Source organism: Nerophis lumbriciformis, linkage group LG27 (assembly GCF_033978685.3).
Source record: "Nerophis lumbriciformis linkage group LG27, RoL_Nlum_v2.1, whole genome shotgun sequence".
Classification (NCBI taxonomy): domain Eukaryota; kingdom Metazoa; phylum Chordata; class Actinopteri; order Syngnathiformes; family Syngnathidae; genus Nerophis; species Nerophis lumbriciformis.
Window position 1 is genome coordinate 16,259,916 of NC_084574.2, and position 60,948 is coordinate 16,320,863.

The window sequence follows — 60,948 nt, forward strand, 5'->3', positions numbered from 1 at the left end:
TTCTGTCTCATTTTGTCCACCAAACTTTTAACAATGTGCATGAATGCACAAAGGTGAGTTTTGTTGATGTTATTGACTTGTGTGGAGTGCTAATCAGACATATTTGGTCACTGCATGACTGCAAGCTAATCGATACTAACATGCTATTTAGGCTAGCTATATGTACATATTGCATCATTATGCCTCGTTTGTAGGTATATTTGAGGTCATTTAGTTTCCTTTAAGTCATCTTAATTCAATTTGTATCTCATGACACACTATCTGTATGTAATATGGCTTTTAATTTTTTGCGGCTCCAGACAGATTTGTTTTTGTATTTTTGGTCCAATATGGCTCTTTCAACATTTTGGGTTGCCGACTCCTGCTCTAATAAAAGAACATCCAGTTTCATTGATGGGGTGTCTCTTCAAGCGTTACAATTTTGTACTTTTTCCAGCAGTCTTTGAACGCATCAAAGTTGTGTGCTGTGAGATTGTGAAACTAATGCTGCCACAGACATATTTTTGCTGTTCTTTTCATCTCTTCCTTGTTCACTGCTGCCACAGACATATTTTTGCTGTTCTTTTCATCTCTTCCTTGTTCACAAATGCTACTTTCCAACAATACCATTTGGCCCTCAGTGTCTACGAAGAAAAGCTCTGTCCCTTCTCTAAACTAAATGCATGGTTAATTTCACTACTAAAATTAGCTTTTTTTTCCTTAATGTGCACATTTTTAGGCAATGGTTCTGTCTTGACCAGGAGCCTAAGTTTCAGTTTTATGTGAAATTGATTTTGGCGGCTATACACGCACGCGCAGAAACAGCTGACCCCCCCACCCCCCACCCCCGTCCCTAGAGACTTGCATTGATAAATGACTTGAAGCGGAGGTCGACTGTGCTTTGTGTTTGTGTGCATGCGTGTGGGAGGGTGTCCGAATACGTGCGTGTGTGATCGCTGTAGGTCATTTTGTGCTCATGTTGATTTCCACAATGACAAAATGGCATCAGCATTGCCTAACAGCCTTGTTATTCTGTTTGAACATTGTGCGCCTGTGTGTATATCTATATATTTGTGTATGGTGTTGTCCTGTTGCTTCCCGCTTGATTCATTAGTATTTATGACGAGAAAATAACTTTCTCTCCCAAAGGGATTGATCAGCATTGCCCCCAGGCTGATCAGCTCCTGATATATTAGATATTGATCTGGTCACAATGAAGACGTCAACTCCATAACCACATGAGGTGCAAACTGAAGGGTTCCCATAGTCATGTGACTCTCTGTCCACAATGATTTCTTAGTTTACCCGCTTCCTTAATGGCATTGGGCAGAGTGAAGCCAACCATGTAGGCACTATTTCTGTGTGGAGGAGGTGCACTCATGGATCAGGCCCCCAGGGTACACCCCCAGCCCCCGCCTGAGCCCAACCTGGACCCACCTCCACAAAGAAATTAGTAATCGGATGGCTGAATAATGGAATAACCGAATAAGTACCCCATAGGTTAATGTTGTAAACTGATGTCTGCCTGGTCTGACAGAACTCTGATGATCTTTGACAATGAAATATTTATTTATAATTTCTACAAGATGAAGTGGATGCATTATTTACTTTAGATGTGATTGTTCACAGCAATAAAGAGGTAAAATGGACTGCGAATCCAGGTCCAAAAAAAATATGGCGAAAATACAATGACCTGGAGAAATGAGAACTTTGATATATACGGAGAAAATCCATGATGATTGGTTGGTGTTCGTATAATGAGTCACAATTGGCTTAGGTTAGGGCGAAACATTACGGACTGGCCAATCAGAGGCAAGATAAGGCCTCGAAACTAGTAAGCAAAATCATAACAGACACACACTCATGTCATGTGACGACAAGAGAGTCGGAGACAGAGGGACGCTTCAAGCTGATGACTCCAAAAAAAAGAAGAAACTTACTTGAAAATAGCAGAGGAATTATCTCACACAGATTAGCTTTTTCCTTGAGTGATAAAGATGATGTGCAGGAAACCTACAGTAATGCGTGTCCTTGGCCATATTTGGACAAATGTATGCGTTTAGAGCAGTGGTTCTCAAATGGGGGTACGCGTACCCCTGGGGGTACTTGAAGGTATGCCAAGGGGTACGTAAGATTTTTTTTAAATATTCTAAAAATAGCAACAATTCAAAAATCCTTTATAAATATAAATAAAAACCTGTCTTTTTTTCCAAATAGTTCAAGAAAGACCACTACAAATGAGCAATATTTTGCACTGTTATACAATTTAATAAATCAGAAACTGATGACATAGTGCTGTATTTTACTTCTTTATCTCTTTTTTTCAACCAAAAATGCTTTGCTCTGATTAGGGGGTACCTGAATTTAAAAAAAATTCACAGGGGGTACATCACTGAAAAAAGGTTGAGAACCACTGGTTTAGAGAAAACAATGCCCATAACCTTGGTTTTTAGGTGTTAACTCTGCAAACCAAAATCATAATTCCTCTCCATACATCGAAGACATGGAACACAAATTTAGGAACACACACTAAAGGGGAACTGCACTTTTTTTTTTTCTTTTTTTTTGCCTATTGTTCACAATCATTATGAGAGACAAGAACACACATCTTTTTTTTTATTTCAATTTTAAAGATGATGAAAATGCTGCTAATAGGAGTCACCGTTTGTAAATTTATATATATGTGAACAGGTAAACTTTTCCTTTATTCTCTGAGCCTCAAAGTCATGCGAAAGGCCCTATCAGGCTAATATTGGTACCACAAATATTGACTTATAATGGAGAGTTCATCTTTGACATTCTTTTGATATATCCTCTCCACTAAAATTACTTTTATTCCAAGTTTCTATCTATCCATCTATGTACTTATATACTAATACCATAGTTAAATAGTAACTTTATTAATGAAATACTGGCAACCATTGATTTTCAATGCACAATGATGGTTTCAGTAGTAGTAATGAACAAATGAATCTGTCATATTCAGTATAAATTCTCTGATCCCTTTACATGTCTAGTTTATCATTATTATTATCTAGCTTGGTGGTGTCTAAGTTTTTTCCTCCACCCAGGGCCGCAAACTGAAAAGTTTTGATACTTTTTTTTATCTAAAAACAAAATACTAAAAACATATATTATATATATATTTAAAGACAAAACTGTGTGTAAGCTTTTTGATATATGTGATTAAGTACGGTATATTATTTATTAGTTAGAACATTTACGCTTTTTCTAACGACATTCAATCTTTTCAGCTAATTTTTTTTACTGTTTTCCCTCCTGTAAGAATAGAATAATAATACTAATAACAATATTAATAATACAACTGGGTAACTGCATATCCTAGTGTGTCAAAAATGATGCCTGTAAGAAAATATTAATGTTCAGTTACACATTGACCAGTGTTTTTTATTGCTGTTGTAATTTTTCTAATAAACAATTCATAAATTAGTGTAATATTTGTTTTTTAATCTAACAAACTAAACTTATTTTTTTATTTTTTTTATTTCCCTTTTATTTCAAGAGTTTCTAATATTTTAGATCAAGGGTGTCTAAACTTTTTCATACTTTTTACTGAAAAGTGAAGTATCCCATTTAAAAAAAAATTTTTATTAATAAAATACTAAAACATATATATATATATATATATATATATATATATATATATATATATATATATATATATATATATATATATATATATATACACACACACACACATTTTTGTATCAGCGTAGATAGGCTTCAGCACCCCCCGCGACCCCAAAAGGGACAAGCGGTAAAAAAGGGATGGATGGTGACCTGTTTCCACTCAAGATGATCTCCTGCTGGCCCCACTATGGACTGGACTCTCACTCTATTAACTAGATCCACTCGACGTCCATTGCACCGGTCGCCCAAGGTTTCTCATTGTAGCCCATCGGGTTGAGTTTTTCCTTGCCCTGATGTGGGATTGAGCCGAGGGTGTCGTTGTGGCTTGTACAGCCCTTTGAGACACTTGTGATTTAGGGCTGTATAAATAAATAATAATAATTTTTTTTAAATTCCCATCCATCCATCCATTTTCTACCGCTTGTCCCTATCGGGGTCGCGGGGGGTCGCTGGAGCCTATCTCAGCTGCAAGGGCGGAAGGCGGGGTACACCCTGGACAAGTCGCCACCTCATCACAGGGCCAACACAGATAGACAGACAACATTCACACTCACATTCACACACTAGGGCCAATTTAGTGTTGCCAATCAAAATGGATATATATATATATATATATATATATATATATATATATATATATATATATATATATATATATGTATATATATATATATATACATATATATATATATATATATATACAAACAAACAAAACTTTGTATTATCAGGACTAAGTATATTATTATTATTATTATGTATTAGTTTGAACATGTTTCTAATTACATTCCGATTTTTTAAAAATCTTTTTTGTTACATTTTCACTGGTGTTGTTTTTTTGTCGCAATATGTTGTTAGATTATCATTATAATCTATATATGTTATTAAAAGAACTGTTTTTTGGTTTATTCTATATCAGTGGTTCTTAACCTGGGTTCGATGAGTCGCTTCAGGGGTTCGGCAGAGCCTCCGCCGCGGAGGTCAAGACACACCCGACTCATTGTGTAAATAAAAACTTCTCCCTATCGGCGTATTATGGATACCCTGAAACTGGAATTGGGGGTTAAATCACCAAAAATGATTCCCGGGCGCGGCCACCGCTGCTGCCCACTGCTCCCCTCACCTCCCAGGGGGTGATCAAGGGTGATGGGTCAAATGCAGAGAATAATTTCGCCACACCTAGTGTGTGTGTGACAATCATTGGTACTTTAACTTTAACTTTAACTTTAAACAATGTTCCCTCTAATTTTCCATATGTGTGAGCAAACGCAAAAACTCCTTGAGCATTCAGTGGAGCACATGTGAGCACACCTGTCCCAAACCTGACTAAATAACAAATTAAATGTTTTATTATTATAATCAAATGACAGCTGTCATTTCCATGAGCTTATTTTATAATATAAGTGTTTTGGCCCACTTACAATGACAATAACAAAAAAAATATTGTTTTTCATGAGCCGTGTACTAGTATAGTATGTCTGGGTGGAAAACGAAGAAAAGGAACAGACTTTGCTATGAAAATAAATAAATAATTTTTATTATATCATTTATCATTTAAAAGGACATGAGAGTGGCACTTGCCAAGGTGAAGCCACGCATATCTGAACTGGTCTCTCAAAGGCAAGAGCAGAAGTCACACTGATTTGCAGGTATGTCATTTGTTGTGAGTTCCGGCACTGTGTGGGTTTTGTTCTTTGAACAAAGTGATGTTCATGCATGGTTCATTTTGTGCACCATTAAAAAAAACATAACTTTGACTTGAATTTTATTTTTATTTTTATTTTTTTTCCGCTGAAGAAGGCACATATGAAACTGGTGGGGTTCGGTACCTCCAACAAGGTTAAGAACCACTGTTCTATATCAAATAGGTGTTAATGTCAGGGCACACTAGGCCAGGGGTCGGCAACCCGCGGCTCTAGAGCCGCATGCGGCTCTTTAGCGCCGCCCTAGTGGCTCTCTGGAGCTTTTTCAAAAATGTATGAAAAATGGAAAAAGATGAGGATAAAAAAATGTTTTTGTTTGTTTTAATATGGTTTCCGTAGGAGGACAAACATGACGCAAACCTCCCTAATTGTTATAAAGCACACTGTTTATATTAAACATGCCTCACTGATTCGAGTATTTGGCGAGCGCCGTTTTGTCCTACTAATTTTGGCGGTCCTTGAACTCACCATAGTTTATTTACATATATAACTTTCTCCGACTTTCTAGGACGTGTTTTATGCCACTTCTTTTTCTGTCTCATTTTGTCCACCAAACTTTTAACGATGTGCATGAATGCACAAAGGTGAGTTTTGTTGTTGTTATTGACTTGTGTGGAGTGCTAATCAGACATATTTGGTCACTGCATGACTGCAAGCTAATCGATGCTAACATGCTATTTAGGCTAGCTATATGTACATATTGCATCATTATGCCTCGTTTGTAGGTATATATGAGGTCATTTAGTTTCCTTTAAGTCATCTTAATTCAATTTGTATCTCATGACACACTATCTGTATGTAATATGGCTTTTAATTTTTTGCGGCTCAAGACAGATTTGTTTTTGTATTTTTGGTCCAATATGGCTCTTTCAACATTTTGGGTTGCCGACTCCTGCACTAGGCAAACAGCACATCTCGCGATAGCATCGAAAGCACGCGGGATCTCGTAACAGCCCTCAAAGTTGCAACCCCAGCAGCATAGCGACAACAGCAACAATGGCCGCCTTCCGGAGAGTGGCATCACTGGCCGGTCAGATTCACCGTTGCTCGGTGTCGAGAAGCGAATTCGCCGCTCGTTTAAACAGCTCCAGGGCACGGAGGTGTCTCTCTTTCGGGCTATGCCTGGCGACGGGAGGGGCCGTGGCACTTTACTTATACGAGGATGTGACGAAGCGCAGAGGCGGGAAGAGAATGGGGACTCCCAGCATCCACAGCGTGCTGCCGTCCATCCCCGCCGTCGAAGCCAAGGAGAAGGTAGGCGGCAGAACCATACTCTTGTTGGGGGTAACATGGCCACCCATAGCAACTGCTTAATGACGTGTTCTTACTGGTTAGTAACGAGGGCCTTGTGTGTTTTGTACGTCCTGCGTGGAACAACTAATTCCAACTAATTGATCACGTTACTGATCTATTACTGTAATAATACGTTATTGTGATACTATGTTAAACATATGGAGTGTGTTATTTGTGGATTGTGTTTGCTCACTATTTGGCAGCTCGGCGATGTACACACACACACACACACACACACACACACACACAAGCACACACACACTGCCAGGCGCTCTCCGCCGTGGCTGGTGCTGAAAGTACAATATGAGGACTCACAGCTCTGTGCAGCTACTGCAATCTGCAACAAAACATTGCAATAAGATATATATATATATATATATATATATATATATATATATATATATATATATACACACACGTTGGGTCAGGAAAAAACACAGAGGCTATTTCATCCCTACAAGCCTATTTCGCAGTTTTCCCTGCTCTTCAGGGGATTTTATTGAAGTGTCTGTGGTTGTTACACATACCAGTGTTTTTCAACCACTAGTGTGCCGTGAGATACAGTCTGGTGTGCCATGGGAGATGATCTAATTTCACCTATTTTGGCTAAAAAATATTTTTTGCAAACCTGTAGTTATAGTCTGCAAATGATGTGTTGTTTGTTGAGTGTCGGTGCTGTCTAGAGCTCGGCAGAGTAACCGTGTAATACTCTTCCATATCAGTAGGTGACAGCAGGTAGCTAATTGCTTTGTGGATGTCGGAAACAGCCGGAGGCAGCGTGCAGGTAAAAGGGTATCTAATGCTTAAACCAAAAATAAACAAAAGGTGAGTGCCCCTAAGAAAAAGGCATTGAAGCTTAGGGAAGGCTATGCAGAACAAAACTAAAACTGAACTGGCTACAAAGTAAACAAAAACAGAATGCTGGACGACAGCAAAGACTTACTGTGGAGCAAAGACGGCGTCCACAATGTCCATCCGAACATGACATGACAATCGACAATGTCCCCACGGAGAAGGATAAAGACAAAGTAGATGCGGGAAATATCGCTCAAAGGAAGTCATGAAACTGTTACAGGAAAATACCAAAGAAAGAGATAAAGCCACCAAAATAGGAGCGCAAGACAAGAACTAAAACACTACACACAGGAAAACAGCAAAAAAACTCCAAATAAGTCACAGCGTGATGTGACAGGTCGTGTCAGTACACCTACTTTGAGACAAGAGCTATAGTGATGCATGGTTGGTTATGGTTTGAATTCATATCCAACAATTGCATCAACAAGTTTTTACTGTCAACTGAGTTTGGTTTTTTAATGATTTCTGCTGGTGGTGTGCCTCCGGATTTTTTCAACGCAAAAAATGTGCCTTGGCTCAAAAAAGGTTGAAAACACTGACATATACACTATATCAGTGTTTTTCAACCACTGTGCCGCGGCACACTAGTGTGCCGTGAGATACAGTCTGGTGTGCCATGGGAGATGATCTAATTTCACCTATTTTGGGTAAAAAATATTTTTTGCAAACCAGTACTTATAGTCTGCAAATTATGTGTTGTTGTTGAGTGTTGGTGCTGTCTAGAGCTCGGCAGAGTAACCGTGTAACACTCTTCCATATCAGTAGGTGGCAGCAGGTAGCTAATTGCTTTGTAGATGTTGGAAACAGCCGTAGGCAGCGTGCAGGTAAAAGGGTATCTAATGCTTAAACCAAAAATAAACAAAAGGTGAGTGCCCCTAAGAAAAAGGCATTGAAGCTTAGGGAAGGCTATGCAGAACAAAACTAAAACTGAACTGGCTACAAAGTAAACAAAAACAGAATGCTGGACGACAGCAAAGACTTACTGTGGAGCAAAGACGGCGTCCACAATGTCCATCCGAACATGACATGACAATCGACAATGTCCCCACGAAGAAGGATAAAAACAAAGTAGATGCGGGAAATATCGCTCAAAGGAAGACATGAAACTGCTACAGGAAAATACCGAAGAAAGAGAAAAAGCCACCAAAATAGGAGCGCAAGACAAGAACTAAAACACTACACACAGGAAAACAGCAAAAAAACTCAAAATTAGTCACCGCGTGATGTGACAGGTCGTGACAGTACACCTACTTTGAGACAAGAGCTATAGTGATGCATGGTTGGTTATGGTTTGAATTCATACCCAACAATTGCGACAACAACTTTTTACTGTCAACTGAGTTTGGTTTTTTAATGATTTCTGCTGGTGGTGTGCCTCTGGATTTTTTTCAACACAAAAAATGTGCCTTGGCTCAAAAAAGGTTGAAAAACACTGACATATACACTATATTGCCAAAAGTATTTGGCCACCTGCCTTGACTCACATATGAACTTGAAGTGCCATCCCATTCCTAACCCATAGGGTTCAATATGATGTCGGTCCACCTTTTGCAGCTATTACAGCTTCAACTCTTCTGGGAAGGCTGTCCACAAGGCTGCGGAGTGTGTTTATAGGAATTTTCCACCATTCTTCCAAAAGCGCATTGGTGAGGACACACACTGATGTTGGTCAAGAAGGCCTGGCTCTCAGTCTCCGTTCTAATTCAGCCGAAAGGTGTTCTATCGGGTTTAGGTCAGGACTCTGTGCAGGCCAGTCAAGTTCATCCACACCAGACTCTGTCATCCATGTCTTTATGGAGCTTGCTTTGTGCACTGGTGCACAGTCATGTTGGAAGAGGAAGGGACCCGCTCCAAACTGTTCCCACAAGGTTGGGAGCATGGAATTGTCCAGAATGTTTTGGTATCCTGGAGCATTCAAAGTTCCTTTCACTGGAACTAAGGGGTGAAAAACAACCCCACACCATAATTCCTCTTCCACCAAATTTCACACTCGGCACAATGCAGTCCGAAATGTACCGTTCTCCTGGCAACCTCCAAACCTAGACTCATCCATCAGATTGCCAGATTTAAAAGCGAGATTCATAACTCCAGAGTACACGTCTCCACTGCTCTAGAGTCCAGTGGTCGACGTGCTTTACACCACTGCATCCCACGCTTTGCATTGGACCCATTCCATGAAGCCCTCTGCGTACTGAACGTGGGCTAATTGGAAGGTCACATGAAGTTTGGAGCTCTGTAGCAACTGACTGTGCAGAAAGTCGGCGACCTCTTTGCACTATGCACTTCAGCATCCACTGACCCCTGTCTGTCAGTTTACGTGGCCTACCACTTTGTGGCTGAGTTGCTGTTGTTCCCAAACTCTTCCATTTTCTTATAATAAAGCCGACAGTTGACGTTGGAATATTTAGGAGCGAGGAAATTTCACGACTGGTTTTGTTGCACAGGTGGCATTTTATGACAGTTCCACACTGGAAATCACTGAACTCCTGAGAGCAGCCCATTCTTTCACAAATGTTTGTAGAAACAGTCTCCATGCCTAAGTGCTTGATTTTACACACCTGTGGCCAGGCCAAGTGATTAGGACACCTTATTCTGATCATTTGGATGGGTGGCCAAATACTTTTGGCAATATAGTGTATATAAGGTACATTACATGGGGGTATGGCCATTGTTACACAGTAGTGCCTTGTGATGAGACCAGTTCGTTACATTTGTTTAAAGTGGACATGCTGGGGTGGTATATAATAAAAAAATAATAATTTCAGGCACAGGTTACATCTTTTAGCTGCAATGTTTTATGGTGAGCTAGATGCGACAATTTGCCATGTAATGGCGTGATCAATTGTATTGTCTTTAAGAGTCCATATGTATTTGCTCAGCTCAGTAGAGTTCTTGAGTTTCGGCCTACGAAATGAAGCTTCTCATTTAATGCGTTTTTTTCTTTCATGACTATTTACATTGTAGATTGTCACTGAAGGCATCAACACTATGAATGAACACATGGGAAGTTATGTACTGTTACGGCTCTGACTCCTGCCAACGCCGCTCATCCGTCTGTGTGCTCCAGTGAGAGCACCGCGGGCCACGCCCACGGGCGTTTCCTCTCTGCTGCGGGCGCACCTCCGCACAGCTGCAGGAGATCTGTAATCAGTGCACCTGCCTGGGATGAATGAGCTGCCTTCATAAGCTCGCACAACCTGCCATGCGGCGCCGGAGTATAGTCTTCTGTTGGCGTACATACCCTCCGTCGCCTGGAAAGTGAGCTGTGCGTCTCACTTTTCCCAGGATCTCCCTCTGGACTCTGACTGCCTCCCTCGATCCTTGACTTCCCTGGCTTTGGATTCTGACCTGTAGACTTCTCTCTCCCCTGGACTTCCTCGTATCTCGTACAACATTTACGGTAACACTCAACAGCTAATCTACAACACATAGCCGTACACCATACACACTCTTGGATTTTGTCACACTTAATTTCCTTAGTTAGTATATTTAGCGTTGTTTGATCATTATTATTATATATATGGTCTATATATATATAATAAATACATAAAGCTATACTGCCCCCTGGTGTCTGAGCCGTCATCTCCCCTCTGTAACCATAACATGTACATAACAAAAAAAGGTGAAATAACTGAAAACATGTTTTATATTCTAGTCTTCAAAATAGCCACCCTTTGCTCTGATTACTGCTTTGCACACTCTCGGCATTCTCTCGGTGAGCTTCAAGAGGTAGTCACCTGAAGTGGTTTTCACTTCACAGGTGTGCTCGTTGTTACATTATTTAGTCAGTGATCAGGTTAATTCTTACGTCAATGCAAAGTTGAGTCGAGAGACTCCGACTGGTGTGCTCGTTGCAAGATTTCACTCCAAAATATACCCTGACTGGACTTTAAATGTGAAGTGAATTATATTTATATAGCGCTTTTTTTCTCTAGTGACTCAAAGCGCTTTACATAGTGAAACCTATTATTTACATCTTTAAGCTACATCTAAACCAGTGTGGTTGGCACTGGGAGTAGGTGGGTAAAGTGTCTTGCCCAAGGACACATCGGCTGTGACTAGGCTGGCGGAAGCGGTAATCGAACCTGGAACCCTCAAGTTGCTTGCACGGCCACTCTATCAACCGAGCCACGCCACCCCAGATAAAAATGTTACCAATTTTTGAGCAAATAAATTACGTTTATTCAAATAGACACAAAAGGATACAGAAAAAGAAGGTATTGTATTGACTACATTGTCGGGTAGACCTTTACCATATATGGAGATATCCGCTGACATCACACTTGGGGAAAAAACTCACAAATTGGGCAAATTCCAAACGGCTCGTTTGGAGGAAGGCAAAATGATTTTATAAATATCTTCGCAATGATTTAGAATTTTCGTGACTTATGCAGACCCCAATACACAAAACCAGGTACCGATAAGTAAGAAAACTTAGTTTTGCATAATAGGTTCCCTTTAAACTGGTATAGTCTTCATCACTGGTGGTGCTTGCCTCTGCCTTTTCATGTCATTTCTTAATGGACAAAGACATTTATGGCTTTTGTTTTCATGTTAGCATTTAACATAGCAAGCTGGCGCCAGTCAGTCTGTAAGTTTATTCAAGTGCAGTTATCAATTACAGAGGCAGGTGTGTATTTCGAGGATGAATGAGCGGTAATTAATGAATGAGGGGTAACATTATTTCCTTATATATATATGTTCTTTTACCTCACTATGACAGCATTTCAGTCACAATTATGTCATTTTCTGTGATATTTTATATTTAACCTTACAGTATTTGTTCTGTAAATCCGTTAACGCAGAATTCTTAGCGCCCTACTGACACATAACTTTCTCTGGTGTGTTCCCCTTTCTTCCATTATCTTGTTTGTTGCCGAAAGTTGATTTTGCGTGTAAATACTCAAAGTCCACAGCTTAATAAATCCACCAAACAGAATATTGCTGCTCTTTAACTTGAACACACTATACACCTTTGCCACTCTAAACCAGTTTAAATCCCCCAAAATATCTAACCTTTTTTAGAGCCTCTATGTTTTGCATCTCTTTCAGCATAGCATATGAACCAAACTGCCTTTACAAAACCTAATTAGTGAGAGCCAAAAGCATGATTGTTCTGTATTCTCTTGGCAAAAAAGCAGAATACCATTCCTTAAAATGCTCCCTCCATGAAGGCAGGATCAAAGCTTTATGAATGGATCGGTTTGCTGATTAGCATGTTAGCTGAGCTGTGCAGAAGCCTTTCTTGCATGAGCCCTGTGGCCAGGCAGGTTTAAATTTGGAAAGCTCTCTGCTAATTGCATAGCTTCATGCAGCGCAGTTGGTGGTGGAGCAGCTTCCACCACTGCAGCTAATCAAGATGATGGGCTGGCTGCTCTGAGATTCTAATCATATTGAAAGTGAAATAATGTGTGTGTCCTTGCACTAAGTGTTATTATATTGTACTGGAGGGCCTGACTATGTACATATATTTTTTTTTTTTGTGCCAAAAATATCCTCATTGTAGACATCCAGCTAAAGGGAGACGTGTTCTGTACTGCTGTTGAGGTTTGCAATGTGTATAAAAGGCTATTGTTTCTTAATTAAAAACAAATACAATCAATGCTGTGTTTAAAACAGCTGGTGATGCTGCACTTGTTTCTTTTTTATATTTGTAAATCCCAGTGATGAAGTTGTGACACAAAACTGAGAGGCAAAAGTTCTGCTAAAATGTGCCCATTGACAAGCTCATGCTGCTATAATGAAAAATGGCAATGCAATAATTATTACATTATTTCCTGTCCCGTTGTATACATTTTCATTATCTGCATATCTATTTAGGATGTACATTAATGCATTGTCAGTTTCAAACATTTGTCTTTTATTTTACAGGCACATTCTATGGACTTTGAGGATGGAGATGTGCACATGTCGTCCCACGAACACCGCTTCCGGTTGTTCAGCTCTGTGGAATATGAAGGGCAGCTGTACATGACTCCTCAGAATTTCATTGAGTCTGTCACGATGAGTGAGCCAAGAAGTACGTATACTAATAAATACTAGTGGTGTAAAAAAAAAAAAAAAGATTTTCGAATTAATCGCAATTCTTATTTGTAACGATTCTTAATCGATTAAAAACATCATTAATCCATTTTTTTTTTAAATAGATTTTTATTGTTATTTTTTTAATCTGTCCTGTCCAGCCACTCAGGCAAATAATAGTGTTGATGTAGATGCCCATATCTGCTGTACAGATTTAATTTAGAAAAGAGTAATGTTGGCTATTTCTCTTGTTGCCTTATTTGTATTTGACTTGATTAAATGTTTGGGTATGATTTTATTTTAAAAAACAGTTTTCTTTTAAGTAATACAGAAATATTATCAGAGCTGTTTATCTATTGTTTGAATGAATGTGGTTAACCATACAACAGGAATCCAAAGTTATTAAAAAAGTATTGATTTTGAATCGAGAATCGAGTCTAAATCGAATCATTACCCCCAAGAATCGAATCGAATTGGCCAAAGATTCACAGCCTTGGTATATACATACGTACATCTATCACCTACCTTATACACATTGTTCATGTTTATGTATAATGTCAGGGATAAATGTGTTAAGTAATCAGTTTTTGCATCAATTCTTATTGACACATTTGTTTTATATTATGAATGTATTCACTGTATATTCAACAGCACGGTGGAACATGTGGTTTAAAAGTCTGTGATTGACTGGTGACCAGTCCAGGGTGTACCCCACCTCTTGCACAAAGTCAACTGAGATGGGTTCCCACTCACCCTTTAGCTTCCATATACATAAAAATTAATAAATTAATATTCATGATAACACATGTAATTGTACTATTGTATATTGTTCAAATTATCCTTATAAATTAATGGAAAGTGACAAGAACACAGACAAATATTATTGTTCTAAAAAGTATTGTACTTTGCAGCTTAGTAAATGTGCCACTATAAAATAAACTGTTTAGATTTTATGGAAATACAAACAATACCAAATATATATACAGTACAGGCCAAAAGGTTGGACACACCTTCTCGTTTTCTTTATTTTCATGACTATTTACATTTTAGTCATTGAAGGCATCAAAACTAGGAATGAACACGTGTACTTAACAAAAAAAGGTGAAATTACTGAAAACATGTTTTAAATTGTAGTTTCTATTAAACATGTTTTCAGTTATTTCACCTTTTTTTGTTAAGTACATAACTCCACATGTGTTCATTCATAGTTTTGATGCCTTCAGTGACAATTTACAAAATAAAGAAAACGCATTGAATGAGAAGGTGTGTCGCAACTTTTGGCCTGTACTGTATATATCTATTTTTTCCCCTTAATGCCTTTCAGTAGACCCCTTTCTGTAAATTATTAATGAAATTGTTTATACCAGCTTAATTTGATATATTATACTTTAATTGTCAGATGTAAACAAGATGTAAGGCTACAATTAAGTTTTTGATAATGAATATTGAAAAGGTTGGGTTTTGCTATCTCTGTCAAACTACCGCCAATAGAAACGGATCTGTCGTGGCCAACCTCAAAGCAGATGGCCCGGCATTTGTTTAGTCTAAGGTTAATGGCAGTCAGACACGCACACCCACACTGACACAGACACATCACACACAGCACTTGTATACATTCCATTAGCTAGCATTTACACTTCTTCTTTTTATCCAATGTCGTGTATATTCAAACTTAGGCAAGTGGGCTGTAATCTCCCTGGATCATCAAGTTTTTTGCCTACTACACATTTTGTTATTGGGGTTTTTAAGTGGGCATGTGTTGCGTGCAAATCATGCACCTGTATGAGTGTTTGTATCTGCACTGACTCCGTGACACATGATACCACCACACATACTGTACCCTCTCAGCAGCCGACATCCTCTAATGCCCCCTTTGAAGTTGAATTTAAGATGAACTTTGTTGTATAAAACAGAACAAAAGTAGTTTGTGCTTTTACTGGGACGTTCCGTGTACTACAAAGACAAGCACAGGGCACTTTAGATAGGCCTGTGATGATCACAGTTGTATATACAGTGAATGTCTGTGTGCGTCTCTGTTGTGACTGTACTGGGCACAGTAAGACCCTTTTCTAGATAATACAGATGCTATCTGACAGAGCCCACCCAAATGCTCTTCTCTTATTTCCCTTCGTTTTCTCTTCACCTTTGTCTGGTTCCCTTGCAGGCAAGAAGCCCTGGAGGTCCCTGACCAAACAGGTGGGAGACTCTCTCTAAAATGTTCTTTCCATTCCACCTTCTTGCTGTAAGCATCCTTCTCAGGAAATTCTACAAATCACCATTTTGCGTGCGCTTTTCCTTATTACTCCCCTTTAAAGTATATGAAGTGATTACATTTTCTAATAAGGTTCATAAAGAGGTTTATTCTGCAAAGATTGACTTTGGACCAAACTTGATTATTTTGGAATAATTTATTTTTGACATATAATTTAATAAGAATGGAAGATTCCTGTGTTAAACTGAGCAAAACTAATTCCACATGAATGTGGTGTGCAATAGCAGGAGTTTGTATGAATGTACAGGAACTTCCCAACGTCATAACGTCATATTAATTTTTAGTCCACATCCTAATTGAGGCTGCAGCACTTCTTTTGGATGTAGCTAAGTTGTGCGCTTGACTTGGCCTCAATTGCTTTAAGATGTCATTAATTCCATGATGCCATAATTCAAATTCAAATCAGAAAATACAATCATCTTAAAACAATCTTAATTAATTAAAATCAATCAAATACTGTAGATAAAATACTTTCAGTTGTCATATGCACAATTAAATTAAAGTGTTTTCAGCTTAGATTTGAACATTGCCAGCATTGAAGCCCGTCTCACATCTTCAGGAAGACTATTCCAGATTGTAGGAGCATAAAACGGAAATGCAGTTTCAACATGTTTGGTCCAGACTCTGGGCACGAACAGGACACAACTCCCTGACGTTCTCAGAGCTTGAGAGGGTTTATGTGGCTCTAATGTTAAGAGATGTACGTATATCTTGGCCATGAAAAGACTTGTACACAAGGAGAGCTGTTTTAAAGTCTATTCTCTGAGCAACAGGAAGCCAGTGCAGTGACCTAAACACTGGACTAATGTGGCCGTATTTCCTGGTTCTAGTCAGGACTCGAGCAGCAGCATTCTGGACGTACTGTAGCTGCTTTAAAGCTTGTTTAGAGAGCCCAGTGAGAAGGCCATTACAGTAGTCTAACCTGCTGGAGACAAAGGCATAGATTAGTCTTTCTAAGTCTGATTTAGACATTATACCTCTGATTTTTGCAAAGTTTTAGGTGGTAAAGGCTACTGATGTTATTGACTTAATGAGGCTGTTAAAGTTCAAGTCTGAGTCCATTATTACCCGTAGATTCCTAACTTGATTATTAAGTTTCAGGGAGAGGATCTCAAGGTGAGTAATACGTAATAGTTTATCTGTGTTTGTGTGGGCCAAAGACAATGATTTCAGTTTTATCTGAGTTGAGTTGAATCATTTTTTTTGCATCCACACCCTGATATGTTCGATGAAATGACAAAGTGAATAAACAAGCCGACGTTCAGTTGCTGCCATTGACACGATCTGAGTGTCATCTGCATAGTTGTGATAGGACACACTGAAGCTGCATATTAGCTGACCGGTTTTGCAGCATGTACAAGTTATACAAAAGGGGTCCAAGAATCGAGCCTTGAGGAACCCCACAGGTCATAGTCATTTGCTCAGAGACACAGCAATTTCAACAAAGTATGTCCTGTGTTTGAGATAGGGCTTGAACCAGTTAAGAACAGAGGATATTCCCACTTAGTTTTTTAATATTAACTAATTAATACCCCAAATAGCACATAGAGTTGGAGTCTTAAATTTGCGGCGTGCAGGCTCATATTTTGTGGCCTTCTACTTAACTTCGTAATTTATTGTAATTGCGGCCACCACACCCTGGTTGTTGAATAGGAAAATATATTATTGCAATCTTGTATCTTTCTAGAAAGAACACTAACTACAATAACGGTGCAAACACAAAAATTACAGCATAACGATCCCACACTGGGCAACACAAATAGCAACATTTTTAAAGCAAGCTTAAGTGTCTCTGACCATCTCTCGGGGAACTAAACAGTGTCAAAATGAAGTTTTTACTTTCAATTTTACATTTACAATAAATTTAAGACCTACCATATAACTCAGGATTACTATAGCTACTGGAAGATGTAGTTAACAAATTCAGTCATGTGGTTAAAACATTATTCTGAAGTGAATATCCAGTTTCACCCTGATTCTACCTTCACCGATCCCCAGGTAAATTGAGTTTAGGACCCCTGTTTTGAATTGTCCATAGGTCTGAATAAAAGTGGGAATCTTTTGGGCACCTAGACCTGGACCAATAACAAATTTTGCTGGACGATATATTGATCTACAAATTATTGCCAATAAACAATATCATTGTCAACATTATTTTAAGACCAAATTAAGCACTGATGTATCGGTAATACATAATTATAATGCAAGTATACCCTTTCAAATGCAAGAAACTTGTATTTCTCATATATTTTAATATTGTAATTGTAAACTTTTAAATATCCAAATTAAATGAAACAAATAAATAATATAAAATAAAATATATTCTGTCACGTTATCATTATTATTGCGGTACTGTTGAATGTGCTCAAAAAGTACTTACAGACACACTAAAATCTTTTAACCAAGTTGTATTTTTTTAATAACTAAAATAAATAAACACACAATGTACTTTTCTGGCAGAGAAAACATCAAATATTGTTTTTGCTTCATAAGAGCCATATTATTTTTATTTATTGTTTTTAAATATGTTTATCTTCTTTCATTTTAGTTTTTTTTTTTAAAATAAAATCAAATTGGGTAATCACTTCGTTTCACTTCTGGTTTAAGTTACTCCACGCGAGTTTACTGTTTCAACTCAAAACTGTCGAGTATAGATGAATCACTTTGTGCAATGACCTTTTTGTTCAATGTGAATACTTAGTTGTATGGAGACTAATGTGTTTATACAATTTTGGATTGGGATATATGACATTTCTTAATGGGGAAAGGTGTTAATGTCTCTTGTTTTAATGTTTGTATTTAAGCTAGCTTGCAAACTAACGCTAGTCAGCCTATTATTTTATGAAAGTGTGGTTATCAATCAAAGTTTTTCGGTCATTATTTTATTTAATACAGTAATACTAACCGTCAAGAGTTTTACAACGTTTATCATTATTACAGTTGATGTGCATGTAGTACACATGCCGATGCAAAGAATGACTGCTCTTGCAGCCCGTAACACGGAGGCAAATGGCAATTATCAAGGCTGACAAAGTTATCAGGTTCATTTTCATTTATTGTTCAATGAATTGACTTATCGAAAATATCGGTCTAGGTCTCTGGGCACCTCACAATTCAATTTAATTCCAATTCTCGATTCAACACGGTTCTCAAAATGCATTATTTGGTATATAAATTATGATAAAACATTTTCAGAACCCATTACAGATCACAAAAGCTCTTTTTGCTGTCATAGAACTTATATGCGTAGTGTTGGCCTAAAAACGTATTTTTAGAAATGTATAATTACAATTTTAAAAATACAGTTTTACATGTTTTTTTAATAACGAATGATAATCAATCTAACATCAGAAACTAGAGCAACCCCAACTCCAGCCCAATACTAGATTTACAACATCTGAGATAGAATTTTGCAAAGCAATTGGGAAGACAGACAAATACAAGAAAAACATTTTCAAAAGCAACAGTAGCAATAATAATGATATCAATAATAGTTTTTTTTAATGTTTTATAATCCAAAAAATAATCCTTACAAAAAGAACATCGGAAAAAAAACAAAACATTTTTTTTGTTTTTTTTACAGTATGTGTGCCATGTGATTGACTGGTGAACAGTCGAGGGCAGAGCTGGGCAAATATTTTGACTTGGGGGCCACATTGAGAGAGAAAAACGTGTCTGGGGGGCCAATGTGTATGTGTGTGTAAATTATATGTACACATTTAGCTGTAAAAATCTGCTGTACGGTATGTGTGTCTGGGTCCCTTTTTTTCAGGAACACTAATACCAAAAGTCACAATGTCTGAAAATGTTTTCACAGACTACCTCAAAAAAACAGAATGGACTTTTACAGTTTTTTTACTGAATGGGACACCCAAAATGTACATGAAAATAAAGAAAGCGGGATTTACAATATTAACTATGAACAATAAAACACTGACTATTAACAACAAATGAACATCGCTCCTCTTTTACTTCTCAGACCAGCTCCTCGATAGTTGTGTATATCTTTTTATCAAGCAAAACACAACAACAATTTAAAAACAGTAAAATATGAAGGCTATGTGTAATAAACACCAACAATATGATATATTATCACGTAAAAATCTGCTTCCGTATCTGTTTCTAACACACGCGTTTCGGGCTGGCTGCTCTAAAAACATTCCCCGCCCACTCTGCTTTGTACCTTGTCTGAGCTGGCGTGACGTAGATTACCGCTATAACACACAAAAGCGCAGATTTCAACCATTAAAATATTTTCTATAGTTCAAGACTTACAGTCATTTAAAAACAGCACTGCACATCATAATGGCGGCGACATTTTTGATGTTAAAGGTCTAAAAAAATGATGTAGAACGTCCGGCGGGCCGGATTGAAAATCATAACGGGCTGCATGTGGCCCGCGGGCCGTATTTTGCCAAGGTCTAGTCCAGGGTGTACCTTTGCCCAAAGTAGCTACAGTAGACTCTGGTTCACGAAGCAGAACTCAAATTAAACTTTACGTATAACGCACTTTCCATACATATAAAATGTAGCACAAAGTGCTTTACATTTTTTTTTTAAATAGTGCCTCCCACCCTCGTTACATACATACAGTCACCCCAAATCCCAAACAAAAAGACTAGTACTTCCTCACTGATACCTGCATGCAGTGAAACACAAATGTGTTTTAAGTTGCATTCCATGTTTAGCACAAGTGCATGATGTATTAGCTGCATGGCAATTTGGTGAATTGAACATATTTGCCAACATACGTGACTTTTTATTTATTTCAGGAGCTGGAGAAAATCCTATCAGACACTCCCCCTGTATGGAGAGGATCGTCCAAATTGTTCCGCAACTTGAGAGAACGAGGTATACATACTGTGAACACACACACATGCATGGATGCGTGTGCACCCTAACCCTAGTAGTACAAAAACACCCAAAATAATGTATTTGTAACAACATAACTAATAGGTTTTGAATAATTTTCTAAATATATTAATGGATTACAATATTCTGTTCTTTCCCCATGGTCTGTATGATCTATGAGGATCACATATGTATTTATACTCCTTTCATGGCTTACCTACCAAAGTGTGTGTTTGTGTGTGTCACAGTAGGTGTCTATAATCCTATGTTGGATGCCTGCTGTCCATCCTGACAGCCAAACAACCTGCTGGACAAACTAAAAATAGCCACCTCTCCTTTCATATTACTATACAGCTCCAATGAGACAGAACAAACCCCACTCTCGAGAAGAGATTAGAAGCAAAAAAAGAAGGACACATAGCTTTGGGCATTTCCCTATTTAATTTGGGAATGCAACTTGTCAGTTAATGTTCTGATAAGGTATGCAATATAGATTGTATTTGTCGGAACATGTATTTCAACGATGAGCAGGAAGAGCTAAATTCCTTCGAATGGCTATGAGTTTCTTACAATGACAAAGCGAAATGGAATGTTGTGTTTGTATTCTGCGTTTACACTCTACATTCATATTCACACTGCTTTTAAAAGCAGGGCTTTTTTCAGTGTTGCTTTTGTTTTTTCTAAACAGGGTTTGCTGTTGTGTCAGAACCCCAATAAAGCCAAGACAATCCTTATGTACAGTATTGTAAATACATACATGTAAGTATAGTCAAGGTTTCTGTGGTTTATCCGTTATACAGAGCGGAATATACGTTAGGTCAGGGGAAAAACACATAGAGGCTATTTTCATCCCTACAAGCCTATGTAAGTATACATTTTCGTCTTGGTTATCACTAGAACGTTTGCCAGCATATTATTTTGTGGTATCTAGTTCCCCAAAAAATAATTCCACACATTAGTGACTCTGTCTCTGTACTTTTTTTATGAGTTTGGCTGCAAAATAACCCACCATGGGACCAAAGAAAGTGTGCTAGCAGTTTGATAAAGTAGGTGAGAAACACTATTGAATTATAAAAAGATCTAATTGCAAAGTACAAAGGGAGAAAAGAGTTCCAAATCAGCTCATTTCTACAAAGTAGTTGTGTGTTAGGAAACACAACCCTGTCACCGCCTTTACCTGGTGTCATGTTCAAAATACGCACACATCCACACACATTGGAAAGCAGTGTCCCATAACACTCAGGTGAGTCACCCTGAACTATCTGGACAATCAGACAGAAAGCGAAAAAGATTGCTAATGGGCTGGAGGCAGGAAAAGATCACCTCCTGAAGCATTTTTCACCTGCTTATCCAAACACACACCGATGTTTACTTGGACACTAAGGGTGTGTGGGCAAATGTCTTGTTGGGTGCTTATCTCAAAAGCGATACATTTTAAAATGCTATCTCCTTGAAAGGAGGGATCGGGTGTCTGTGTGTGGCTGTGAGGTCAGCCTCTAACTAACTCTCTTGGTCTCATTGCTAGGCATCATCTCATACACAGAGTACCTGTTCCTGCTCTGCATCTTAACCAGTGAGTCTGTGCACATCCTGCTGTCTCAGCATGTTTACTTATGTACTAACATACTTTTTTGGGAGACCATAGTAAGCCAAGGCATGACATAAGCCATTACCCTTTGAAAACATTTACAATTTGTATAAGCTATACCAGGGGTCAGCAACCCAAAGCGTTGAAAGAGCCATATTAGACCAAAAATACAAAAAACAAATCAGTCTGGAGCCGCAAAAAATGAAAAGCCGTATATAAGTCTTATAATGAAGGCAACACATGACGTAAGTGTCTATGTTAGCTATAATAGCCTACTATCAAAATGACTACGTGTCGCAGGCTGAAGCAAATCTTCGTTGACAGAAATGTTGAAATGTAATATTTATTCTACACACTTTTACAACATCGAAAAACATTAGTAAAACTTCTCAGAAAGTGAGTAAACTCCTGGAAATGACTGTCTTAGAATGGCCAAAGGTATAGATGTGTGTGTCCAAGTTAAAGGAAACGGCAGGCTGTCTTCTTTTAATAGATTTATTACAATCTTTGGCAAGCTAAGTAATGTTTGCTGTGGTCTGGAACAACATGGCACACAAACAACCATCAGAAATGCAGCCAATATTACATACATATAATGTGTCAGGAGACATGCAAATATAAATTATATACAAAAAGGATACAATTAAAGGATATTAAATGAGCTCAAATATACCTACAAATGAGGCGTAATGATGCAATATGTACATACAGCTAGCCTAAATAGAATGTTAGCATTGATTAGCTCGCAGGCATGCACTGACCAAATATGCCTGATTAGCACTCCAACAAGTCAATAACATCAACAAAGCGCACCTTTATGCATTCACACACAGCATAAAACTTTTGGTTGACAAAATGAGACAAAGGAGTGGAAGATTTTATATGTAAACAAACTGTTGCGTCACAGTCCACACTATGGTGAGTTCAAGAACCGCCGAAATTAGTAGGACAAAACAATGTTCACCAAATACTCTCATCAGTGAAGCATACACACAAACATATTAAACAGTGGCTTTTCTAGCAATTGGGAAGGTTTGTGTCATGTTTGTCCTTAAACAAAAAACATACTAAAACTAAAAAATTATGTTTTTCCCCAGCTTTTTACATTTTCAATCCTTTTTTTAAAAATGCTGCAGGGAGCCACTATGGCGGCACTAAAGAGCTGCATGTGACTCGAGAGCCGCGGGTTCTAGGGTGACAAAAACATTCTATTAAGTCATCAAAATAATGGTTTTATATTCCTTTATCCACATAGTCTATTTTCCAAGTACAGTTAGTTGTCTACTGATTACTAAAAAACTAATTGATATTATGGTAAATAAAGTGCAAAAATACATAAAGATAAGTTGTTAGGGAAATGTTGTTAATCTGAACGCTATAAATCTTTTAATGGAACTGTAGGCGTATGCTCATATACGCTGTATATTTTATTGTACCTGATCATTGTCCCCTCATAACTGCGGGTTATATGGTGATTAAGAATTGCCTTTCACACACACTCGTGTAAACCCTCACCATTTGTGTTCTCCTCTACTGCAGAGCCCCATGCTGGCTTTAAGATTGCTTTCAATATGTTTGATGCAGACGGCAACCAGATGGTGGACAAGAGAGAATTCATGGTGGTAAGTCAAATCCATTCATGTCATGATAAAACATCCATTCGCCCTTGACAGAATTGTAATTCAGTTTTCAGTGCTATATCTTCCTACATATACAGTACATAAATTGCAAGAAACAAAGTTACATGAGGGGTAACTATTGCCAGTTTTTTGGGGTTTAATTTATTTGTAATATTGATATTTGGTGTCCTAACCAACCCCAACCCTAAAGGCTTTATTATAGCAACATAAAGTGTAATATTGTATCATGATAAAACATGGTTTTTATTGAGGGATGTCTGGGACCTATCTGCAGCATATGTTTGTGGTGTGTGGGACATAAGCGTGTCACTGTGGGAGTTTCCACTTGAACTGTTGTGCTGTGCTTGGAGCATGTCGTGCTAATTTTGTCCTCTTTACAGCTTCAGGAGATCTTCCGGAAGAAAAATGAGAAGAAAGGGAGGAAAGGGAATGCTGAGAAGTCTGCACAGTTGGTAAGAACGTTGGTAATAGAGAACCTGGGATTAAGGCTATAGGTATATTGGTATAGATGTAAAAACAACAACATTGTCCAGTTGTCTTCTGTATCCCTAAAAAATAAATAAGAGACACCAGCGTGTTGCAATTTTTAATTAAACCTGAATTTAATTAGATTCATGTTTTGGAGTAATACAAATTGTTTTAGTGTAAAATTACAAAATTAACAGAATAAAATAACTTTTTTTTAGCCTTTTCCCATTATGGATCGCCACAGCGATACAATGATGATAATTAAGCTTAATGTTTATGCGTGACACCTTTTTGACACAACCCTGGCCAGGGATCGAACCTTCAAGCCGTGCCACAAAAAGTAAAATGCGTGTACAATTATATCACCAGGGATTAACAGAAGATACGGTGATTATGGCTCTTTTCATTAGTGACCGTTTAGATCCGAGAAGATACGGGACAACTCAGTTTTTTAATAGACTTTTGGCGACCCTACTTGTGTAGCGGATGCCACCTGGATGAGAGTGCGTTTAGGGGGGTGAGTGTAAAGGATGCTAGTTTAGCTATGCGATTGTATGTGAAGTAAACCTCACTCCCTGTTGGCCTGGGCTTTTACCCTCCTGGCTAGCGTGCTTAACTCTCCAGTTGAGATGTGTGGTCACGGGTTCGAGCCCTGGCAGTGTGCAGTGCTGACTATGGTTACACTTGTTCTCACCAACAGTGTGACAATTATACATTTGGGAAGTGTAGACATAACACAATGAAATTTGATCCCAAATCCATTGGATTATTCAGGCAAATTATCATCAAATCATTTGAATACATTCACGAAAGCATTATGCATTTAACGTTCCTGAAATGCTGCACTGAACTGTACACATGGATGTATTTAAAATGATTAGCCATTAATTAACAAGTTCATCACCATTTTTGGAAGTATTAGGGAAATAATCCATCATGTAACGATGACTGAGTGCATGCAGCCTCACATGTTCTTGATGTGACATCTTTGTTGTACCATGACAAAGACATCCCTTTTGTGTAGTGGTTTAAAATTGATACTCTTGTATAGTTTGTCTTTTTTCACGCTTATGTGATTAAGGCTTAGAAACAACACTTTTTAGCATGTTTAGTTTCTATTGAAACTTTTTTAATTGTAATATTTGCTGGCATGACGATTATCTTTTACACATTGATTAGAACATACATGCATTCCAAATATTAAGAAGAGAAAATCTGCAGATTTGCCAATCTTCACACTTTTAGTTAGTAATGAACACATACAGTATATAATACCTTTATATTTTATGCACAGATAAATAATATGTTAATGCATATTCAAAACAATTTAGTGCAACTTTACAAATGTGTGTTTCTCTAAGTTACAATCATAGAAGCGTAGTTGGTAACGACACATGCATTGTGTATCCGCTGCCACACTCATTGCATGTACTAACATGTCTTTTATCTTCTCTCCTCCCTCCTCTCTGGCTGCATGCTCTGTCGTCCTCTGTCTCTTCCTCATGTCTCTTCTCTGTGTGTTAGAGTATGCAGCTGTATGGATATCAGGTTGCCCCCATGAACAGCGTATGTATCCAAAAACAATACCCCCTTAGTGTTCGTTTTGTTCTCCACTGGACGGTTAGGAACTGATTGAAGGCTCAAAGGAGAAATAGTGTCTAATAATTTCCAAAATAAAATAAAATGGCAATAATATGCTTTTGCAGACCCTTAGCCACAATTTTTGGTGTAGGTATTATGCAAGAAACTGTAAATAGTATAATACCGATAGCTTTCTGCTTCTCAAGACAGATATTGATAACTTATTTATGTGTATATATTTTTTTTTTTTAGACTCAATTTTACTTTATGTACACCTAGGGGTTAGAAAGACTCAAACAAAGGAGGATTTGACAAACTGGAGATTTAGCTTAACCAAATATGACATCACTACCGAGGTAGGGCTAACAGCGCTTCACTTTTTCCACATTTTGTTATGTTACAGACAGCCCTATTCCAATATTGAATGAATTCATTTTTGTTCTCAAAATTCTACAGACAATAATATCCGATAATGACAATGTGAAAAGTGTTTTTTTTGCATATTTATTGAAAATAAAAAATCACATGTACTGTACTTTTCGGAGTATAAATCGCACCTGCCGAAAATGCATAATAAAGAAGGAAAAAAACATATATAAGTCGCACTGGAGTATAAGTCGCATTTTTTGGGGAAATGTATTTGATAAAAGCCAACACCAAGAATAGACATTTGAAAGGCAATTTAAAATAAATAAAGAATAGTGAACAACAAGCTGAATAAGTGTACGTTATATGAGGCTTAAATAACCAACTGAGAACGTGCCTGGTATGTTAACGTAACATATTATGGTAAGAGTCATTCAAATAACTATAACATATAGAACATGCTATACGTTTACCAAACAATCTGTCACTCCTAATCGCTAACTCCCATGAAATCTTAGACGTCTAGTCTCTTACGTGAATGAGCTAAATAATATTATTTGATATTTTAAGGTATTGTGTTAACAATTTCACACATAAGTCGCTCCTGAGTATAAGTCGCACCCCCGGCCAAACTATGAAAAAAACTGCGATTTATATACGGTACATAAGTATTGACAGCTTTTGCTCAGTACTTTGTTGATGCACCTTTGGCAGAAATTACAGCCTTAAGTCTTTTTGAATGACAAGCTTGGCACACCTATCTTTAGGCAGTTTTTCCCATTCCGGTTTGCCTATTCCTCTTTACAGCGCCTCAATCTCCATCAGATTGGATGGGAAGCATTGGTTTTCATCCAGGATGTCTCTGTACATTGCTGCATTCATCTTAGTCTAGTCAGGGAGGTGACCAAGAACCCGATGGTCACTCTGTCAGAGCTACAGCATTCCTCTGTGGAGAGAGGAGAACCTTCCAGAAGGACAACCATCTCTGCAGCAATCCACCAATCAGGCCTGTGCTGTAAGATGACCAGACGAAAGCCATTTCTTAGTAAAAAGTTTGCCGAAATGCACCTGAAATATTCTCAGACCATGACAAAAACAATTCTCTGGTATGATAAGACAAAGATTGAACTCTTTGGTGTGAATGCCAATTGTCATGTTTGGAGGAAACCAGGCACCACTCATCACCAGGCCAATACCATCTCTACGGTGAAGCATGGTGGTGGCAGCATCATGCTATGGGGATGTTTTTCAGCGACAGGAACTGGGAGTCTAGTCAGGGTAGAGAGAAAGATGAATGCAGCAATGTACAGAGACATACTGGATGAAAAACAACGCTTCCCATCCAACCTGATGGAGCTTGAGAGGTGCTGCAAAGAGGAATGGACGAAACGGCCCAAAGATAGGTGTGCCAAGCTTGTGGCATCTTATTCAAAAAGACTTATAAGGCTGCAATTGCTGCCAAAGGTGCATCAACCAAGTATTGCGCAAAGACTGTTAATATTATGGACATGGGATTTTTAAGTATTTTATTTCCAATAAATATGCCAAAAAGATCTAAAAAAAAAGTTTCACATTGTCATTATGGGGTATTATCTGTAGAATGTTGAGGACAAAAATTAATTAATTCAATTTTGGAATAAGGCTGTAACATAACAACATGTAGAAAAAGTAAAGCGCTGTGAATACTTTCCGGATGCACTGTAAATCAGTATAATGTCCTGATGTCCATCTATCGCTGTGTGTGAAGTTAAGAAGTGATCTGCTGCAGACAAGGTCTAATGTCTTCAACAATGGTGGGAGCGGCATCTTCAGCATCTCTGATAACGCAGCGGTCAAGTGTATCTTTGATTCAGCAGTATTGTTTTATCTCTTGGCTGCTCGCAATGGTGTCTTGCTTTTAGGGGGGAAAAAAATCATGTCACGTCTTGGTGTCCATGACTGACAGTTTAGCTTGCTTGTACATACTGCACACACAGTGTGGAACTCAAATGAAAGAGAGCAGCTGGGTGTCTCCCTCTTCCATGCCCAGCCGAGTGAGCGAGTCATCCCGCCAAAGCGGAGAACGCACAGTGCCATTATTTTACTTCCATGTGATTGCTTTGGCTTTAAGATCATCTCTGAAGGGCTTTTTGCACTTTTCGGACGCCACAGTAATAAGGTCGGCCAATGGCTTTTCTTTGCGGCGGACTTTGGGCACCTTCTTTACAGATGGATGCGTTTTAATGGGCTTTCAGGACATGAATGCCGGCGGCAGTTCAGGGTGGCTAGTGAGATTTTATATAACGAAGCCAGAGTTTTTTTCTTCCTTCCGGAGTGTTTGCAGGGCATCTGGTTCAGGCTGCACGTAGGATGTCTTGTTTGAAAGGGGTAACGAAGTCCTGCACGACTGAATGACTCTGTTTGTTTACATTGAGATCCGGTGAGTTCAAGAGAAGTTAGGACCTCATAAGTGTTCACCCTAACCCACATACAGCACAGTATGGGTCATTTAGTTCTATTAAAACGTTTTTTTTTGTTTTGTTTCGGTTATCGTGCTATTTTTTTATGTTGTCATAATTCTGTATATTGACGTACTAATTATCGTGCACCCCTAGAAAATAGTGCCTGACTGACTATTCAAAGACCTTTTCAAATGTTAGTACCGTATTTTCCGGAGTATAAGTCGCTCCGGAGTATAAGTCGCACCGGCCGAAAATGCATAACAAAGAAGGAAAAAAACATATATAAGTCGCACTGGAGTATAAGTCGCATTTTTTGGGGACATTTATTTGATAAAACCCAACACCAAGAATAGACATTTGAAAGGCAATTTAAAATAAATAAAGAATAGTGAACAACAGGCTGAATAAGTTATATGACTCATAAATAACCAACTGAGAATGTGCCTGGTATGTTAACGTAACATATTATGGTAAGAGTCATTCAAATAACTATAACATATAGAACATGCTATACGTTTACCAAACAATCTGTCACTCCTAATCGCTAAATCCAATGAAATCTTATAAGTCGAGTCTCTTACGTTAATAAGCTAAATAATATTATTTGATATTTTACGGTAATGTGTTAATAATTTCACACATAAGTTGCTCCTGAGTATAAGTCGCACCCCCAGCCAAACTACAAAAAAAACTGCGACTTATAGTCCGAAAAATACGGTAATAACGCTCAAGAGTGTCTGCATAATAGTGTGCCTTTAAAGTGGAGACGGTTCATACTATTTTCCTGTCCTTTTCGCTTTGTAAATTGTATGAAGTAAGACTATAGACAAGGCAAGTTGTTCTTTGGCTTTCTTTTGCTTTTTCAGTTGTGTGATTAATTGCAGATGAATATGAAAAAGATGAATATATTTAAGGGGACAGTGATGCTTAAGTGAGTATACAGTATATGATATTGAATGATATGGAGCATTTTAAAAATATAAACAAATCACTTATGAAATGCAACATTTTGGCATTGTGTGTTGATGTGCAGGTAGGAGGTTAGAACGCAGGAACCTTGCTTTTTAGAGGCAGAACACATTTCAGTGAAACCAGCATATCTTTAGTGTCGATAATAGAATATGAAGTTTTAATGTGAGATTGTAAGTTCTTAACCTTTATAATTTAAACGTTTGCAGGCGGTCTTTCCAGTATAAGCACTATCTTTAAAGTTATCTAATACTATAGTTCCCTCTTTCTCGAGGCTGTAAATTATATGAAAGAGGTTTCCGTTGTCGGTTGCCCATTAAGGGCCAGATTCTCACAGCAATGTTAAGTACATTGTATTATTTTCTATTCATTTTGATTGATTCATAACATGTAAAAAGGCCTCTCTTTCAGTTTGCCATAAGCGTTGATAGAGTGAATTACTGAAAGCTGAAGCATGTACTTCCTGAATTGTGGCCGTTGGAAGTGAACTGACCATGGCCCTGCTTGACCACCCCTACAGGTGCTTAAAAAAGACAGTCAAGAGTTTGTGGCGCGGAGTTACTGGGACGTTCTGAGGCGAGGCGCCAGCCAAATCCTCTTTTCTGACCTGGCAGAGGTACATAGACCCGACTGTCCTCTGTGGTTTTCATTCCTCCCTTCACCCTTTTACCATTTTAATTTTCATCATCATCATCCCTGTGTTTTGTGTTCTCATCAAGCATGCCACGGTACGACTTGAATGAAATGCATGAAGACGTTGGGGCTATTATCCCCCCAAAATTTACTTGCGTAAAAAAATATAATGTTTCGTCAAGTTCCCCGATCCTTTTAAAGTGATTTATCGTAACTTAACTTTATAAAATTGTGTCTCAAAAGTCTTTATTCATTTCCGTCCTTCATAACAGTCAATATGTACCTGCATATCTTTTCCACTATCCCATAATGTGTCATTGTTTGTTTGTGTTCTCTCACCATATTTATTTCTAAAAATATGTTTTCCTCTTTAAAGTTTACATAATCATAAGCTTTTTTCTATTTATATTCTTTTATTTGCTTGAAGGGGAACTGCACTTTTTTTAACCTATAATTCACAATCCTCATGAGAGACATGAACACATATATTTGAAAAAAAAAAAATCCATTCTTACTCGTAAATTATGTAAATAAAAGTCTGCTTACAGTAGAGCCATTGGGAACCAAGATGTCTATTGCCTTTATTCCGACCATAAAACCCAATAAATAACCATTCAAAAAGTGCCAACAATACTACATTTAGATCTCATGACCTGAATATTAACCAAGTATTAGCGATATTGTTATTATAAGCGCTAACGTTAAGGACCTACATTTAGCGGCGCATTGATCAGAGAGGTAACTTCCTTATGCTGCTATATTGACATCATGACCTGGTGAGCTGCTTTTTCAACGCGGCGCTCGTAAAAGTTAATTCCGGATTATAAATCATGCCTCTCACCTGGATAGTAAAATGATGTGGACATAAACTGATAAGTTGGTAAACTTTGACAGCCAACTTCGATCTGGAAATGGCCAAAAAGCCGCTTTTTTCTACCCCCCTTTTTTCTTTACGAGAACTATGAGTCATTCTTCATCTAAACAGGAATAGATCAACATCCTGACAGTTAGCATCCCAGTGAGAGCAAACATTGTACAGTAAGTGATGTTTTATTATGTTTGTTGGCTGTCATATCTGCAGTGAGTAGTAATCAGTGTTGTTGAAGGAAAAAGCGAATGTCGTGATACATTTTTGAAATTAATACGCCACCATATGTATGCTTAAAGTGAGCAAAGTACGTCAATATTACATGTTTTTATGAATGTGGCGTTACTACATTAAATATATGCTTATAGCGTGTATGTAAAACCTTGATGGAAGTGTTTGGATGTTTTTTAAGTGCTTTATAAGCAGAATAAAGCGACTCCCATAGGCTCCATTGTATGCAGACTTTTGCCATACTTGCCAACCCTATCGGATTTTCCGGGAGACTCCCGAAATTCAGCCCCTCTCCCGAAAACCTCCCGGGACAAATTTTCTCCCGAAAATCTCCCGAACTTCAGGCGGAGCTGGAAGCCACGCCCCTTCCAGCTCCATGCGGACCTGAGTGACGTCTCAACAGCCTGTATTCACGTCCACTTTCCCACAATATAAACAGCGTGCCTGCCCAAACATGTTATAACTGTAGAATGATCAAGGGCGAGTTCTTGGTTTCTTATGTGGGTTTATTGTTAGGCAGTTTCATTAACGTCTTCCCAGCGCGGTAACAACACACAACAACAGCAGTCGTGTTTTATTCTACCGTAAAGCAGTTCGTCTGCCGTAAACAGCAATGTTGTTGTAATATATTGAGTTGGAGGCAATAACCAGGCGAGGTGATGAAGTATGTCTCTTTACTGTAGACTTCAGAACAGACTCACACACTTGACGTCAGGTGCGCAACACCACGTAAATCGTTGGCCAACCAAAAAGTAACCCCACTACACTATAGCCAACAATCACCAGGAGATGGCAACAGACAAACATAGATCACTCTATTACATTCCTCCCCTTTTAGAAATGTAGAAATTACTCAAAATAAATAAACAACCCAACCAAAAAATGCAGCAGCTCAATTAAAAAACTGAACTTAAGCCACATTCTTTTTTTTTTTTTAGTACTGAACTCTTAACCCTCATTTGTAAACAATAACATGCTTATTATACAAACAGTATTTGTACACCTTTAACACAGATTTTTATACTGTCTTCAGAGATTGTTTTTTTGGTGGTACTCGAAACCTTTCTGGGTACCTGCTAAAGGGTGTTCAGCATGGTTAGAAAAATAGTGACAGAGAATAGAACACGGATGGACAATTCAACCCTTAACTCAACAATGAGTAGATGAGTGTTATGTGTGTGTATATGTGTAAATAAATGAACACTGAAATTCAAGTATTTATTTTATTTATATATATATATATATATATATATATATATATATAATGTGTATATATATATATATAATAAAATAAATATATATAATAAAATATATATATATATATATATACATATAAATAAATATGAAATACTTGACTTGGTGAATTCTAGCTGTAAATATACTCCTCCCCTCTTAGCCACGCCCCCAACCACGCCCCGCCCCATCCCGACCACGCCCCCACCCCCCACCTCCCGAAGTCGGAGGTCTCAAGGTTGGCAAGTCACATTTATTTACTAGTTAGAGTGCATAAAAACATGTATATATGTCTGCATGTCTTACATAGGACTTGTAAATGATAGGCAAAATTCCCAAAAAAGTGCAGGTCCCCTTTAAATTAATTAATTTTTGAAGAACTCACGCTTAAACATCCTCCATATTGTCATTTCATAAGACAAAAACATATCGAGTATGTAATTAATTTATCTTCCGTTTGTCTATGTGTTGCTATTATTTGGAAGTATTTCTACTGCATCGGTGTGTTTAATAATGATATATATATACATGATGTCATCTAAAATATGTAATATAATATAGTCTACTGTAGTCTAACCTAGGCAGCACGGTGGAACAGGGGTTAGTGCGTGTGCCTCACAATAAGAAGGTCCTGGGTCCGATCCCCGGGCTTGGGGTCTTTCTGTGTGGAGTTTGCATGTTCTACCCTCCGGGTACTCCGGCTTCCTCCCACCTTCAAAGACATGCACCTGGTGATAGGCTGATTGGCAACACTAAATTGGCCCTAGTGTGTGAATGTGAGTGTGAATGTTGTCTGTCTATCTGTGTTGGCCCTGCGATGACGTGGCGACTTATCTAGGGTGTATCCCGCCTTCCGCCTGAATGCAGCTGGGATAGGCTCCAGCACCCCCTGGGAACCCGAAAGGGACAAGCAGTAGAGAATGGATGGATGGATAGTCTAACCTAGTATAGTAGTGTGGTATAATATAATTAATTGTAGATTTTGCAGTATTGTAGGTATCTTATTTTTCAAATTTCTAACATTAATGACACTGAATTTAATAATTATTAGTATTTTATCCAATAAACCGCACCATATACAAACATGAAAATGTGAAGGTAAGTTGTAGGTCAGAATAGGCTAAATGGTTTGTAATCAGCAGCCTGCACATTCTTATAGTGAAGTTTGCCATGGGAGGAAGAGCAAGAAAACATCCCCAGTGAAGCACTTTGGGGGTGTTGGTAATGATTAATAACATGCTAACACAGAGCAAGCTGGCTAGCTGTCTAATGACAGGCTTTGTGCTGTGGTGGCAGCGGAAGCTAAAGTGTAGGTAATGACAGTGGTGCGTAATGGGTCTGACCTTGTATTTACTCTATCCAAGGTGCCTTTCATCTGCCAGTGTGTCAAATGGACAGAGCACACACAGCATCAGGTAGAGGGCTAAGGAATAAACATATGAGCTAAAAAGAAAAACATTTGCAAAATTTTTGAGATTGCACCATTAAGCAAACATACACAAAACACAGCACGATGGTGCAATTACGAATACCGTACATTGAAGTGAGATGTGATGCATTTGATCAGATACATATAGAAAAAGAGAAAGAGATACAATCAACAAATAGGTAAGAGAGGCCTAGAGTAGAGGCCAGAGGTCAGCAGTGAACAAATGTTGAGGGTACAAAGTGGGTGGGTCAAAGAGAGGCTCGGGAAGCACTTTTAGGGCGAAAGAAAGAAGCTGGTCGTGTTTAAAGAAAGATGTGTTTACTCAACAGATTAGTCAAGCCCTCTGCTTTTGTCTGGCAAAGGAGGCTCTCTGACTGACAGCTAGAGGAGGAGGCATTGACAGGTCCTGGGAGGCGAAAGGAAACCAGAGTAAACTGAGAACATGTAGTATGAGAGGAAAATAAGTGACTGGGGAGGACTGACAGAAGGTGGGCGAAAAGACCGGGTCATGGGAAGAAAAAGGTGGACTAACCTGAGCCCTGAGAATGTGTAACTGACTGACAGTTGGACTGACTTTACTGAACGAGCTGCTCCTAGGTGGTATTAGTCAAAGATGAGTTCGGAACAGCATTTTAGTGTTTACATTACTAATGACTGTTTTTACCCTTCACTTTATGATCAAAGTCTGCTGTAACACCGACACACGCTCACCAGGTGTAAGCTAGTGCTCTATGGGGTGAAGTAATCGTTATGTTGTCATGGGGCTGGTGCTGCGACACTTCCAGGAATGATAACCTTGTTTTGATCACTTTGGCACTGTTGATGTTCCACCAGCTCTGTTCAGTGTGTTTTGTGCTGAAAAATGGTGAAATATAGAAAACATCATATTACATGGAATCAAGATGCTCTATATTCAAGCTATGCTTTGTTCAAATCCCAAATCCATTCCAACACAAAAAGAACAACTGACACAAAGATGTTTATATTTCACTTACACAAACTGACAGTGCTTTCATTTACTCGTACTACATGGACTGACAAATTGGAGAAAGAGCACAGACATGGGCTTGCTGTGTCAGGTGTAAAATGAAAGATACAATTAATGTTGCTTTTCTTAAAAGTACAGCGGTGCCTTGGTTTAGGGGTGTCCTAACATAACTTTTTCACTTCCGATACGATACCCATATTGCAGTGTTAAGTATTGGCCGACATCGATATCAATCCGATACGAGATCATTACAAATCATACGTACTTGCATTTTTATTCTGTTTTCAGGATCTCCGCATGTTTCAAAGAGTCAAATTTTAAAGGGGAACATTATCACCAGACCCATGTAAGTGTCAATATATACCTTGATGTTGCAGAAAAAAGACCATATTTTTTTTAACCGATTTCCGAACTCTAAATGGGTGAATTTTGGAGAATTAAACGCCTTTCTATTATTCGCTCTCGGAGCGATGACGTCACAACGTGACGTCACATCGGGAAGCAATCCGCCATTTTCTCAAACACATTACAAACACCGAGTCAAATCAGCTCTGTTATTTTCCGTACCTTGAAGACATCATGCCTCGTCGGTGTGTTGTCGGAGGGTGTAACAACACGAACAGGGACGGATTCAAGTTGCACCAGTGGCCCAAAGATGCGAAAGTGGCAAGAAATTGGACGTTTGTTTCGCACACTTTACCGACGAAAGCTATGCTACGACAGAGATGGCAAGAATGTGAGAATGTGTGGATATCCTGCGACACTCAAAGCAGATGCATTTCCAACGATAAAGTCAAAGAAATCTGCCACCAGACCCCCATTGAATCTGCCGGAGTGTGTGAGCAATTCAGGTACAAAAGACCTCGGTAGCACGGCAAGCAAGGCAGTTTGTTCCCGCAGACGAGCGAGCTAAACCCCCTGGGTGTCTTGGCTCACACCGTCCCTTATGCCACCGAAGATGATCAAGAGAAGAATATCGACCCTAGCTTCCCTGGCCTGCTGACATCAACTCCAAAACTGGACAGATCAGCTTTCAGGAAAAGATAGCGGATGAGGGTATATCTACAGAATATATTAATTGATGAAAATTGGGCTGTCTGCACTCTCAAAGTGCATGTTGTTGCCAAATGTATTTCATATGCTATAAACCTAGTTCATAGTTGTTAGTTTCCTTTAATGCCAAACAAACACATTCCAATCGTTGGTTAGAAGGCGATCGCCGAATTCGTCCTCGCTTTCTCCCGTGTCGCTGGCTGTCGTGTCGTTTTCGTCGGTTTCGCTTGCATACGGTTCAAACCGATATGGCTCAATAGCTTCAGTTTCTTCTTCAATTTCGTTTTCGCTACCTGCCTCCACACTACAACCATCCGTTTCAATACATGCGTAATCTGTTGAATCGCTTAAGCCGCTGAAATCCGAGTCTGAATCCGAGCTAATGTCGCTATACCTTGCTGTTCTATCCGCCATGTTTGTTTGTATCGGCATCACTGTGTGACGTCACAGGAAAATGGACGGGTTAAAATAACGATGGTTAAAATCAGGCACTTTGAAGCTTTTTTAGGGATATTGCGTGATGGGTTAAATTTTGAAAAAAACTTCGAAAAATAAAATAAGCCACTGGGAACTGATTTTTAATGGTTTTAACCCTTCTGAAATTGTGATAATGTTCCCCTTTAAAGGGGTCCTTTTATGCAAAACCTACCGAAAATTTGAAATCAAACCATGGAGGCATTACGAAGATATTATAAAACCATCTTGCCTTCCCTCATATTTCTTCTAAATGAGCCGTTTGGAATTTGCCCAACTTGTGACGTTTTCCCAACACGTGACATCAGCACAGGCCTAAATCTGCGATTTTTTACAAAAAATTGGATTTACGATTTTTCCCGATTTTTTTTTTCCTTACTTTAAAAAAAACAAACCAATGAATACAAATGACAGAGATCATTCTAAACAAGTGTTGCTTTTATTTGATCAAAAACTAGTACCGGTAGTTTGAAATGACACTGCATACCCTGCATCTTATTCCTAGCAAGATTCTAATTCGTATAATGTTCTTTTTAGACTAGATGTCAAATGTAATTGTTATGCAATTATTTTCAATGAACTACATTAAGAGCTTCCTCTAGGAGGCAACACTTCTGCTTGAATAAAATACTTGTGTAAACAAAAATGTAGCATTGTACATTGCATTTAAATAAATAATAATCCCCAACATTGAGATTAAAAAAGTGCAAACATAAAACTTTCGTCTTGAAAAAAACACTTCTGTAAATAAAAATGCTGCATTGCACATTGCTTGCAAATAAATAAACTTCAATAAAATAATAAAGACACCATCCATCCATTTTCTACAGCTTGTCCCAATAATTATTAAATAGTAATACAAATCAATCAGATCAATAAAGAGCAAACTCAAAACTTGTCTTGAATAAAATAATTATGTAAATAAAAATGTAGTATTGTACAAGCAAATAATTAAACAAGTACAACATTGAGATGACTCTATATAGTTTTAGTTAGTAGCTAAACGCAGGCTTTTCAATGGCGTATCCTGGGCTCTTTGTAAGTGTGTACTAATGTTAGAAACAATGTACAATTCATTGCACATGTAATACATCACTATATTGATGATTAAATGCATTATAATTCCACAAAAGTTTTGCAGAAGCACACGCGTGTACGAGCTGTCCGGTTTGTACGTGCAGAGCGACTTCTTCAGTGATCGCCCTGTGCATTGTTATCCTTTCTCATCATACATGGTATCATCATAAATACCTGGTGTAGACGATTCCACCAGTCAGATGCTTTTTAGGTGGAGTTTGTTTCCGATCTTGTTTGCTTTGTCAAGAGTTGCATTTCCCCCACTCGGCTCGATGCCGTTACAGACGCTGGAATACATTTGTTGTGCTGCTGCCTTTTTTAAACAAACTTTGCAGCTTCACTTGTTCCACGCCTGTTACCAAAAGCACTGACGACACTTTTCTTTTTGTTGGTACAAGCGTCTTGCTTTCGTTCGCGTTAGCATTAGCCATGTTTTAATAGGTGTGTAATCCGCTAAGGAAGTAAGTGGGCGAGCGAGGGCTACGGAAATTAATGGGGGCAAAAAGTAAGCCGGAGCAAGAGGAGAAAAACTTTGATTTTTAAAGGGGAACATTATCACAATTTCAGAATTATTAAAACCATTAAAAATCAGTTCCCAGTGGCTTATTATATTTTTCGAAGTTTTTTTCAAAATTTTACCCATCACGCAATATCCCTAAAAAAAGCTTCAAAGTGCCTGATTTTAACCATCGTTATAAACACCCGTCCATTTTCCTGTGACGTCACATAGTGAAGTCAACACAAACAAACATGGCGGAAAGAACAGCAAGCTATAGCGACATTAGCTCGGATTCAGCCTCGGATTTCAGCGGCTTAAGCGATTCAACATATTACGCATGTATTGAAACGGATGGTTGTAGTGTGGAGGCAGGTAGCGAAAACGAAATTGAAGAAGAAACTGAAGCTATTGAGCCATATCGGTTTGAACCGTATGCAAGCGAAACCGACGGAAACGACACGACAGCCAGCGACACGGGAGAAAGCGAGGACGAATTCGGCGATCGCCTTCCAACCAACGATTGGTATGTGTTTGTTTGGCATTAAAGGAAACTAACAATTATGAACTAGGTTTACAGCATATGAAATACATTTGGCAACAACATGCACTTTGAGAGTGCAGACAGCCCAATTTTAATCAATTAATATATTCTGTAGACATACCCTCATCCGTGCTCTTTTCCTGAAAGCTGATCTGTTCAGTTTTGGAGTTGATGTCAGCAGGCCAGGGAAGCTAGGGTCGATAGGGGGTTTAGCTCGCTCGTCTGCTGGAACAAACTGCCGCCATTGCTTGCCGTGCTTTGTCCCTGAATTGCTCACACACTCCGGCAGATTCGATGGGGGTCTGGCGGCAGATTTCTTTGACTTTATCGTTGGAAATGCATCTGCTTTGAGTGTCGCAGGATATCCACACATTCTTGCCATCTCTGTCGTAGCATAGCTTTCGTCGGTAAAGTGTGCGGAACAAACGTCCAATTTCTTGCCACTTTCGCATCTTTGGGCCACTGGTGCAACTTGAATCCGTCCCTGTTCGTGTTGTTACACCCTCCGACAACACACCGACGAGGCATGATGTCTCCAAGGTGCGGAAAACAGTCAAAAAAACAGAAAATAACAGAGCTGATTTGACTCGGTGTTTGAAAAAATGGCGGATTGCTTCCCGAGAGCGAATATTACAAAGGCGTTTAATTTGCCAAAATTCACCCATTTAGAGTTCGGAAATCGGTTAAAAAAATATATGGTCTTTTTTCTGCAACATCAAGGTATATATTGACGCTTACATAGGTCTGGTGATAATGTTCCCCTTTAATTTTAGAAATCGTCTGTAACTAAAAACTCAAATTTATCGATAAAATCGATCTATTGCCCAGGTCTACGTCAGCAGATATCTCCATATATGGTTGATATTTACCCGAAGAGTTTTGCGCCAGTCGAGGCTGTATACTTCACTTCCCCAAGAAAGGCGATCTGGGTATCCCAAGCAAATGCAAAGGAATTACACTCACTCCAATCGCAGCTAAAATATACAATGCATCCATCCATCCATTTTCTACCGATTGTCCCTTTGCAATGCTCCTCAATCGTATTCAACCAAAGATTGGAAATCTGCTTAGAAAAGATCAGAGTGGATTCAGGATGAATCCTTTGACAACTTGCCAAATTCTCACTGTCAGGAGATTACCGTAATCAAAGGTGTCAAAGCGAAAAACCTACAGAAATCTACAAAAAGCATTGCTGGTTTTTGTAGATTTTTAAAAAAAACCTTTTGACTCTGTGTACAGAACAAAAATGACAAGCATCTTAAAGGCATATACTATACCTGCCGAAACCGCCCATGCAATAGTGATGCTCTACAAACACTCGAGCCATAGTCAGATCACCAGATGGTGACAGATTATTTTTTTTACATCTGTGCTGGTGTGATCCACGGAGACACCCTTGCCCCCTTTTTATTCGTCCTCTGTCTTGACTATGTGCTAAGCACCTTTGTAGATACACACAGTGACCTGGGATTTACTTTGAACAAACCCAGAAGCAGGCGATACCCATTCATAACCAATGCAGACTATGCATATGATATAGCTCTCTTTGCAGACAATGCAGTGGATGCTGAGAGACTGTTAGACATGCTTGAAACTGCTGACAGCTGTATTGGCCTCCATGTTGATTCGAAGAAAACAGTGTTTATGACCATCAATACTGCGGGGGCGATCAAAGCTCGAGACACAGTGTGTCGCAGATTCACTTATCTTTGTAGATACATAGCCTCTACCGAAAGGGACAGACTTATCTTTGTAGATACATAGCCTCTACCAAAAGGGACATCAAAATACGTATCTCAAAGACATTGGCAGCCTTGGACAGACTAAAAATAGTGTGGAAATCAATATTACCTTGTATATGGTTCAATCATCTGGTTACTCACAAGAAGGTTAGAAAGCATGTTGGAGATCGCCTGAGGTTTTGAACATCTCGTGGGAAGAGCATCCTTCAAAGCAACAGCTTCATGGTGGCTTGGCAGCGTTATCAACAACAATCAAAGAACGATGCTTGAGATTCTTTGGCCACTGCTGCAGAAGCAAGGAAGAACTTGAAAGGGATGTACTGCTATGGACAACAAGGGCCTGATTGACGAAGATCCAAATACCACGCGTTAATCAATGTGTGCAATCTATAAAATAGCGTGTACTATTAGTGGGCGTGTTGCGTGCGATTTACTAACACTGCGTGTGTCATTGAAGAGTGTTGGAGACCGCCTAATTTAAATAAGGATTTTGCGTACCACGGAGGCACTTTTTTACTGCATATTCATGTTATAATACTCTACCTGTGGCGTTTTGCTATGTTTTCAAACAAGCAGGAGACATCTACTACTTTGTATGGGCATTTTAGCAGCAGTGCATTGACACGGAAATCTACGGAAATTACTGAAGGTGTTTGGAGCAGAATATTCAAAACGGCTGACTGAATTTGTGGCATTTTGTTACATTGTAGACAATATTTTCACATACTTTGCAAATTGTAACTACATTTGGATATGGTTTAATGCAGTGGTCCCCAACCACCGGCCCGTGGATCAATTGGTACCGGGCCGCACAAGAAATAAAAAAGAAATAAAAATAAAAAAAAATTATTTTTATTTTTTTAAATTACTGTAAATCAACATAAAAAACACAAGATACACTTACAATTAGTGCACCAACCCAAAAAAAACTCCCTCCCCCATTTTTACCACGCGTTAATCAACACTAAAGGGTTGTTTCCTTCTGTTATTAATATTTCTGGTTACTACATTATATATCAACATAGATCAATACAGTCTGCAGGGATATAGTCCGTAGGCACACATGATTGTATTTTTTTATGGAAAAAAAATGAAAATACCCCAAATTTTCAAGCGTTGACCAGTCCGCAGCTACAAAAAGGTTGGGGACCACTGGTTTAATGGATACAATGAAACACAGATAAGCATATAAAGTAGAGATGTCCGATATCGGCCGATAAATGCTTTAAAATGTAATATCGGAAATTATCGGTATCGGTTTCAAAAAGTAAAATTTATGACTTTTAAAAACGCCGCTGTACGGAGTGGCACACGGACGTAGGGAGAAGTACAGAGCGCCAATAAACCTTAAAGGCACTGCCTTTGCGTGCCGGCCCGATCACATAATATCTACGGCTTTTCACACACACAAGTGAATGCCATGCATACTTGGTCAACAGTCATACAGGTTACACTGAGGGTGGCCATATAAACAACTTTAACACTGTTACAAATATGCGCCACACTGTGAACCCACACCAAACAAGAATGAAAAACACATTTCGGGAGAACATCCGCACCGTAACACGACATGTTGGCATTTTTTTCCATAACTTGAGTTGATTTATTTTGGAAAACCTTGTTACATTGTTTAATGCATCCAGCGGGGCATCACAACAAAATTAGGCATAATAATTCCACGACTGTATATATCGGTATCGGTTGATATCGGAATCGGTAATTAAGAGTTGGACAATATCGGGATATCGGATATTGGCAAAAAAGCCATTATCGGACACCTCTAATATAAAGTCAACTTGTTTTTCCACTCTACTGGTACTTTCAGTTCTCTAACAACTATTAAATTATGTAGCTCGATGGATATGTCTAATATTTTTATTTCTACCGTCTAAAATGTATGACGGAAGATTCTCGTCTGACACGTGCTAAACGAAACGCAAAATAGTGCTCGCAAAATAGCTATGAGTGATGATAAATCACTTTGTGTGTACTAAATAATTATATTTGCATCTTCTCTCTGTATTGTGGCCATTTGGATGATCAGCATATATGTTGCATATTAATGAAGACAGAAATGCAAAATGGATTGCACCCCTTATTCTGCTCACTTAAGAGACAAAATCCACTTTTCACATATTTAGTAAATCAACTGTGCGTGTGTTTAGTTTGCACGTGTTTTAATACATGCAAACCTCAAGTAAATCAGGCCCCAAGACACGGCAACACTGGTGTTGGTCAACCAAAGCCACATATATTCAGCAAAGTGTACATGATGCCAACTGTGAAGCTGAAAATCTGAAAACATTGATAGAACATTGGGCACATGTAGAGGCAACCTCGCCTGACCAGAGAGCAATATCATTTTATCACTTTATTGCTGCTGGGTGACTTAATGGGCTGATTAAAGCAAATTCAATTCATGCGCTTCAGTGTCTTCCGGTGTTTTTTTTCATGACATTCATGTTTTCATCTATATTAAAATAACTGCAAAAAGTATTTTCTTGGGCCCGGAGCCCACGCTTGCAGTTCATGCCAGCATCGTCCATGAGCCACGTAGTGCAGGCAAAAACCTCATTTAAGTATGACTTTTGCACTTGCTATCAATTTAACAAGCAATCTCAGTAGATCACACACAACTTGCCCACTAATAGTACACACAATTTTATAGTTTGCACACTCTGTTTAGCGCGGATGTTTGGATCTTCGCAGATATGCCAAAACCAGGCCAATGTAGGTCACTATACTGTATTAAATGCTATATAAGCTTGATAAAGCAGATTACTGTAATATATAAGAACACATCTCATTAATAACTAATTCGATTTTTTGAATAAACCACTTGCCAATAAAAAAAGACAAGCTGTGTTCTAAAATTGCCCGTGGACTCCACTTTGGACACCCCTAGTTTACAGTGTTTCTTTAATGGTAAGTCTAACAGGAAGAGCTTAATGAGTATTATTTTATGTTTAGTTAAGTTCTGTATTACCTGAAATAAAGCATTAAAAGTTCCAGCGTGACCAATGATGATAATGTTCATTTACCCATTAAATATTTATTTTGCATTGTTTTCTGCATGGAAAATTATCTCAGTGTTCATACAATTCAGTTTTAACAGAATAACAAAATCCAATTTACCACTGTGTTAGGACAAATTGTCATTATACTTACAGGAAATGGAAATGGAAGAAAATATGGAGTTCTTCTTTTTTTTCCACTCCTCTGTGACAATGGAAATTGTTGTTGATTCATTCATTCATTTGTGAATCCTTGAATACTGGGCTCCAAAGTTCTTCCACCTCATCACTACATCCCAAAAGTGTTAGATGGGCTTTAGGTCAAGGCTCTGTGCTCTTTTTTTCAACACAAAATTCATCCAAGCATGCCCTTATAGACCTTGCATTGTTCCTTGTGACACAGTTGTACTGGAACATGACTGCTTCAGAACTGTGGAAGAAAAGAATTGTCCAGAAAATCCTGGTCGGATGAATGAATGGTAACTGAGATAGACTGACAACTTATTGGTTATTTAACCAATTTTCAGTGCCATGTCTTAAGACTTTTTTCCCACCCAATTTCACAAAAATACTCAAAATATTTCCCCACAGTGGTAACAATGTACGTATGTCGCTCTTCCTTTGCAACAATCCTAACTATTGGCATTACTGTGTCTTAATCGAGGTTGACATACAGGTCTTGTTTAACCTTTTTTTTTGTCTTGCCTTGGGTTTTAGGATTTTACTCTTGAGGTAGAACCCTATTTAACATTTAACGGTGACGAGAATGACATAAATGCTCCTCCGTCTTTGGCAAATATGCGATTGGACCCAATATGATGTCTGCATATGGTAGCATGGCCATGGATAACAAGGTTTGGCACTGTTGGGCATGGCCGCAAGGGAGAATTGTTATTTACTTCCCCTTCTTCTGCTTTTATTGGAACCGCTTAAATCCCAATCACCTTTTTCTGAGGCGTTATTCTAGTAATTTTAGTTCAGTAACTAGTAAGGAGAACAAATACTATAGTACAATGGCTGTTAAGTAACTAAATTCTGGCACTTTTTCGGAACGGGAAGTGAATAGATGATAAATAATTATAAATCAAACAAAAAAGTAAAAGGTGGAGTCAGCTCACATTCTTCGCATTTGTGTTTTGTTGTTGTTGCTGCAACTGTTTATGGTCTGACACTAGATCTGGCATATGTGGCAATGTGCATGTGATGTGGTTTGAATGTGTATGTTCACCAGCCACTGTACATGTGTGTCTTTATCTGTCTCAGTCCTCCTTTTGTCTCTCCTTCTCTTACCTCTTCTCACTGCCTATATTCCTGTTTTACCTGCAGCATGTTGGGTGGCAATGAGCATGCACGTTTGGGGGTAATGAGCATGCCAGTTTCCTAATGTATTGTTTCTGTGCGCCAATGTACAGTAAGTTCTATTTCTTTTCCAAGGTCTGTTGTGTTTCCTACCGTCACAACATTAATCACCAGTCTGGGTTACATGGAGAGATTATTAGAATCCTTGTGTTGCGCTCTATTGTTTTGGTGTTACAAGAAATAACAGTTCAGTCACACACAATTAGTGACCACTTCCAAGAGTTAGTGATGATCCTTGCCCTCAGACAATGAAGTAGTCAAACTTTTCACAAAACAAATCGTTTTGTTTTTTCGTATAAAATAAATGTTAACAATGCCTTGGATCGCCTATTTGAGATGCGACCTGAACTGGTGTATTGATGTCATTATGGCTGCTGACAGTGTTCTGTTGTTTCATTGACATGATTTGCAAACGTTTGGCACCATGGTTGCCATTTTGGATCTATGATGGCCTAAACCTTCTCATTAGCTGTTTCTCAATACACATTCATATCTGTAATTTGTGAGATGTTTTGCAACAAGTTTTGTTCCGATTCAAAATATCTTGCCGGTAACTGTCAAAATGCTCAAAGGGTGTTATGGACTTTGGTTTACTCCTTTTTGGATTAGTCTGCAATACACTAATTAAAGTATTTGGTATTGAGAAACAGACTGCAAATTTTTGAAAGAAAAAGGTTTGTGCACTCACAGATCTTCTATCTTTCCCCCCTTATATTAGCGTGCAGATGAGAATATAACCATTGACACCACCCTACTGGTCCATTTTTTTGGGAAGAAAGGGAAGGCTGAGCTCACGTTTGATGACTTTTACAGGTACAGTATTATTCAGTATAACCAGCACAAAAACTGTGATCTTCTAAGGCAGGGGTCGGCAACCTTTACCAGTCAAAGAGCCATTTTGACCAGTTTCACAAATTATAGAAAACAATGGGAGCTGCAAATTTTTTTTGAAATAACACTGCATACAAATTTTTTTGCTTTGTGCTATGTATAACCAGGGGTCTCAGACACACACCTCTATGTGGAATTTGAAAGCTGGTGCGGCACGCAGGTTTTAAATGAATAGCGCTTGTCAGCGTCATGCGTGCCGTGATGGTACAGCATATAGCACCCATTACAGTCAGCGTGCCTGATCAGACACACGTTGGATGGGGCTTCCGCTTGCTCACTGAGGTAACAGCAAGGCATACTTGTTCAACAACCACACAGGTCACACTGAAGGTGGCGGTATAAAAAAAAACTTTAACACTCTTACTAATAATGCGCCACACTGTGAACCCACACCAAACAAGAATGACAAACAAATTTTGGGAGAACATCTGCACCGTAGCACAACATAAACACAACAGGACAAATACCCAGAATCCCATGCAGCCCTAACTCTTCCGGGATACATTATACACCCCCGCTACCAAACCCCGCCCACCTCAACCGACGCACAGAGAGGGGGGAGGGGGGGTGTATAATGTAGCCCGGAAGAGTCAGGGCTGCATGGGATTCTGGGTGTTTGTTCTGTTGTGTTAAGGTGCAGATGTTCTCCCGAAATGTGTTTGTCATTCTTGTTTGGTTTTGGTTCAAAGTGTGGCGCATTATTAGTAAGAGTGTTAAAGTTGTTTTATATGGTCACCGTCAGTGTAACCTGTGTGGCTGTTGAGCAAGTATGCCTTGCTGTCACGTACGTGTGCAAGCAGAAGATGTATATTGTAAGTGTTGGGCTGGCACGCTGTTAATACAGATTGTAGAGGGCACCAAATAGGGTGAAAATCGGTGAATATTAATCCCGGGAGTTTTCTGCGAGAGGCACTGAAATCCGGAAGTCTCACAGGAAAATTGGGGGGTTCAGCAAGTAAGCTGCTGAGCCGCATCAGAGTGATCAAAGAGCCGCATGCGGCTCTGGAGCCGTGGGTTGCCGACCCCTGTGCTAAGGCAATGCTGACTTACCTAGGACAAATATCAGAACTCTTTACCGCGTTTCAGGTAATCGCTTCACCTCCTCTCATATTTTCAGGTTCATGGATAATCTCCAAACTGAAGTGCTGGAGATTGAATTTCTGACCTACTCCAAAGGGATGACCACCATCAGTGAAGAAGACTTTGCCAAGATCCTCTTGCGCTTCACCAATGTGGAGAATATCGGCGCTTACCTGGAAAATGTCAAGCAGAGCATACCTGATGAAAAGGTATAGTATAAGCATTATATCCTGACATAGTGGCCTCCACACTAATATACATTGTAAATCAATAAGACATTGCTTGTGTAAGCCTCTTGAACAAATAAGTGCTGCACATAGTGTTCTTGCGAGCAGCTTCCGCGAAAGCGTGTATTGCTATTAAAGGCCTACTGAAACCCACTACTACCGACCACGCAGTCTGATAGTTTATATATCAATGATGAAATCTTAACATTGCAACACATGCCAATACGGCCGGGTTAACTTATAAAGTGCAATTTTAAATTTCCCGGGAAACTTCCGGTTGAAAACATCTAGGTATGATGATGTATGCGCGTGACGTCAGTAGTTGAATCAGACATTTTGGAATAGGTCGGTCGCCAGCTTAAATCGTCTTTTTTCATCGCTAAATTCCACAGTATTCTGGACATCTGTGTTGGTGAATCTTTTGCAATTTGTTTAATGAACAATGGAGACTGCAAAGAAGAAACCTGTAGGTGCGATCGGTGTATTAGCGTCTGGCTACAGCAACACAACTAGGAGGACTTTGACTTGGATAGCAGACGCGCTATCCGACGCTAGCCGCCAACCGCATCTATGATCGGGTGAAGTCCTTCGTCGCGCCGTCGATCGCTGGAACGCAGGTGAGCACTGGTGTTGATGAGCAGATGAGAGCTGGCGTAGGTGGAGAGCTAATGTTATTAGCATAGCTCTATCGAGGTCCCGTAGCTAAGTTAGCTTCATTGGTGTCGTTAGCAACAGCATTGCTAGGCTTCGTCAGGCGGTACAGCATTAACCGTGTGGTTACAGGTCCAGAGTTTGGTAGTATTGTTGATATTCTGTCTATCCTTCCAGTCAGGGGCTTATTTCTTTTGTTTCTATCTGCAGTTAAGCACGATGCTATCACGTTAGCTCCGTAGCTAAAGTGCTTCGCTGATATATTGTTGTGGAGATAAAAGTCACTGTGAATGTCCATTTCGCGTTCTCGACTCTCATTTTTAAGAGGATATAGTATCCGAGGTGGTTTAAAATACAAATCCGTGATCCACAAAAGAAAAGGAGAGAGTGTGGAATCCAATGAGCCCTTGTTCCTAAGTTACGGTCAGAGCCAAAAAAGATACGTCCTGCACTGCACTCTAGTCCTTCACTCTCACGTTTTTCATCCACAAATCTTTCATCCTGGCTCAAATTAATGGGGTAATCGTCGCTTTCTCGGTCCGAATCGCTCTCGCTGCTGGTGTAAACAATGGGGAAATGTGAGGAGACTTTCAACTTATGACGTCACGCTACTTCCGGTACAGGCAAGGCTTTTTTTTATCAGCGACCAAAAGTTGCGAACTTTATCGTCGATGTTCTCTACTAAATACTTTCAGCAAAAATATGGCAATATCACGAAATGATCAAGTATGACACATAGAATGGATCTGCTATCCCCTGTTTAAATAAAAAAAATTCATTTCAGTAGGCCTTTAAATGGTATTTTAAATTTAATTCATCGCTTCAATGTATGCAAATTACCTTGGTTTTATCTGAAGTCCTGCTGGGGTGTGTTTTGTATTCCTCACTCATCTTTGCACTTAGCATCCTATGCCGCTCTTAAGGTAAGAAAGATAAAGGTGGTGCACTCAAAAAAAAAAGTATGTGATTAATCTCCGTTTATACATGATTCATGTGATATTTTATTGTGATTAGTCTCGAGCTACCTCGTTAAATTTGACAGCACCTAAAATATGTAGTATTTGTCTATAAGAAGTTGTTTACTATCAAAAAGCAAAACTGGACTAACATCATTTTACACACATCCATTATGCACATCACTGGCAGCACTCAACCCAATATAAAATTGGAAACATTTTGCAATATGGAACATAAAAAACTGGAATTAGAAAATGATATACAGTAGATACAGACAAAAACGTTTTCTAGCACATCAGAAATCACTGTTCTTATTGTTCATAAAGACAATATAATAACAGCAATAGATGTGTGCAGCAGCAGTGTTAATGGGTCTAACTAAAGTATTTGACACAATAACCACAATATTTAATTAATGAATTAAAACGATCTCAGTAAAACTAAAATAATGCCTATATGGTAACAATAGAAGAAAAAGTCAAACACAAATACAAACAGACAGAGTAGGAATTAAAAGTGTAGCGTAAATCACATTTTTGGGTGTAATAATAGATGATCAAATGAACTGGAAATCTCATATAAAATATACAACTCAAAGTGGCAAGAACTATTTAAATAATGAAAAAAGCCAAAAACATGTTCTAGACCAAAAATTACTCCATACTGTTTACTGCTCTCTAGTGTTACCATATCTGAGATATTTTGTGTAGAAATATGTGGAAACAATTACAAATGTACACTTCATTCATTAACAGTGTTACAAAGTGGTTAGAGCAGGGGTCCCCAAACTACGGCCCGCGGGCCGGATCCGGCCCCCCAGCATCCAAAATCCGGCCCACAGGAAGTCCCAGGTTAATTTTTATTTTATTTTATTTTTTATTTATTTATTTATTTTTTTAATATTTCCTTTCTAATCCATTTTCTACCGCTTGTTACTCTTGGTGTCTCCTAGCCGCTCAGGCAAATCATATTGTCTAAAAAATAATTTTCCCATCGATAACGTGACAATGTTAAATGTTGATGAACATCAATGTTAATTGATGTTAAATGACAAAACGGATTATAAAGACAATGTATATATGTATATATACATATATATATATATATATATATATATATATATATATATATATATATATATATATATACAAAAAAAAGGGAATAAGCGGTAGAAAATGGATGGATATATATATATATACTACACCTATATATATATACTACACCCACTCAGTGGCCTAGTGGTTAGAGTGTCCGCCCTGAGATCGGTAGGTTGTGAGTTCAAACCCCGGCCGAGTCATACCAAAGACTATAAAAATGGGACCCATTACCTCCCTGCTTGGCACTCAGCATCAAGGGTTGGAATTGGGGGTTAAATCACCAAAATGATTCCCGGGCGCGGCCACCGCTGCTGCCCACTGCTCCCCTCACCTCCCAGGGGGTGATCAAGGGTGATGGGTCAAATGCAGAGAATAATCTCGCCACACCTAGTGTGTGTGTGACAATCATTGGTACTTTAACTTTAACTTTAACTTTATATGTATATATATATATATATATATATATATACATACACACAGCCTGGCCCCCGGCCAAATTTTTTTAACCCAATTCGGCCCCCGAGTCAAAAAAATTTGGCGCGGCCACCGCTGCTGCTCACTACTCCCCTCACCTCCCAGGGGGTGATCAAGGGTGGTGGGTCAAATGCAGAGAATAATTTTGCCACACCTAGTGTGACAATCATTGGAGAAAGAAAGAAATAAAGAAAGAAAAAGGTCAGTTAAAATTATACACAATGTTGAATATAGAGAACATACAAACCCTTTGTTTATTGAATCAAAGATATTGAAATTAAATGATCTGGTAATTATTATTATTTTTTTGCACTTTAAGGGGTTGTTCAAACACAAAGTGTTTACAAAGTATAAGGAAGAAGAACAATGATAATTATTGAAAATAAAATATGATTATCTCTTTATGTGAATTGTGACCGAGTTAAATATTTATGAATAGAACTGTTGTATTTAGAAATCATTGACACAATTGTGTTACAAATTGGAAACAGGCAGTGAACATATTTGTAAGAAACTTTTATGAAGTAAAAAAGGGGTAGAATTAAATAAGCTCTGGTTCTTCCATTTTCAGCAAGTTGTAAAGAGAAATGGAAATATGTGATGTATCGTGTTTCCACTGCAGTGATGTACAACATAAACGTCAATGTCAAAAACAGAAAATAAATGTAGGGGGTTTGTGGTCCTTTTTAGTCACAAATCAGACTAAGAATACTAAGTCAGCAGTGAACCGGTGATCTGGACCATGTACGCTTTGTGTTAAACATCATCAAATAGTGAAGGTATCGTCACACAGCTGAACATTTTTACAATACAATCAAGTGTTTTTTTGTGGTTTAGCACTTTATCTTGAGAGTAAAGAAAGTCTTCAATTCCCTTTTATATCTGTTTGATATATTCCTCCTTCCTCTGTGAGTACCCCTGCCTCCCAGCAATGAATAGCACCTGAAATTTCCCACCACCATCGCTGCCTCAGGCTGTTGTCGCCCGCCACACTTTGGCGCTCCACTGCCTCACTCGACCACACACACATTCACACATGCACTTTCTTTCCTCTTTCCTACTATATATTGTATTAATTCATTTGCAATGTCATACTTGCATATTTCTTTTTATTTATAAGACAAAGCTGCCTTGATTATTTTTTCCAATTGATCAACGATCACCATTTGCTTTTGATTGACAGTTAAATATATCCTACTTTTACACACCTCTTTGTTCATCCAAGATTTAAAGTATGTTTTTTTTGGTCTTTCAGGGAATCACATTCGATGAGTTCCGATCCTTCTTCCAGTTTCTCAACAACCTGGAGGACTTTGCTATTGCCATGCAGATGTACAATTTTGCTGCTCGCTCCATCGGACAAGGTTGGAACCCAGCTTTTAAAACTAGCGCTACAAGCACATGTTGTCCTCCTTTTTGGTGTGCACAAACACACACACACACACACAGAAACAGTGTTTGTTTTTTGTTCCACCAGATGAGTTTGCAAGGGCAGTGTATGTGGCCACAGGTCTAAAGCTGACACGTCACTTGGTCAACACTATCTTCAAGATCTTTGACGTGGATCACGATGACCAGCTGTCTTACAAGGAGTTCATTGGCATCATGAAGGATCGGCTGCACAGAGGAGCCAGGGTGAGGAAAAGAATGTGAAAAAAATTAAGGGCCCTATTCACTGTTCTCTAATAGTGTAAAAATAGTGGATTTTTACACTATTATAATTTTTTTTAATATATAGTACAGGCCAAAAGTTTGGACGCACCTTCTCCTCATTTAATGCGTTTTCTTTATTTTCATGACTATTTACATTGTAGATTGTCACTGAAGGCATCAAAACTATGAATGAACACATGTGGATGTACTTATTAAAAAAGGTGAAATAACTGAAAACATGTTTTATATTCTAGTTGCTCTGATTACTGCTTTGCACACTCTTGGCATTCTCTCGATGAGCTTCAAGCACACCTGTGAAGTGAAAACCCTTTCAGGTGATTACCTCTTGAAGCTCAAAGAGAGAATGCCAAGAGTGTGCAAAGCAGTAATCAGAGCAAAGGGTGGCTATTTTGAATATACTAAAATATAAAACATTTTTTCAGTTATTTCACCTTTTTTATGTTAAGTACACATGTTTATTCAATACTTTTTTAATAACTTTGAATTCCAGTTGTATGATTAACCACATGCATTCATACAATAGATAAACAGCTCTGATAAATTTCCATATTCTTTAAAATATTTTTTTTTTTTAATAAAATCCTACCCAAACATTTAATGACGTCAAATACAAATAAGGCAACAAGAGAAATATCCAACATTTCTCTTTTCTAAATTAAATCTGTACGGCAGATATGGGCATCTACATCAACACTATTATTTGGCTTAGTGGCTCGACAGGACTGATTAAAAAATCAAAAATCAATAAAAATAAAAAGAAATCGATTATTGATTTGTTTTAATCGATTAAGAATTGTTACAAATAAGAATTGCGAATAATTCGAAAATCTTTTTTTTTTTGACACCACTAGTATTTACTAGTATACATACTTCTTGGCTCACTCATCGTGACCGACTCAATGAAATTCTGAGGAGTCATGTACAGCTGCCCTTCATATTCCACAGGGGCGGTATAACTCGGTTGGTAGAGCGGCCGTGCCAGCAACTTGAGGGTTGCAGGTTCGATCCCCGCTTCCGCCATCCTAGTCACTGCCGTTGTGTCCTTGGGCAAGACACTTTACCCACCTGCTCCCAGTGCCACCCACACTGGTTTAAATGTAACTTAGATATTGGGTTTCACAATGTAAAGCGCTTTGAGTCACTTGAGAAAAAGCACTATATAAATGTAATTCACCTCACAGAGCTGAACAACCGGAAGCGGTGTTCGTGGGACGACATGTGCACATCTCCATCCTCAAAGTCCATAGAATGTGCCTGTAAAATAAAAGACAGATGCAAATGTACTTTGAGGAAACTAGAATATAAAACATGTTTTCAGTTATTTCACCTATTTTTGGTAAGTACATAACTCCAGATGTGTTCATTCATAGTTTTGATGCCTTCAGTGACAATCTACAATGTAAATAGTCATGAAAATAAAGAAAACGCATTGAATGAGAAGGTGTGTCCAAACTTTTGGCCTGTACTGTATATTTAAACCATTTATTATAACCAAGACGTTACTGCTAGCTACAACCTCACTTCCTTTGACACTCACAGTATGTAGAGAAGAAAAGATTAGAGACATATAATGTCTTTACATATGAGGGGTCCATAAATTAAGCATTAATCCTTGAAAGACAGAGTTGGACTTATTTGTGCATCGCTAAGCATACTTGCCAACCCTCCCGGATTTTCCGGGAGACTCCCGAAATTCAGCGCCTCTCCCGAAAACCTCCCGGGACAAATTTTCTCCCGAAAATCTCCCGAAATTCAGGCGGAGCTGGAGGCCACGCCCCCTCCAGCTCCATGCGGACCTGAGTCCGCTTTCCCACAATATAAAGCACGTCTACAGTAAAGCAGTCCGTCTGCCGTAAACAGCAATGTTGTGACACTCTTTAACAGGACAATACTGCCATCTAGTGCATTTGATGAAAGCACTTTAGTGCGTGCCACACAGCAATGCATCTCATCAGAGAGGGTGTTCAGCATGGTTAGAAAGATAGTGACAGAGAATAGAACAAGGATGGACAAGTCAACCCTTAACTCAACAATGAGTAGATGAGTGTTATGTGTGTGTGTATATGTGTAAATAAATGAACACTGAAATTCAAGTATTTATTTTATTTATATATATATATATATGTGTATATATATATATTTATATATATATATATATATATATATATATATATATATATATATATATATATATATATATATATATATAGCTAGAATTCACTGAAAGTCAATTATTTATATATATATATATATATATATATATATATATATATATATATATATATATATATATATATATATATATATATATATATATCCATCCATCCATCCATCCATTTTCTACCGCTTATTCCCTTCGGGGTCGCGGGAATATATATATATATATGAAATACTTGACTTGGTGAATTCTAGCTGTAAATATACTCCTCCCCTCTTAACCACGCCCCCAACCACGCCCCCGCCCCAACCACGCCCCCTGCACCCACCCCCCACCCCCCACCTCCCGAAATTGGAGGTCTCAAGGTTGGCAAGTATGTCGCTAAGTAACATACGATTGAAATAACGAGTGCCGTACTGCTGTGTTGGTGACACTAATGAGAAAAAGGATACGTTTGTTTGCAGTTCATTTTCTGCTACGAATATTAGTCTCATCTACAATTCATGTCTGCAGTTGTTTTTATGGTGTGAAGTTCATATTTTGTCTCATCATTTAGCTATAAATGTCCCTGTTGTTCAGCAATGTTTGCGAGCGATGTCAAGATGCAGTCAATGTTGAGCCTACAAGAGATTTATTCATATAGTTTATCAATACTATTAAGGATATTTTCTTGGTGCTAACAAATATCGCCAAAGATTCTATAATGTGGTCATCTGTGTGGAATAAAGCACTTGGCTTTCCTGCACAACAACAAAGCTTTTAGTTTCTATTTTGAAAATCGACAACGAAAGTACAGTGGATTGGACCAACAACCACAATATTTATTACTACCGTATTTTTCGGACTATAAGTCGCTCCGGAGTATACGTGGCACCGGCCGAAAATGCACAATAAAGAAGGAAAAAAACATACCGTATTTTTTGGACTATAAGTCGCAGTTTTTTTCATAGTTTGGCCGGGCTCCAGTGCGACTTATATATGTTTTTTCCCTTCTTCATTATGCATTTTTGGCAGGTGCGACTTATTCTCCGGTGCGACTTATACTCCGAAAAATACGGTATGTCGCACTGGAGTATAAGTCGCATTTTTGGGGGAAATTTTTTTGATAAAATCCAACACCAAGAATAGACATTTGAAGGGCAATTTAAAATAAATAAAGAATAGTGAACAACAGGCTGAATAAGTGTACGTTATATGAGGCATAAATAACCAACTGAGAACGTGCCTGGTATGTTAACGTAACATATTATGGTAAGAGTCATTCAAATAACTATAACATATAGAACATGCTATACGTTTACCAAACAATCTGTCACTCCTGATCGCTAAATCCCATGAAATCTTCCTCCCCGGTGTCGCCTCTGGTATGCGCCATTTCCTTTCTTTCTGCTGCTCGATCGCCGTTTTCTGCTGCATATTTCATTAAGTCCAGCTTGTAATCTACAGTATATGATTTCCTTTTCGGTGCCATTTTAGTTCAGCCCTTCTCAGTTTTTTTAAGTTACCGCCATTGTTGAAATAATCCAATTTAATAGCTACGGATGTAGCAGCAGTTAGCATCCCATGACCCACAATGCACTTCTTCCATGACGCACAATGCACTTCTGCCATGACCTGCCCCCGCCGAATTGCTTCGTCTCTTGCGCGAATGAGATAAATAATACTATTTGATATTTTACGGTAATGTGTTAATAATTTCACACATAAGTCGCTCCGGAGTATAAGTCGCACCCCCGGCCAAACTATGAAAAAAACTGCGACTTATAATCCGAAAAATACGGTACGTTTTAACATGACAACCAGGTCTGTAGTTATATTCAGGCATAGCAACCACAAAAAAACAAATGCAATCTATTGTTCTTTCTTTACTATTAGTTCTACTCTCAAACACTACTAACATAGTAGAGAATAAACTCGATTGCATCTCAGAAAGTTTCTCAAACAAATCAAATGTTCAAACAAACATATTACAAAGTGATCGCTGCAGACACGATCATTGTCCGATTGTATTCCACAAGATGATGAAAGTGATATTTTTTAAAAGCCATTTCCTTCTACGCACTTTCGTTTATTCCCTTAGCAGATTACCTTTATGTACCACTTCTTTCAGGACTCTATGAAAGCTCTTTCCTATCTCTCTATTTGAACAATTGCGGCATTTTCTGCTCAAACTCTACACTCACTTTCACTTGTTTTTAATGCTACGCTCAAACTGCTTGACCATCGTGTGAAACCGCAGCAATTGCCTCTGCGGTCCATTGCTAAAACCGCCACTGTCTTTCTCGTGAACTGTACTCAGTACAACAACAACACACACATTCTATGGAAGTGCACCAGTAAGTCAGAATAAAGTGCCTTGATTACTACAGTAGGTGATTTGCTGATTTATTTGAGTGGGGAAACAGTGGTTTAAATCTAGGGATGTCCGATAATATCGGGCCGCCGATATTATCGGCCGATAAATGCTTTAATAGGTAATATCGGAAATTATCGGTATCGGTTTCCAAAAGTAAAATTTGTGACTTTCTAAAACGCTGCTGTGTACAGAGCGCCAATTACTCCTTAAAGGTGCTGCCTTTGCGTACTGGCCCAGTCACATAATATCTATGGCTTGACACACGCACTCGCGAATGCAAGCATACTTGATCAACAGCCATACAGGTCACACTGAGGGTGGCCGTATAAACAACTTTAACACTGTTACAAATATGCGCCACACTGTGAACCCACACCAAACAAGAATGACAAACACATTTCGGGAGAACATCCGCACCGTAACACAGAACAAATACCCAGAACCCCTTGCAGATGTTTGTTTTCATTCAGAAAAATCTACCTCTAACACGTGATGACAAGGAGAAAAATAATTAGCCCACTCTTTGAGCTTCATTTGTTGCACAAATAGACTAATAGTCTTGACTGAGTGAAGCTGTTTTATTTACTGTATGTTTTGTGCCTTTTTCCCCCATGCACTTTAAAGGATGGCTGTGTTATCTACTAGTCTAGACTGACACAGTTTTATTAATGTTCATGTACTTTAAAGGATGGCTGTGTTATCTACTAGTCTAGACTGAAGCAGTTTTTTATTTTTGTGCCTATTTGCACATTTTTGTTACTCATAAGAATATGTTAAGAACAGGGCTGAGCCCAGTTTATAGTATACTCTGGACTGAAGCTGTGTGCCTTCATTGTTTTTGTAGCTGTTGTTTTGAGGCATGTTTAAAAGTTGTTGTTTTTTTTAAATGCACTGTGTGAAAGTCAAAGTATAGTATTTCCCATAGTTGTAGTGGGTATCAGGATTATTTCAGGGAGAGCATGTCCCACATTCCAAGCTGCTGTTTTGAGGCATATTAAAAAAAATAATGCACTTTGTGACTTCAATAATAAATATGGCAGTGCCATTTGGCACTTTTTTCCATAACTTGAGTTGATTTATTTTGGAAAACCTTGTTACATTGTTTAATGCATCCAGCGGGGCATCACAACAAAATTAGGCATAATAATGTGTTAATTCCACGACTGTATATATCGGTATCGGTTGATATCGGTATCGGTAATTAAGAGTTGGACAATACCGGATATCGGCAAAAAAGCCATTATCGGACATCCCTAGTTAAATCCATACATATGTTGTCATGGTTGAACACAAGTACAAATGTTATCTCAAAATGTTTAATATAATTCACCATTTGACTTAAAAAGACCATTTGAATACCCATTGGACCAATGATTATGTCATATCATTGTGCGGTATGTACATTTTCGGGAAACCCTTGGGGGATTTTTGAGGATGTTTGATCTTTGCTATGCTGACAGTTTGGAGGAAAAAAGACTGCTCACAACTCCACCTAATTACTTGAAGTGGTGAAAAACGCCAAATGAAACGGAAAGCGCCTCTTGTCGCTGCACTTGAGCTGCTTGTAAAGAACAACACTGCAGTCTAGTGGTATTTTGTGATAAGTTGTTAGAGTCCACTGTCATGTCTTGCAACAGAACTAAGACAGCGTGTGTCACACTGTTAGTAATTACTTACAGCATTCCTCTTCTTTTCTGTCTGTCCCCTCTTCCCTGCCTTTTTCCTGCATTCTTCATCTCTTTTTCCAAATTTTTACTATCACAAATATCACAACACTACATAAAAATGCTAAAAAACTGGAATTCACCTCACATTGTTTCTCTTCTCTTGTATTACTACAAATTGCTCTTATATTACTCCCTACACTTTCATTTTTCTCTCTGACATCTCTCAGGGATATAAAGCAATGGAGCGAGCCACCTCCTTTAAATCCTGTCTGAAAAGGGAACTGGCAAGCAGATAAGTATGACGAATAATTATACAAATACCATATTTAGTGGTGAAAAAAAACAGTTGTTATTGTACTACAAAACTGATTTAGGAATATTGTGGGAAAGTTGAAGCTGGCTAACAAATGGCTTGCTTTCAAAATAGCAATGTTTTGTACTATTTTTACTATTAGTCCCACAAATTTTACTTTTTATTTTCCCGCTGCCTTCATTTGTCATGTGTTTTTAGATGAAGGGGCATCACCCACATCCATGATACCGCTGAGGCCAAGAGAAAGTGAGCTGTTGCATGTTAAGAGGAACAATACAGGCTGACAAATGGAGGACGACCATTAGTAAATCAAGTCTGAAGCTTTACAACAGGACCATTTGAAAAGCTGAATACAAACTGGAAAAACAAAATCATCAATATACAGTATTAGTTATTGTCTATTGATGTTGTTTATACATATACTGCACTAATATATTTCCATTATTATCCTGCACACTGTTTATTTCCTCATTCTATGTCATGCTCATCTCGATTTATTTATACATTATCTTGTTTGTTTTGATCCTATTTTATGCACACCATATGTTTAATGGTATACCAAGTGTTAACATTTCATGATTGTGCACAATACATATTTATTTAAAATACTAAACAGAAAGGTACTTCCTGAAGTGTAAAATAATATTTTCAAAGGTAATAAATTAATCAAAATATATTTCTTACGTAAGTACTTTTATTTTATTCTTTTTCTCTGTTATACTTGACCTACTTTTATTTGAAGAATAAATATGCATCTACAATGTACAAACACTTTGAGGCACTTTCAATACAAAACGATTCGAGAAATGTACATAATAAATCAAATCCTCAAACAACGGTAAAAGTAAATATAAGAGACTATACAATTGAAGATAAAATACAATTTATAAAAAAAATTCAATAATAAATAAAAACTTTTATTTTTATTATTAATAAGAACTTTTATTTTGGTGGCAGTGACAGGCTTTTGCATTGCGCATGCCCAGTGAACACTCTTACGTAACCTCTTCTTTTGGACAGCCATTATGGAGGTTAATTAACCCAACGGGCAGGTACATTTTCTTTCAGGATTTCGCATGTTGGTCTTGGCTTTGATACATACTGGTAGGTTAATAATATTCCCTTTTTGCGGTGTTAAATAAATCAATGTAAGTTACGAGTGCTCGAGTGTTTCTTATAGGTACAAATCCTGGCCTCACTCACAAGAGCCTTAATTGCAGTTGTCTAGTTAGTACACTCGTCGACGTTGCTTATGTCAGTTACGTCCTTTAAATTAGTTGTCTTAACCCTGTGCGCTTGTTTTGTGTTTTAATGCGGTGTGGAGTAAAACATGTCTTACTGTTTCGTTATTTTACTAGCTTTTAAAAGTTTTTAACTCATTTTACGGTATTACCTAAATGCTGCCTTCTAGTGTCTGAGGAGAAAACTGTTAGCTAAACTAACACAACAGACCTCGGTAGTATAATGTAATAATGTATTTAATTGGAGGACAGAGTCCGAATGTTCATACGGTGTTTTTTTCAAACCAGGTCAGCCATAAATGTTTTAACTATGCTTATCATTCGAGCGTTTTAATTTTACATCAGAACTGTTAGTGCGATGCTGTGTTTCTTTGGGGACATTTTAATAGACGGACCGTATCTTTTCCCTGTTCCCCGTATTAAGTGTGTATTTAACATACAGCGCCGCTACAACATGGCACCTATTTATGTAATGACATTCTTTATACGCTGCTTCGAATATGTTTTATAAAAGGGACAAGCGGTAGAAAATGGATGGATATACGTGATTTTGTAGTAAAAACAACTATTAAAACACTCCAGATCTCGCAATGCATTCTGGGGCGTACATGCAGTAGCGTTCTAGATCATTATAAATAATATAAAGGGTTCTAATCCGTCAATAATCATATACACGTACTTGCTTTGTTTTTTGTGTACAAACTGTTATTTTACAGGAGTAAACAGCAAAAGCGCCCCGAGTGAAAAAAGTAGCCCTGTAGATGACCCGCCGTTGAAATCCAGTGTCAGGTTAAGACTATACTTTCAGGGATCATTTCTATAGTTCTTGACTTGAGGAATGTGTTTCTAAAGTGTTTGGTCTCGCTAACCGCGATGAAGAGATGAGATATCCCTTCCTGAACGTGAAGCTGACATCGAATAATGATTCTATCATACGTTCGGTGTCATTGATGAACGTTCATCGCCCCCTTGTGGGGTTTTGATGGAAGGGGTATGTTCAGAGTGGTTATTCTTAAACTTGTTAAATGCAAATCAAGTCAAAATAGAACCTAAATCTAACAGCTGTAATGTGTAAAGTTAAATGGTCACAGTTGTTATCGAGTAATTTGTATAGAATAATAAAAAACATTTTGTGAAGAAGGGATTAAGCTCCTCAATTTAGACTAGTGACAAATTAATAATGGAATTGGCAGATCTTTTGACTGTACGAATCGCTAGAATAAGTACCTTAAATGAGCCGTTCATAAATGAGCCCCCCCCCCCCCCGCCCCCCCCCCAAAAAAAAATAAAAGGAGGGGGGGCGTGCGTAGTACAGTACAGTACAGTGCAGACATTCGCGGGAGAAG

General features: G+C 38.4%; 1 protein-coding gene and 1 non-coding gene across 4 annotated transcripts; both read left to right on the forward strand.

Moving 5' to 3' along the window:
• The first annotated feature begins 6,278 nt into the window (after window positions 1-6,278).
• On the forward strand, window positions 6,279-60,619 carry micu3a (mitochondrial calcium uptake family, member 3a). Of its 3 annotated transcripts, XM_061922786.2 has the most exons (15): window positions 6,279-6,584; window positions 13,350-13,497; window positions 15,664-15,695; window positions 20,544-20,622; window positions 22,148-22,195; window positions 23,750-23,832; window positions 24,231-24,302; window positions 25,843-25,884; window positions 30,196-30,291; window positions 45,535-45,629; window positions 46,825-46,996; window positions 51,449-51,557; window positions 51,671-51,828; window positions 58,276-58,344; window positions 58,560-60,619. In XM_061922786.2, exons 1-14 carry the CDS (start codon window positions 6,327-6,329, stop codon window positions 58,342-58,344), a joined length of 1,461 nt encoding a protein of 486 aa, XP_061778770.1. In that variant the 5' UTR covers window positions 6,279-6,326; the 3' UTR covers window positions 58,560-60,619. The 3 variants fall into 3 exon arrangements, with proteins under 3 accessions (XP_061778770.1, XP_061778771.1, XP_061778772.1); XM_061922787.2 differs by lacking the exon at window positions 25,843-25,884; XM_061922788.2 differs by lacking the exons at window positions 25,843-25,884; window positions 30,196-30,291 and having other exon boundaries at window positions 6,280-6,584.
• On the forward strand, window positions 60,395-60,609 carry LOC133570418 (small nucleolar RNA U3). The gene has a single exon (XR_009810185.2). It is a non-coding gene; the product is annotated as a small nucleolar RNA U3 (small nucleolar RNA).
• Window positions 60,620-60,948: the final 329 nt, after the last annotated feature.

What these genes read in the sequence shown, in the direction of transcription:
- micu3a (XM_061922786.2), top strand. Translation starts at nt 6,327, where the DNA reads ATGGCCGCCTTCCGGAGAGTGGCATCACTGGCCGGTCAGATTCACCGT. An exon ending in CCGTCGAAGCCAAGGAGAAG is followed by an intron (nt 6,585 to 13,349) that starts GTAGGCGGCAGA and finishes TTTATTTTACAG; the next exon opens with GCACATTCTATGGACTTTGA. An exon ending in GGCTGCACAGAGGAGCCAGG is followed by an intron (nt 51,829 to 58,275) that starts GTGAGGAAAAGA and finishes GACATCTCTCAG; the next exon opens with GGATATAAAGCAATGGAGCG.